Source organism: Dermacentor silvarum, unplaced genomic scaffold (genome assembly GCF_013339745.2).
Source record: "Dermacentor silvarum isolate Dsil-2018 unplaced genomic scaffold, BIME_Dsil_1.4 Seq99, whole genome shotgun sequence".
Lineage (NCBI taxonomy): Eukaryota > Metazoa > Arthropoda > Arachnida > Ixodida > Ixodidae > Dermacentor > Dermacentor silvarum.
The window spans coordinates 28,559-100,647 of record NW_023607064.1 but is presented as its reverse complement, the minus strand read 5'-3'; the positions used below and the strand labels follow the sequence as shown (position 1 = coordinate 100,647).

Below are 72,089 nucleotides of genomic sequence, written 5' to 3'. Positions count from 1 at the left end.
AATGCACGATGCATCAAGACAGTTGTACCTATTGAAATAAGCTGGCACATACTTGGTAATTTTGGATTAAATCTGCAAGACACAAAATAATTAATGAAATACACAGTATGTTGCGTTTGTATAGGTGAATGCATCGTATACAGGTTCGTCCCACAACATATTTCTTTGCTGCGGGCCATGTTGAAAGTTTTTTTGCAAAAAGTATCATGTCGTCATCCCATGATAGTGAGATTTCTAATTATTATGTTTCGCACAAGTGGAAACTATATCTGAAAAGGCGGCACATTTCAATTATAGAGCAGCACCCTCATTCTGGTAATGATGTGAGTAGCAGCTGTGAGAAGGAAAGCTGACACAAAACATTTAGTGGAAATGTCATGATTACTTATTTGCATATACAAAACAAGGTAACTCAAAGCTTTCCCTTCACAAGCAAAATTACATTTTGCCTTGGTCTGTTTTCTTCTTCACGGTCATGAACAATAATGAAAAAACCTCTGAGTACCGCACTCCCTGGCAACACAAATTTCAACAGCATCACGAGGAATGGGGCAAAAAAAGAGAAATGCTGAAGGTTCGTGTACAATATGTTCAAATACAAATACAGTTTTAGACTTCCACGAGGAGGACGATCTCATCCCTGTTGCGAGCACAATCATGTCTCTTTGGTGCTAGTATGTCAGTTGCTAATTCTCCGATCTCCTTGCTGTGTAGTGGAGCCTACAACGACAGAAAAGTAATCTTACAATCTCATAGTCAATTGTTAGCTTCGCCCTGCAAACAACAGCTATTACCATGTAATGAAAGAGACATAAATAAACCACAAACAGATGCAAAACTACCACAGAACAAATAATTAAACACGCCTAAGGTGAATATACTCTTCTGTCTAGGAAATGTCGGTAACAATAAAAATTAAAGATTAGAAAACTGAACGAAAATGAATTCTCAAGTCAGTTCGTACTCCCCTCCAGTACAAGTACAAAAGACAACACTGCAATAATGTGACAGTTTAACAGTCAAAACGCCATATCAAGTGATTACTAACTGAATATCAGCACAAAACACGAGTTCCGTGCATGAGGTCAATGTTGTGCGTCCACACAAAAGTGCAACATAAACTTGAAATGTAAGAATAACCAACACGGTGACTGAGAGTGCTAAAAAATATTAAAAGAACAGTGTTTATTAAGCGAGCAAGTAGTTTACTTAAATAAAACTGAACAGTGCGAGCATGAGCATGAATTGACGGTGAAATTTAAGACAGACACACACCAGCAAATAAATAGTTGAACAGGAAGCATTGCTTACCTAGGTCACAGTTATTGCTGTCTTCGGTATTCATTACAGCAGTCACAACACAAACGATGCTCACCACTCTCAGGTAAGCGAAGAACGTTTACCCTTTGCCATCGGCAATGCGTCTCGTCGCAGCGGCCACGCAGCACGCCAAACATGTCCCTGCTCCACGCCCGGCGTCATGGCTTCTTTTCAGCGGTGCGCGCACCTTTAGGAGTCTTTTTAGTCACTGTACCACCTGTCACGAGTGACTCAGACACACAACACGCTTGCTAAGCGCACGCCACCAAATCCGAGAGCGGAAAAACATGCTTAAAGCCATGAAACAAAGCGCGAAACGACGGTTTCAAAATGACACCACCGGCGATACTCTTCCCGGCATGCATCGCGAGAGCTGCGCAATGCGAAGGAGATATGACAGCGCTCATGTTTGGCTGAAGCTCAAGCGCGTTTGATTACGCTCCGCATCTAGGGCAACTAAAGATAATAATCAAACTATAGTTCCGTCAAAGTATCACAGGACCATATTTATATCAAGACGCTAGTATTCTAATGTTTCAGGATGTTGCTGTTCGTTTGTATTTGTATGTTTTCTCCCTGCTCATTTGGCCGGCCGCCATTGTGGCCTCCCACCGCGAGCGCACGTTCATCTCTCTACGAGACCTTACTGGAGCGGCTGTCGCCCGCTGTCATGTGAATGTAGCGGCGTCTTTCTCGCGTGTTAGTGAGCGGGCAAAATTGGCCTGTGTCTGGCGTTCTCTAATGAACCCAACATTTGCTGTAATTTAGGAACCACTCTCTCTAATACGTCAAAAATGCAAAAAAAGAAAGAAAAGAAGAAAAAGAAAGGGCTGTGGCCTCAGTTGCAGGGTACAAGTAAGTCTGATTACGAAGCATCTTTCTCGCCCTGCAGATTAGTTATTCGACCTGCTCTACGCTTTGATTCTGTCGGTCGTCGAGATTTTACAGTACTCCAGCGTGCGCCCACGTGCGACCTTCAGTGTGCGCCCGCTTTTATAGTGGGTGTCGCGTTTCAGGAGAATATTATAAACAAACGCGAATATGAGGAGCATATTGCTACACAAGGAAATAATAAAAAAAATATTGGGTACAAGTGTACATTCAATCACCATAATGCATCCGCTTTTAGTTTTTGTGCAGGTACACAAGTCTATGTTTTAAAGCAAAGCCTAAAATGCGTGCAGCGGCAGCGGGGAGCTTTCCATCACATTGAACCGTAGTGATAATTCAAGCCACAACATCGTTTGCCACAATATTCTCCGATGTATGTTCACTGTTTCTGTGGCTTTCTTTTAGATTATAATGGCACGTATGCAGTAGAGATCAGTCACGAATGAATTGCTGCTGTCTCTCTTGAGCATACGATCGTGCAAGATTTAAATTTCTTTTTTACATTGCGAAACCAAAGATCCCCACTGGTGTCAATAAAATATTATTTAGTCCAACCTGCCTCATTCCCTCGGCCGCACAACATATCGTATAGGTTTAGTCCCGGCTAAAAACACCACATCAGGATCGCAATACGACACAATAATAAGTAAACTTCCAATCCATTCTGTAGATCCCCTAAGCCACGAATGCCAACTCGTTTAGAGGTTACAACCTAAAGGTTACACGACATTTGGCGTTGCAGTAACCTTTAATATAGACGCTTCGGCACATGTAACCTCTAGCTGCGACGGAAATTCACGAAAACACAAAGATCAAATTTTTTTAGTCACCGAGTAAGCTTTATGTTATAAGTTACTCGCAATTATAGGTTAACATAAACGTTACCGTGCTAAGAGTGTAGTGGCGGAACAAGCTGAAGCGATTGACCTAGCTTGCTCTCCAACCAAATCTGAACTACTAGTTCTACACCCCCCAAATGTCGCACAGACATGAGACCCCCACCTAAAATTGAAATCCTCCTCGACAACCACCTCATCCCAGAAGTAAACCAGGTGCGGATTCTGGGACTCATAATCCAAAACAACGGTAAGAACACATCCACCATAAAGAAGCTCACCAACACGGTACGTCAAACCATGTGCTTGATCAGAAGCATCACCAATCGGCACAGAGGAATGCGAGAACATGACCTCCACAGGCTGGTCCAGGCGTTCGTCATCAGTCCGGTGGTGTACCCCCTTCCCTACCTCTACCTCATGAAGACAGAGGAAGAAAAGATTAACGTTTTAATCAGGCAAGCATATAAGACAGCACTCAACCTACCACGACGTACGTCCTATGCACGCTTACTCTTCATGGGAGTGCACAAAACACTGGACAAACTCATGGAAGCTCACAATATGGCACAGGTTGAACGCCTCCCATCCACCGGCACAGGCCGGTACATTCTCACAACCTTGGGGTTCAACCCCATGATATCAGTACGCCATACGTATCCCAGCCCCAGAGAAGTACGCGATCTTCTCACGATTCATCCGCTACCTAAAAATGTAGACCCGGTCCATCACCAAGCTCGGAGAGAATCCCGAGCAAAAGCCCTACAAAAGCACCATCTGCATAGCACCGGAGCGGTATATGTAGATGGCGCCCAATACACTCAACACAAAGCGTTCGCGCTAAGCATCGTCTCTGACATGCTAACTCCAATTGCAGCAGGAACAACACAAGCTCACGCCTCATTGGAGGCAGAAGAAGCTGCCATCGCCCTCGCTATCTCCTCCACAACTACCACACTAATCTTAATCATAAGAAGCCAACAAACAATGATACCAAGGACAACATAGTGGAAATTACTTGTACTTACTAATTAAATCAAAGAAATGATAAATTAATGAAAATGAAAACGGATGAAAAAACAACTGTCCGCAGGTGGGGAACGAACCCACGTCTTCGCATTACGCGTGCGATGCTCTCACCATTGAGCTACCACGGAACCCTTTTTGCCATCCACTTTCTGGGGTATTTATGTTTTTACAACTAGAACTAATCCTGGGAGTGTTAGCCAGCGCCACCACTCACAAACCTAGGGGCGGATGTGGAACATCCTTTCTGCCGCAGGCGTCACGAGCACGTGAACTTTTTTGGGTGACGGCCACTGGCCAATAAACCCACATATGCTACCTGACGGCATCAATGTTGCTGGATTCGAGCCCTCGTGATGTAATGAACGAGAAGAAATCTTAATCTTTGTTTAGAAGAAATCTTAATCTTTAGTGATTCAAAAACAGCGATTCGGAACTTCTCAAAGGGCAGGCTACATGAGCCAGCCCTTCGAATTCTCAATTCTTCGAGACCCCCTCCTAGAGCAATTCAACTCCTCTGGGTACCGGCGCACGCGGGCAACCTTGGGAACGAAGCGGCCCATCACTCTGCTAGAGCGTACGTCATCCGGGCAGGGTCACCTACAGACCCAGATAGCGCGCAAGACCGCCCGGTTACATACAATGAAATTACCCTACACAATCGGGAGCAGCGCCTCCAATATCCACCTCCTCATAAGTCGCTGACCAAATTCGAACAAGTGACCTGGAGGCAGCTCCAAGCCCGCACATTCATATCCCCAGCTTACTTAGCTCTCATACACCCAGGCCTCTATTCACCGGAATGCACACTATGCGGTGCCTCCAGATCAGACATTCATGGTATTCTATACATTTTCGCTGAGCTGATTGGCAATTAACAGACCTAGAGATATGGGAGATCATGGTGTCCAGCTCCTACCCGGCTGCGCAAAAGTAGCTGGTGGGCTGGGCTTTGAGAGTCGCCAAGGGTCGTAAGCTCACGGCCACCCTACGAGATCTAGAGCCGACCCATTCATAGGTTGTATGTAAGGCTCAAATATTAATAAATGTTTTCCACCACCACCACCACCAGGGCAGTTTTCTGACTGTCGCAGCTGGCATGAGCGTTGCCGGCACATATATGCTGCCGTTCCAGCTGAGGGAGGCGCGCAAATCACCCAGCGGTACTTACCTGAGCGGAGCGAGGAGTAAACGCCAAGCTAATCTATCTGATCTTTTCCGTAGGCCCTGACAAACGCCGGCGGTTTCGTTCGATCTCCTCCTCTCTTAGTCCGTCAAGGTGTGACGCCTGTAACGCCGCACACCGTGTTCTTCAATGCGCTAGCGTTGTCACACGTCCGATGTCTGCCAAGGCGCCATTTCTGCTGGGCAGCAGCAATTTTCTCGCGTACTCCCTGACCCCATGTTGCCTTCGCGTATTGTTAAAACACCGTGTGAGGAGCTCGATAGCTTTCAGTGCTTTGGTTTTGACAATGACTAATTTTTGGCACATAGAAAACTCTATACTTGCCACAAAGGAACAGTGGGAGGAGTTCCTAAGAAGCGATCACAACCACATCCAACTCCAGACAGTCCAGAGGGCCCACGAGATCCCAACGGGTATTCGCCACCCGGTTCCATTGTGGGCACAGGTCACTTGACCTGAGGGAGCCTTCGGCTCGCCCTGGCCAGTTTCTCAGGACCAATAAAAGTTCTTGTCACTGCCACTGTCACTGACAAAAAGTTATGCAGAAAAGCGTCCCTGGTCTTTCCACACAACGTCTGGCACGACAGGTTCAGTGGCCACGTACTAATTAAAGTAGGGCATCGCACACTTCTTGCTGCGGATCACGTTGGCGACAAAAAAAAAACAAAACGGCTGAACCACCATTAGGTTGATATCCTTGCAAGCGATACGTTGCGCACTGCGAACGTGTTCCTCAGCCACTATGGTGTAGCTTGCGGAGCTCGCGCTACTCTTAGTCAGCGTTAACATTTGCTCAACCACAAGTCACTACGTGCTTGACCTTGCGGATACGTGCCACAGCGCGACCGTACAATTAGAGAGGCGCGGCTAATTTTATGTTGTAGCCAAATAAGAGAAATTACCCAGCAGTGGTGCAGCCAGAACTGTTTTGTGGGGTGCGGAGGAAGCCACGCAATTAACCGGGGATGGGTTGAGTGAGGGGGAGGGGGGTATGTACCCGGAGTGCGTCTGCCTGGCCGCGCTACTGGAGATTCGTCATGAAACAGGTGCTTTTCCAAGTGTTCTTAATAAGAGTGTCACCGAATTAAAACTTAGCATATCACAACATAGATTTCAAGTATGAACGCATCCTACCCATTTTTTGTTCACCGCAAAGATTATTTGCGAAGATCTGCGCGGGGGCTCACTTTTTATAAATTGTTGCTAAGCGATGCGCGTAGCGCCTCAACCGCTGGCTTGCTGTAATTTACTCCCGTTCTCCAGTTATACGCCTATGGTCAAATGGTTAGGGCATCCAGCTTTTGTGGTAGATGGCGATGTATTTTTCATTTTGAAGCGGAGCTTTCTTTGCAAACCCCTCTGTGCTTCTCTTGCTGACCGTAGCTGCCGCCTGTGGCTGCTGCTGCTTGTGAGTGCTCGCCGAATAGCTCACCCTCGGCTTCGGGACGGCAGTGCCATCTGGAGCGATGGCTCACACTAGTTCGCCCGCAGCAGTCGAAGGTACAGGGGGAAACTGGCCGGCGCATGCGGGTCGTTGCCGCTAGTGGAGAGAACGAGGAGACAGAGACGTGACAGCCACCATCGGACGGGAGAGAGCGCACCGGAGGAGATCCCCTCACGTTGCGCATGTGTTGCTCCGCCTGGCAACCACGTGGACGGTCACATCTGCGCCTCGAAGGGGAGGACGGGTATCCCAAACTAATGGCGCAGAAAGCCAGCTTGCATTTTCCAACCTCTAAAACGCTGGTTGCGTTCAAAAGTGTGATTCATTCTTCGGCAGCATGCAACCTTCACGAAAAGTCACAGAGCAACAGAAAGTGCAGCAAAAGAAGCGTCGCGCCGAGTAAGCACGACTTCGATATGCTGCGAAACGTGCTGCGAAACATGAGCACCTGCTTCAATCCAACCGTGAACCTGAAGCCAAGCGTATCACATTGGCGCTTGATGAGGATCAACGGGAAGTGCAACTGCCAGGAAAACGTGAGGACATTGCATTTCCTCTATAAAATACCCGAATATAGGTTTCACTTTGCGGTCACATTGAATAAACGCAAACACGTGTTTCAGCACTCATTATGCTTTGACGGAAAGCTCCCCTGTATATAAATTCAATCAAGGCATGTTGGATCTGCTGCATTTATTTATTTACTTATTTGATCTAATTTAGTTCTTGTACAAATTAGTGATATCTTTGGTCCCAAGTTGGCCACAAACGGACAGAAACGAACAAACGGCAAAGTTGAGAGACGTGCCGAAGGAAGTGATCGCTTTAAAAACGTTTTAGGACCGTTCTCTGTTTCTACAAGATACACCGCCATGAACGACCAGCATAGTTAAATCATACTGAGCCTACTACGTTTCAGTACCACGTCTATCGATACTCTAACAAAGCCATAATGTTTCAAATAAATCAGTAGAACAGACATCTCATTGCATAAAAGTGGCCGGTAGTCGTGTATTTCGAAGTGGAAACATTCAAATGCATTGTGTCTATTGATAAGTCGAAACAATCTATGAGCTACCGTGGCATCAAAATAAGGGTTCGCGCTTAACAATGAGCGCTATGTTGGGCAATGAAACTTTGTACCATAGATGTTCGTTGTGTTTAAGCGGGGATTCAGCAAATTTGAATTAAGGAACAATTCGATAATGCTTTTAAGGATGAGACGAGTCCCTTCATATGAGTGTCTCTTTTACCTAGGCCATTATGCACATTCACTGTCCCATTCACTGTCCACTGTCACAGCTAACTTGCTGTACTAACGGTGCTGATTTGTGTTACTTGATTACGAAAACAACTTGCGTTCAAAAAATTCTCAAAGTTATAGTACAGAGAGTCGACAATCCGAACACAGTAATTTTTTACCTAACGAAAATCAGAATATCACCATATCGTGAGCCTTCCTGTGTGCCCGCATGCATTCCCCACTCTTCCTTTAGTGTGACATCAATGCTTCCGGAACATTACCTCGACTAGCCGGTGTCTGTGCCCGACCGCCACAATGTTATTTACTCCTTGTGCTGGCACAGCTTGTGCCTAATACCAAGTTAGAATTACTGCCTGCCAAATACAGGGTGTTTCATTTTACGTGTACCATTTTTTTAATTGCCTGCGGCAGATAGCGCAATTCTAATCATTCATCTAAACTACTGGGTGAGGTGGCCATTACTTCAACGACAAATCAAAATACCTAATTGTATAATTCACGTAATTATGCTAAATAACTTTTTAACGAATTACACAACAGCATACATTTCAGTTTGCGAATTATAACCGTTGAGTTTGCAAGGCGTATCCACTTCAAACGAGTTCTCAGGACTAAACCAGTTTCCAGATATTAATTTTCGAAGAGTGCGAAGAAATGCATCGGCGTTTCAGTTGATTTTTTGAACAAAACTCTCTTTTATGCATTGAAACACAAACGTAAATAGAACACCAATGCATTTCGTCGGACACTTTCAAAATTAATATCTTGAAAGCAGCGTAGCCCAGAAAATTCCTTCGAAGTGGATACACCTTGGAAACTCACTAGCTACAGTTTGCAGATTAATATATGTGCCGTAAAATAATTCGTTAAAAAGGTGTTTAGCATATGTATGTTACGTCTTCAATTTGGCATTTTGATTTCTCGTGGAAGTAATGGCCGCTTCATCGAGTAGTTTAGATCAAGGATTAGAATTGTGCTTTCGACCACAGGCAACGATTAAAAATTTAGTGCAGCTAAAGTGAAACATGCTGTATATGAAAATCTCTTCCTTGGTCAGGCCTCACCGGTTTCCTTTGCTCATCTCGAGCATATCATTAAGGATTGTATCTATTCCTCTAAGGCTCACGACAGCGAGCACTCTAGGCTCACGCCAGCGGACGGGCATCGTTCTCCTACGCTGGGCATCGTAGCAATGGAACATCGCAGCAATAGGACGGGCAGTGAAGTGGCGACTGCCCCAGTCACATCGGCAATATAGTATGGGACACAGATGGCGACGTGCACAATCCACGTAATAAAAGACATGCCCACTGTTCACTTTTCGCTCGAACGACTGGTTGTGACGTTGCGGGCGCTGCTTCGCTGACGTCAAAAAAGGGGACACGGCTTGGTCGTCGGTCACCCTCCGAGTCGTATTATTGTATTTTAATTCGCTTGTTGCTGCTCCCAGAGCACTAAGTTGTGGCATCGGGCTCGTAAATTACTGTATATATATATATATATATATATATATATATATATATATATATATACATATATATATATATACCAACTAAAATTTCAGAAGGCCATAGTGATTAGTCTAGCAAAGGTCACAGTTTGTTGTCGGCATTCTATAAGACCATAACTGTCGAAGCCAACAGCACAACTACGAGCTCGGGACTCAGTTGCGAAGCACCACGCCGAATGTGTTGAATATGAGCTACTCAACATTTTAACCCGAGTACAATAAAGTAAAAATGGGCCAACAATATGGCGTGTTGACTGCCATGGTGCAGTTATCAGCTCTATATACACTTTTGCTTTGAATACTGTAATTTGGTGCTACATAAAACAATAATTTTAAGCCAGAAATTTTCAAACTTTCATGACTGAGTAGTTACTGTCATGTACAACTTATATCAAGGAGAGAAAGCTTAGCAGCTTAGCATAGACTCAAGTTTAGAATTCACGACGTTCGTGTTGTGGTTTTTGCTCACCGAAAGTTCTTGTGTTGCGCGCCCACCTTTTGTTGACAATAATCTACTCCAGGCATTATTATCATACCTTAAAAATGTTACCATGCTTAAATAGAGTCTTTTGTGTACATGTGCAAATAAAATTTACTCAGTTTTCTACTACCACAGTGGGGCTTTGCAACAGGTTTGAAGATTTCTAAAACCACATTTGGGAAACAAGATTGCAAATTACTTGCTAAATATAACTGTCACTATGATGCCGATGCGTTAATGTAGTTTCGACTTGAAGGACGAGAAAGTCTTAAAATGCCGTTATGGGGGCGAGATCGCGATATGTAATTGTAAATTTGACATAACAAGTATAGAAAAATACACGTTGAAAAAATACCCGAGCTGTGTTTGACCCAGGTTGTAGGCTCCTTTTGTAACGCGATATATTTATATTTGCTCATCGAGTGACGTGTCATGTAAGGCCGAGCTCAGCACCTGTAGTTTAGTTGTCTCAGTGTTCTTGGCAGAAGCGTGGGCAACAAGTGAAAAGAGGTACAAAATGAGATGAACCTGGCATTTGACTCACACTTTCTTCTCGTCCTGCCAACTACAGAGATTTAGTGTGCGATCAGGGCAATGAAAAATAGAATGCGAATATATAATGCAGCACATTGTAAGGATCAATATCCTGAATATATTTCCATCTCATGTCATGCTTATATGTATGCTTTGATTTAAATATTATGTCTGTGAAACCCCTCTCCTTCCCCTCCCTCCGCCTGTATGCCGATAGGCCACTGTATCAATTAATGAATAATTGAAAATGTAATTTGTGAAATTTTAGAATCACTAAATATACTGTTTGGTTTCTCATAAAAGCAATTTTATTTTCAACAAATCCACCGAGAACTGCAGAAGAGAGCTATCGGTCGAAGGCAATTCTTTAAAAAAATGGTGAAAAACAAACAAACAAGAGGTGGCATATCTTTGTTCCGGGTTACGGTCATTAGAAGCGGCTTGGCACCACCAGCCCCATATAATTCATACTGCCCATGACGATAAACTGCCTAAACCGCCTATTGCTCAAGTACAAGAGGAATTTCTTCATTTCCATATGTTGCCTCATTTTTATGCCGAAGGGATGCCAGTGAGGCGTGTAGAGCTTTAACGGAAAGAAGATTCTCAGTCCGGCTGAGATACTTCTCTAATTTTGAATTCTCGGAGCATTGCGCGTGATCGCGGTTTCTATTAAATGAAGAGTCATATTTTAGGACACCGAAGCGCACCTCCTCTCGAGGTGTTTCCTAACCTCGACAACGGCTGTTGAAAGAAAAACGAGGCTCGTGAAAAGAACCAAGCCAGCGGGGATCGTCAGGGCTGTCGTATTTTCTAGAAACACTTGGTGGTGACTCAAATAATGGTTTCGCGAAGGTCATTCTTGGCATCATTGCTCTTCAACGAGCCTCGTTCAAGGTTGCACTTGTTTCTGGTTGGAACTTCGTCCGTCTTTGTATTCCGAAGTCCGCTTCTTGAGCTTTGTGCACGATTCATTTAACGACACAGAGGTTACTGAATTTTTATGGTTGCTTTGGTCCTATTAGAAGCGCATTTGTGAGACACCTTGTGGGCCACCAATACACTATGAAAAACTGTAAACGTTGGTGCAAAATAAACAAATGCCAGTGCAAAATAAAACAAAAACAAATGCAGCCTGAGTGTGAGCTAAACGTACAAGGGAGAATATATAGGAAGTGCACCGTTTTTCTTTTTTTAATCATTAGGAGCGTTTTTTTTAATATGTTCTAGGATAGATATATAAATCGTATCCCCATGAAAGCCTCCCAAGAAATAGGTTTTGTAACACAGCACAGGTGTGACCTGCCCCATAAGATGAAGTTGTTGCTATATAACGTTCTCTTTTTTTTTCTAAATCAATGTCCATTAGCGTGGGCAAACACTAGCGTTACAAGCCTCGAACAAATATTTATCCTGCAAGAAAGAATTCCTTTTTTCTTTATAATATCCATTACGCACATATAACCGCACTTTTGTTTAGTCACCACAGAATTATAGGTGTAATCAACTTACAGGGTTACAAGTTGCTGGCCCATCAGGAACCCTTGTAAGGTATGTGACATTAACAGTCTCGAATCAGTTCAAAAGAAAGCAATCCGTTTCATATAGCGCCGTTATGACTCGAACTTCCCACCCTCATCTCACCTTGTTGCACTAGGTCTACAACCTCTGTCCGAGCGGAGCGATCGTGAATGCTTTAAATTGTTGCATATTCTCATTAACACCCCCCCGCTACTCATTAACGAACAACTATCTGTCTCCTGCTAAATCGAAACCTACTAGGAATAGCCGCAAACTTAACCTTGCACCATATTTCAATCGCGTAATAACTTATTTAAGTACAGCTTCTTTCCTCGTACAATTGAAAAATGTAACTTACTGCCAGGTAGAACTAGGTCGTTACCTTTAGAGGAATTTTTATATCACTTAGGTTGATTCATGCTGTGTTTATATTACTTATTTGTATGTTGGATTTTGAAACATGCCTGATTTTCAAGGTGTTGAAGTTGAGTTGTGCAGACGAATGTTTTGCTGTGGTATCCTATATACACACGCACTCCTGCGATAGCCCAATTGGGCTGCAGTATGTATAAATAAATAAATAAATAATTGTGCAGCTGTAGGAAAGACCAACAACAACCTTTAGTCTCTGTACCAATGTTAGAGTGCTTACACCCTTTCATGTAGCCGTATCAACTCCATCAGAAAACAGCCTGGGTGTGCCCTATTATACGGACAAATTACGGTTGCGATATGATTAGTTACCAGTCACCAATGCTTCTCCATTAACTTATTAGCTCAGAAAATTTTCTTAGGAACATTTGAATATACAAACTCGCAGTCATAATATTGGCCACCATGTGACAGAAACAGCGATGTAATGTCGATTTATTGCAATAGAATCTGCATATAACCAGACATGCTACAATTCTCAATTTACTTTAGAGTTTATGCTGAATCTTCAAACTTTCTCACTTCTTACTTTTATTTTACATCGTGCTGAAGCTCTGTGAGCTTTTAATATGCTTTTGTGGGTGTTTATGACATGTACGAAGTCGAATGAAGTGCTTCCCAATGTTCTCCTATGATTGTTTCTATTTAGGAAAAAAGATGTGTTATTGGTGTAAAATGTAGGATGTTCCATGGTGTTGCCTGTTGTAAAAAGTGTGAGGTTCACGTCAACCACTTCGTGCATTTTGATCTCATTCGTTTGATAAACCTGTATCGAAAGGAAATAATAATAATAATAAGTATTATTATTATTATTATTATTATTATTATTATTATTATTATTATTATTATTATTATTATTATTATTATTATTATTATTATTATTATTATTATTATTATTTTAGTTGTCTTACATTTCAACCGTTCTTTTATCTGTTTTTCCGTGAACCAGCATTCAGATCTCAGTGTTGCTTCTGCGCGCATTAAATAAATTATTGATCGAAGCATTACTTCCTTGATTCATTGACTGTTATTTGTTATAAGAGCTTCAACCCCCGTTTAAGATGTGCGCGTTTTTGTCGGCCTTACGACATAGTGGTTCAGATGGGGTCAGTAAATTCAACCGCTTCGCTTTCATACCTGTTGCCAATGTTTACCTTTTCAAGTTTTTCTTTACAGTTGATAGGTCCTCGTGTCTGTATATGCAATGTCGGCAAACTGGTCCACTAGTTCACCGAGATCATTCTGGATCTTATGCATGACTACATTGTCCAGTGCAAGTCAAAGTGATATAATTTCTCCCCGGGTTCTGTGCGGAACGTCGAATACGTTTAAACCGCAAGAGGCGTGCCTACCGCACATCCAAACATTCCGAGCTCAACAGATAGATAGAAGAATAGCACCCCATGCGGGGCCTCTGTAATCACCTCTATAAGCGGTATCCTAAGTCGTACATTGAGTTATTGTGTGGAGATTCTATGCCTCTGCATGACTCCTGTGATGCAGCAGTGCATGCAGTCGCTGATTCTATCGCAGTTATATATATTTATATCATCAGCCTATCTTATGTCAACAGCAGGACGACGGCCTCTCCCTGTGATCTCCAATTACCTGTGTCTTGCGCTAGCTGATTCCAACTTGCGCCTGCCAATTTCTTAACTTCATCACACCACCTACTTTTCTGCAATCCTCGACTGCGCTTCCCTTCTCTTGGTATTCATGCAGTAACTCTAATGGTCCACCAGTTATCCATCCTGCGCATTACATGGCCGGCACAGCTCCATTTCTCCACTTAATGTGAACTAGAATATCGGCTATCCCCGTTTGTTCTCTGATCCACACCGCTCTCTTCCTGTCTATAATGTTAGGCCTAACATGTGGCGTTCCATCGCGCTTTGTGCTGTCCGTAGCTTGTGCTCGAGCTATATATATATATATATATATATATATATATATATAGCGCCACGTGGAGAGAAAGACTTAGTAGGAGGGAAGGAGAAAGAATAGAACGATCACTTAACTTGTACTGTTTATTCGTAGAATGAAGTCACAGGAAAACAGCACCTGCGCACGGGTGCAGCAGCCGGGTTAAAGAAGCCACAGCATTGTGTCAAACAGCTGGACCTCGTTTCCAAAGAGATAAACAGGCGTAACGCTAATGTAGTTCATGCCTATTTTCTTAATTGGAAAGCGTCCAACAATTCTTGTGCCAAAGTGTCTATTTTTGCCCAGTATTTTTGTTTCATGAAGCAGTGCCTCACAATTGCAGGTAATGTAGTGCGCAGGTAACGGAGCATTGCCTTTATGTTATAATGATACTGCACGCTCCTATGCTCGGTCGGTGACACAGTGTCCAGTTTGACTTGCATGTGTCTTCCCACACGATAGCGGTATTGCATATACAACTCCAGGCCCACATTTTAAGTCGGCTCTGCTGTGGTTTTTCTGGCATCTGACCTTGTTGTCAACGCGGGTGATGCGCGGTGACAGCCCAGCTAACTTGCGAGGCGCCGAGAAAACGACTAGCACAGCTTCCGTATTTGCGACCTTTTTTAATGTTGTGGAATAACTTGTGGACCGACCGCACCATACCAAGCGGACGGAGCTGGTCACTTCGGATAGTTGGTTACCGAGACCGCTCCTAGGACCGAACGCGCGTAGCTGGTTGGAACTAGCCTCGCGAATTGGTTATTTAAACTAGCCTGCATGGCGTGAGGGCACGACTTCATAAGCGCCCATTCAAGACATGCGCTGGCTTTTCTTCTTTTAACCAACTCTGAGTGCGCAAAATCATGCGGCAGAAGGCCCTTCTGCGCACATGGGCTGTACTCCCTACAGACATGGTTACTCTGAAAAAATAAAGATTTAGAAAATGGAGAGCATCATGGGAAGGAATTTCAGGTGTAAAAAATACTGGGCAATGGTGGCATGAGCATTGTTAAAGGCCTTCCATATTAAGAAAAAAGGCACGAATTGCATTAGCGATACGTCTGTTTATCTCTTCGGAAAAAAAGTTCCAACTGTTTGACGCCATTCTCTGACTTATTTAATGTGACTGCTGCAAGCATGACCAGGTGTTGTATTCCTGCGAATTAGCTCCCAAAATAAATATTTATAGTTTATCTCTCGCTCGGTTCTTTCTCACTCCCTCCTATTAAAGCACTGCTTCTACGTCACGCTAAGTACCCCTTACACAGTGTAATGTTGTTCAACGAGAAAAATAATTGTTCTTGTTCAAAATTAGCCTCCATTTCTTTCTGGCCGTCCGACGGTCTCAAATTTTGTCAGCTTTCTGATGCGAATTTCCACGTCCGTCACGCAAAGTAGGGAAGTTGTTGCTAAGTACTGCAACCTCTGCACAGCTTTGACGTACATGGTCAATTATTCCCTGCTGCTCTAGAAACTTGTGCACCAAGGCGTTGAAGCGCATATTGAACCTCTACTACGCCGCTCGATAGGTCCTGCTTCCTGAGCGTGAGTGATCGACCTCATTTTGTCTACGTTATCAAGTGGTGTAACCCAAGGTTCGGTGTTAGGTCGACTTCATTTCTCAATAGTCACCAATGGCCTTGTCTCAGCAATCCAGAAGTCTTTCTTTTCTTCTTTACGCTGACGAGTGACGCCGAGGGAAAAGACGTGCCCTTTAGACCTGCCTTATGAGCGCAGCAGGAGCAACGCACCAGAGCGACACTTGAGAAAAACAGTGAACACAAGAGACGCATACTCGAAGGAAAGAAGAGACACCACAACGCTGGACCATCAGCTAACATATATATATATACTTAAATAACAGGCCATCCCTCGAACAGCAAACCGCCAACGCATGCGCAATGCTCTTAGCAAGGTACAAAAATCTTTAAATTGATAAACAAACAATTTGCTCTATCTCTTTCTGCGTCCTTAAGTTAAAGCTCAGCCTTTGAAGACAGCAATCTCTATCGCCCAGAGAGAAAGAAGGAACACTGATGCATTCTCCTTCCTTTTGTATACACTGATATGAAACACTCAAGTATTTCTCTTTCAGTTTTCGCCCAGCCTCTGACAAGAATAATCACAGTTTCAAAATGTGGTGCGCAGTCTCACTGGCGACAGTGAAAAGCCAGGTGACCAGCTCCTTGAGAGTAGGTAAAACACACAATGCTGTTGGCCGATGCGCGCAGTGCTGCTGACAGGGTGCATGAGCAAGACGATGCTAGTGGTTTGATAGTGGTACATGAATAGTGAACTATATGAACACTAGATGTGACATGGTTGGCGCTCTTTGGCCACATCTGGCCCTTGCGCCAATAAACCACAATAATCATCATCATCAGGGTGCATGAGCAAGAAAAGAACCGCTGTGTATCATATGGTGTTTACTGCCTGACTAGAGTGCAAGAGTGCAACCGAGGTTGCGAGAAAGTGGAATTGCAAAAGAGGTCGTCTTTTATTTTGGAGATCACCACCTGACGTTGCTGATGTCTGACAAAGGAGGAGGTTGCGTGGTGCTCCCTAATGAGACCTTTAGTAAAAAAGTGTCGGAAACCATGGACAAACACTAAGTCTTCAGGCATGTTATATAAGAAGGCAAAAACGTCTGATCTGAAAAAGGTTTAATCAGTGAAACCTGGAGAATCTTGCAAAAGCAGTGATGAAAAGTGATTAAATAGAATTGAAAGTGTTTTTCGCCACACAGACACATAAAGTGAAGTGCCCACTCAGAGCGATAGTAACCGAAGATAGATCATGGCAGAAGGTACTCGGGCGATACCTACAGAGCGAACTCAACTTCCTGGAGGCACATGACCTGTTCCAATCTCGTAGCTCGATGGACTTGGTAGTAGCTTTACAAGAACGACTGCCGGGGGCAAAGAGTGCTGTATAAAGTGACAGTGAAGACCTATACTATTCTGAGCCCCACGACGAATCGTTACTTGCCAATCGTGAATTGACTGATGAAACGGGTGTGGTCAAATTTCTGAACGAGTGTGGCATCATTGCTGAAGCTTTCCCTGAGGTGCTGACTATATATTTACCATACACTATAGTTCAATTTGGAGACCGCCACTTTATTCAGAAACAAGGCATCCGTATTGATTTCTCTGTGACCCCTGTGTTATGCAAGATATTTGGAAGTTTGACAAAAGGCTTAAGGAGATTACAGCCAACGACGTTAGAGTGCTTCGCGCGTTCAGATATGTAGACGACTTTTTTATCACTTTATGGTGGTTGCCCTCTGAGTGGAAGCTGCGGCGAAAGACATTTTAACGTATGTTAAAGTGTGTTCTGCAACTATTAATTTTCCCTTTGAACTTCCTGAAGAAAAAAGCATTATTTTAAATATAACACTAAATTTTCAAGACGACAGCCACGTTTGGTGGATTTACTCCCCAAGTACTGAGAAGGCTTTGTTAACGTTAGGATGAAGTCATTATATAAGTCGGTCAAAAAAATCAAAGCCCCTTTCATAAACAAAGATGGTTGAACGCGAAGCTTTGTCCCATGCAAACTGAATGAAAGTCCAAAGCCAACGAGCACGCAACGAACTCAAGAAATGCTGAGTGACCAGATGCGATGCATATGTGATTTGATTGCTTGTTTAGCATTGTACTTTTTGAACGCTGAAGTTGAATGAAGACACATTTCTTAAACTTGCATAGCCTTCATTTTAGATCACGTAGCCGTCGATTACACGCACAAACTCACGCTATAACGGACGACTCTACACTTGCACAGTATTGCCTTGTGATCGCTGTGGTAGACGGTCAGAGGCTCTGCCGTTGCCGATAGACGGGATCAGCCTTACGGGCACGATCGCGCTTGCGCTTACGTTCGTGTACGGCAGCCTCTGCCATGTGATGCACCCGCGCCCTACCCATGGCTGACGGCCGGGAATGCATTGCGTGACGCGCGTGATGCAATGCATATATATGCAGTTCGTCTGGGTAGCGTAGCGTTGCAGTTCCCATTCTTCTTATCGGTACAACTGCGAATGTAAACTCTAGGGTGCTACGATGCGTATGTCGTGCCCCGCGGTTCTATTGTGTGCGCAGATCCGCTGATAGTTCAATTGTGTGAGTTGGCTTTCCTGGAGCGCCTTTTCGGCGCTCACGGACGAATCAGTGAGAGATAGAAAGATTCGCTTTAGAAAAAGTATAGCCACATTATGTTTCTGGAGTGCGCTGCAGAAGAGCTTTTGTCACGTCAACCAAGAAAGCCTTGACCACCAAGTTCAGCGGGTGTTCCTGCACAAGTGCTTAAGGCGGTAGCTGAGTGCCTACGTGTAAAGCTTGCGCAGAAAGGAAACCGAGGGGCCCGATTTTTATTTATCATATCATAGAAAACCAACAAACAAGGGCATCACAAGGGAAATTACTTGTAATAAATAATTCAATTAAAGATCTGATAAATAACTGTAAATGAAAGTGGATGAAAAAATAACTGACCGCAGGTGGCATGCAAACCCCCCCACGACTTCGTATTACGCGTGCGATGCTCGTACCAATTGAGCTACCGTACCGCCGTTTTCCCATCTCCTTGCTGATGTATATGTTTATCTGCTTGAAGTAACCCTGGTAGTGTTAGCCAGCGCCACCACTCACAAGCCTTTGCGGCCGATGTGGAACATCCTTCCTGCCGCGGGCGTCACGTCTACGTGAACTTTTCGGGGCAAGACAACTAGTCAATAAACTCGCACATGCTGCCGAATCCGTTATTGGTTTACCCGCGCACCATCAGAATTGATGGATGCTTAAAGCACAACTCTGGCGTTTTACAGCGTAAGCTGTTATGGGCTCATTCCAATAGCCGTTTCGGTTCGCGATGGTGTCCGCCGCCGCTGCCGCCGTTGGGGACCGTAACCGCTATCGCCGGAAATGCGAGAAAAGTACCCGGTTCCCGCCGGGATGGAGCCCGCGCACGCTCAGTGGGAGCCGGATACTCTACCACTGAGCCACGCAAGTGCTTGCTATTGGGCAGTGGAAAAATGCGCTATAAATGCTCCCCAGGCACGCACACAGGCGCATATGACCCGAGCCTCCGCCAGTATGGTGGCGCCATCTAGGCAAGGCGCCTGCTAACGCAGCGTGCACAGGCGCAGACGACGATATGCAATTCAGACGAGGCGCGCAATCAAAAAAAAAAAAGAAAAAAAAAGCGATCCCCAGCGTTTGCCAGTGTGGTGGCGCCATCTAGTTAAGGTGCCGGCAAACGCATGCGTGAGCAGGCGCAGACGACGACATGCTATTCGGACGAGGCGCGCAATCAACATGATTGCGATGTGAGATGTGCGCCACGTATTCTGGATATCTCTTCGGTAAACATTATGGCGTCTCCTCGTAACGTATGAACCGCTGCTGCAGAACCGAATAGTAGAGCTACGTGCGCGGCTACACCCAGGCATCATCGGGCTCAGCTGACTGCTGTGCAGGAGTATTACAAGCCGCAGCTCGCCGTCGACGCCGGGCGGACAGTTCAGATCGTTCTCGTCAAAACGAGGCGAAGAGACTTTGTCGCCAAGACCCTGGTGTGCCTGGTACCGAAATTGGAGCTACTCTTGCGCCGCTCCACCAGTTTACGCTGTGACTGTGCTGCGTGTGCCGCGCAGGCCTGCGACTTTTTTTAAAGTATATTCGGATAGTATCATTTTCAGATCGCCTTGATAGTCCAGCCACGGCCGCTGGATAAAAAAAAAGTTGTCGCAGTTTCACCTGAAAGGCGAAGCATCAATTGCGATAGCAAATTTGTAGAGAGCTATACGGAGTAATAATAGCAGCTTTATCAGCTGTGTAAACGTGGACCTGGAGCAGCACCGGCAACACGCAGAACTGTTGTCGACGCCGTCGGCGTTTTGCCCGCGTTCGCTTAAAATGCGTGCGGCGTTGGTGACTGTTGCCGGAGCCTCTGATATAAATAAGCAAGTGGTGCCGCAGCTAAACGTCGCCTCCCTTCCCTCCCCCCCTCCCCCACAGCCTGTCGCGCGTCGGAAGAAGGCACGTTTGCTCTACACATATGGTGATTGTAGAGGAGGAAAGAGACGCATACTTCTGCAGCCCTTAAGGGAGCACAGCGCAGAACGCGCGTTTGTTCTCCGCCGTGCGTTCACTCCGCGTGAAAGCGCGCGTCCCTCGCGCCCTTTCACTCGCACATACAGCGTTCGGCGAGCGGCGACGATTTCATCTCCATTGACGTCATACGGAACCTCACGGCGACGGCGACGGCGACGCCGACGGCAGAAATCTGCTTTTGAGTGTCCATATAATTGCTATCGCAATAAAAAGGTGTGGCTTGCCGCGTCGGGCGTGTTACTATGGGAGCGAACGTGACGACCGTAGTTGCATTGTCGGCCGCTTGGCTGAGTCGAACGGCGCTAGCTGACGGGGATGGAACGCGTCGGCTTGCACAAGCGACGGCGTTCCAAGCGCGTTCCTGACGCATTTGCTATGCCGATGCCAGACAACAGCCCCCGGCGTGTGGCGCCACGGCGGATCACACTGTTTTCGATGCACGCGGCAGGCCGCACCTTTTTTTTTTTATCCAGCGGCCGTGGTCCAGCCAGCGGTGAGGTGGTTCAATTTGTTGAGACTCATGAATAACTTCAAATAAACAGAAGAACTGGGTGCCGAAACCGAAACGGGCAGCTGTTTCGTGTGCCGTCTACGATGAGTCCATGACGTCAGAACTTAAACAACCGTAATGTAAACTCGCAGAACCCACAGTAAACACGCAATACTCGTAGAGCTAGCGCAAAAAAAAAAAACGACGCTGGCGATGTCTTCTGACGACACGGGGAGCTTATCTAGCCATTCCGAACTAGACAGCGGTGATTTCAGCGACGATATGAGCGCTGAAGGATCGCCGTTTGCTTTTGACCCTCCGCCGCGCGAAGCAGCTGACGTGCCCTAAACTCAACGCAATGCAACGCGGTAAGACGAAGGGTAAGCACAGGTTATCACGTTTGCTTCGTGTTTTCCACCAAGCTATTTAAGTAATGACTGCTGTCGCCTCAACAGTTTGGCGTTGCGAGCCTAAAAGCTTCCCTCAAATACACGCTGTCTTTATAGCACCCAGGAGTGAAGTAATTGTAGGGTGTACACACGCGTTTTTACTTGGGGAACAGTCGGCGCGCCGAACAGCACAAAGCCACTTCTTCCGAAGGAAATCTGTGATAACAGACGCCCTTATTCTTCGCTGCTGTGTTCTTGCAACCATCAGCACAACACCAGCATCCAGCCATCGTTTTACCGCCAACAATGCCTGCAACCGAAGAAGAATGCTTGCAGCTACGAGCGTCTGTCAAAACGATGATCGTCGGCCGCCGCCCCGATGAAGAAGGAACGCGCTTCGTCGTCAGCTAGGCGAGGCGCCGCTGTAAGTTCGCACGTCACAAGAACAAGATGGCCAGTAAAAAGTTGTAAACTTGTGGGAATGTGTTGGGAACGCGCAACCAATCTTTAAAATTCATTTTCAGGAAAACTAAGTGACTTGAAGTCGTATAGTTTGACACAGATAATCAGTGCCAAAGAGAACATATGTTAAAAATTTTCTTGAAATCAGTGGACATCGAAAAATCACCGTAGTTGCCATTTAAGCTTCGCGGTTAAGAGTGGAACGTGATAGCATTGAAAGATCCCTGGCTGCTTATCAGGCTATTTTCTCGTATGTGGAAATTACAATCCGGCGCTATCACGTCGGTAGGTTGGAGTTAAGTCGTTCTTTAGGATTTTTCTGGCAGATTTTACTTTGAGAAATTCGATATTTTTTACTAACGCTGTGCGGTCGGGTTGGTTCGCGATTAATTTGTCTGCCACGGATGCTACGGACGTGTGTGCTTAGGCCGACGCCGACACCGATGCCGACACTAGATTTTCCGCGACACGGCGCCCTTAACGCTATTGCGTTAAAACAATGAAAAATTACCGCCCAAGCACTCCGTACAGATGCTTAACCAGCGAAGCTTAAACGTGCGGCTTCGGTGTTGATCACTGGGTTAATCCTGACGGTCCAATAAAGTCTTTCTCAACTATTGGTTACGCCTTTGTGTTTCTTAGTGAGCTTACACACACATTCGGCTGTGATGTAGAGAACGACGTCACTGACGGTATTCCCGCGGTTCGCCATCGTCGCATTGCCGCTTATGATTCTTCAAAATTAAATTGCTTCAAAATTAAATCTGTCCGTCTTGTAAGACAATGAATGGCTCATATCCCGTTAAGCAATGGCTCACACCCCCGTAAATGCGGCCTCTACCATTACGACGACGAGGAGGAGGAATAAACCTTTATTAGAGAACCAGCCCTTTATGGTGGCCGGGCCTCAGCCTCCCATGAGGGGATGTCGAGGGCTTGCCATAGCGACGACAGAAGAAAATTAAAATTCTACGCTGGAATGATAAGCGGCAATGGAGCCAGCTGACGACGACGAACGCGGGAGCAGTGGCACGAGCGCGTTCGCGCGGTTACGCGCGCGCCAACAAGCCAGCTGTGGAAGAAGACGCCGACGCTCGAGTCATTGCTGATGATGATAGTTTCTGCGCACATCGGACAGACGGATTTCGGTTTCGTCTAGCCATATACAGCTTCGCTGTAAAAAGAAAAGCTGATGGGATGCCCTATTTCATAAAGTGCAGCCCAATATCAAGAGAGTCGCTGGGCTGCATGGTGTACAAGTACTTTTTTCCGCTCCGTGTAAGCTGTCAGGACCGTGCAGGCACATTGATAATGCTGGATAGAAGAAAGAGTCCTGCAAAACGAAGCATGTGAACAAATACGTTAAGTGCGCGAGGCATGTTATCCATAAAATTCCGTTGGTTGAGGAGTGGTAAGGTCTATATCGGCCAAAACGGAACATGCGTCAATAACCGGTATCGCGAGCATTGTTCGTTGACCAATTGTCAAGCAACTGCATGGTCACCTGACGTTTCACTATCGTCAGTGTGATTCCGCACCACTTTTTGAAAATGTAACGATTCTTGGCTAGAGGCAGCACGAAAACAGAAAGAGAAATACTTGAGGCGTTTCGTATGAGTTTATACAAGATGAAGCAAAGTGTATCTGTGTTCCTTCTATCTCTCTGGGCGATAAACAGATGCCTTTCTTCAAATGCTGAACTTTAAACATACGGAAGCATAAAGAGATGGGGCAAAATTTGTGTTTATCAATTTGAAGAATTTTGTACCTTGCTAAGAGCATTGCGCATGCGTCGACGGTTTTGTGTTCGAGGGAGGATCCGTTTTTCAAATATATATATATGAGTTGCTAGTCCAGCGTTTTGTTGTCTCTTCTTTCCATCGTGTTTGAGTCTGACTTCCTTCGCTGGTTTTCTCAAGTATCAGTATGAACCAACGGACCCAGGAAGCAGCACTTGTGCGCCAGATCGATAGGTTCATTATTTGATTTTTCGCTTATTTGGCAATTTGGGTATGGTAAAACGAGCAGTCTATAAAGCATATTTCTCATGCTTTTCAGTTTCCTGGTCTATTGGACAGATATATGCAGGGAACAAATAATTGTATTTTATTATTATATAGTATTTTTCTACAAGTAGGGTTACTTTTCTACGTCGCCTTCTTAGTACAAGAGGTCAGTGGTAGGAGGAGCCCAGGCGTGCGTGATTCTACGCGTGGGAAGATAGCGCGTTTGAGTCGGTACGCGAGACAATTTGCTTGTAGGATATGTGTACTAGGGGGTCGCGATTTGACCGTATAGAGCAGGAGAGGATAGGCAAGCTAAACGAGTCGGAAAGCTCGAAAAAAAAATCAAGTGCAAGCACAAGCCGAGGAAGGCTGTAAAAGATAAGCTAACCAATGTAGAAGTGAAGCTAAGGGCCGCCATTCCACAAAGCAACAATTAACGCTTCGATGCGAGCACTCGGATGGGGCTGGCTCCGAGGCGAGAACAGGCAAAGAACCAAAACCGCCACGCCGGAAAGCAGTGGCGGCCACGTCAGTGATGGTCCCGAAGGAGCTACCACTAAAGTGCCGGCCACGGAAGTCAACGGCGCGAAGGATGATAAGCAGAGGAGGGGAGGGCATCGCGGCCTCAGGTACAGCTAAGGCGGCCAGGAGGAGGGTTGTCGAGTTGTCTTTGTCCAGTTGCCTTTGTTGGGGATAAAAAGATGCCTAACGTGTACCGGCGATAATAGAGAGGGCAAGTGTAGGCGAGCGAGTTTATATTAGCGTGCTTATAGGGAAACAGGTTTGGGAAGTGATAGCGACATCCAAGCAACCGATGTGGGACACAATGGAGGAGAGGCATCTAGTGGTGGTAATGGGCCGAGTGATTGACGTACTGTATTGACTGAGAGGCGAATACACGCAAAATTGCCGTGCGACTGGCCGCTCGAGGCACTTTGCATTTATTCGCGGGCTTCTTTCCCGTTCGGCGTACGAGGACTCGGAGGATACTGCTTACGATACCGACTACGGCATCGCGCATCATCTCTGATTCAAAGACGGCCCTACGTAATTACACAAGAGGACTTATATTGTCCCAAGCGCACCAAAGCCTCATCGGCACACACCGTTCCCGACGCCGCAGCGTAGCTCTGGGCCCCGAGCCACGCATGTCTTAACGGAAACGAAGCCGCGCACAACGATTCCCGAGCAAGCGTCAACCGGGCACGTCACTCCTCTTTGAGCCTGCAGTTTTCCGGATGGTCTCACGATCCGCAAGCCCCTGATCACGAGGCGGTAGCCTCCTGGCACCGCAACGCGAGTGATCGTATAATCACCCATGGCGAGGCTCTCACGTACTACCGTAAAGCCTGCCTCATATACCCTTTCCCGACAAGTATCTCAACAAGCATCAATCGACTAATTGGCGGCTCTTACAGACGGGCACTTTACTACACCATCTCTTTACCATCACATCTACCACGCTGCCTTCACACCGCACTGAAAAAAGTTGCAGTGGCTTAGCTCGGCTATGCCAGGATATACGTAGCGTTAGCAAAGGTTCAGCTTATTATTCTTAGCTTTCCTGGTTGTCTCCTATGCCCAACCGCTAATTGCCAGGCAACTACTTCGGGATCCGATGAGTCAAGCTTCTCCGTTCTTCTGCGCTGTTGAGCAGCATTTGCGCTCTCCTTCTCCATGGCTATACCACACTGGCAAACGCCAGTCAGAAGCGCAGCGGCTCCAGTGCAGTGTCAGACGGCGACTGCACAGCGAGCGCGCGCCGGCGCCAGGGCGTCTACCACGGCTACGACGTCACTCCTCTGGAATGCGCAGACCGGTGGCGGTGAGTGCGCGAGAGGTGCCGGCTCCGGTGGCTCCGGTGCGCAAGCCGTGTGACATCACTGATCCTTGCGCATGCGCAGCACGGCTCTTGATGTGCCGCGCGAAACGGGCTTGGCTAGGCCAGTGTAGCTAACGCTACAAAAGATGCCACCAGGGAACGTAGGCCTTTCCCCGTCTCTGTCTCTTTCGCCAGACACATGCCCCTGCACAGAATGCAAAGTCTTTACAACTGTCATTTCCTATATCTTGATTTCTTTCAAAAGGTGGTCTCCTATTTTTGTTCGAGATAAATAAAGAACTATTCCAAAGAACTGAAGGTATTTTGTTCGGTTACTGCACTTTTAAAAATATTCAACGGTTTTGAGATACATACTGGTGCCACCATATCCACAGCAACAAGTACACAACACAAGTACACAACAAGCAATTGTACTGCACGAGCAAACTCCAATGCGCACTTTGTCAGGAGCTATGCGCTAAATATAAAGAAATCAACGTCTAAGGCTAGATCAGAAGCCTCATTTTAAGATATTCATAACAATAGTAATAATAATAGTAATAGTAATATTACTATTAGTCAGAACATGAAATAACTAAACTTGTCAAATGTTCCCATGGACAATACTATATGGTATCGGTGCTGGTGCACAGAATAACAAATAGAACTGTATAAATAGCTACATAAGAAACAACAATACTGCAATAACCCAGACTTGAGAGACGGAGAACATGTACGGAAGGACAAAGAAAGTATGAGAGCATAGAAGAGAAGCGCCAGTAGACAAAACGCTTACGAGGAATAGTTAAGCTTCATGATTCCTTTATTACTTCCACACCAAAAAAGGTAACATGTATTCAATGAAGGCATTATATCATGTGCTTGTTTATTTCAAACATTGTGTGTTCACCCAGACGAGGAAATCTGGCCTATGCAATACTGCGCAGACGGCATAAACATTTCTCACCCTTTCGTGTCAAACGCTACCAAGATTTTTATAGGAAAATGAAATAAGGAGATGTAGTGTTGTCGTAGTTGTAGTGAGATAAGTTGTAAATATATTCAATGAACTTAAGCATCAGCAGGTAATAGAGGCTCGTCGATATTTCAGGTTGAATACATTGGATGAGGTAAGCAGTTACTCCACTGGCATAGGTTAGACAGCAAGGAAAAAAGAGTTGTAAAGAATCGATAAACCCATGTTGCTTTCTTTAGGTGCTCAGTACTTAGGATCATCAAATATCCATCTAGGCATGTATTTCTTGCATTCACTTACGCACTCAGTGAAAAAACGTGATTCGCGCCTCGAACATGCGTTACGCAACAGGAGGTGTAACTATTCCATATGCCTGCTAGCAGCAGAGTAGGTGCTGTTGCCGTTTTTATTTTCTTTTTCTTTTTGCCGCTTGCGACGATGTAGACCTCATTAAAAGGCATCATTTATACTTGTAGTGAAAGTGCTAGCCACGTGTCATGCTTTTATTACAGCTTTTTTCCCACGTTATTGCGATTTCTTTACGCAGATTTTAGAGAGGATTTGCGTTTCCTCGCGGGGGTATCTAACGGCATGTTCATGACAAGGATGCGAGGCACGCACTTCTAAACGATGCAGCCCACGCCGCCTCAGCGTCATCAGTGACTAGCCACCGCAAAGAGTCTGCAAATTAAGGCGCTTGCGAGTGGCAGCGCGTGATATATCCTTCCCCGCACCTGACCTTAGAGAGAGGAAAATTTTTCAGCGGTCTTCACACTCTTCATGCTGCGTCCGTCTTCATTCGAGTGCTCCACTAATGCGATGAAGAAATCCGTAACTCTGACTATCAATAGGGACTTGCTCTTCGTCGGACTGGTTTTCTTCGGTGCAATGCATCTACGCACTGTGCCATATCCTTGCCAGATCGAAGCGTTTTGCCACTACTTCTCTTTTTTTGCAATTCTCCTTGCATCTCATTGGACTGCAGCCCGTGTGACATCAAACGGTCAGTGCTTAGAAGAAAAAGCGGACACTCGAACAGTCGCGATACGGAGGCGGATTCGCTTTAGCTCTTTTCAAAGGTGAACTCTAACGACGGTGTACATGTAAGCGCTTCGTATAAAACCAGCTATAGAGCAAGGACACGCGGCAGTTCGACCGATAGGAACACGAAAGTCAACATGGTAAGCGGAGGTTTTATTCGCATTCAAACGTTGCTTTATCCCACATGAAATCAGCTCAATATACACCGCTCAGTATACTAGCGCACAGACTGAAGCGTACAGTTTGTGCGCACAGCAAAGCATAGCGATGTGTACGCCATGCGCTTGGGTAATTTCTTTGTTTTCATCGTATTTTAGTGTTTTACCACACAGAAAAAGAAAGTATCTTACTTTTTAAGTGCTTGCCAAGCATCTTAAGTTAAGATACTTGGCAAGCACAAGGTTGCTGCGTATAGGCTTCGTGTTCGTTTGTTCCCGCGAGCTGCAATATCGAGATTGGTGAATTAAGTTAAGCTTGAAACAGCCACTTAGTTTTCCATTAACATGGTTCTTAATATCTTCCAGATCCGAGCCTGCATTTTTCTTGCCTTCACCAGCCATGCGCTGGCTGGTTACATCGGCCACGGTTATGGTCTCGGCTACGGCATCAGCCATTTCGGCGTCCAACATGGGATTGGCTACTCCGGCCTGACAGGCTTCGCCCACAGCATCGGGTACGCCCCAGTTGTGGCATCTGGCTACGCGCTCATTCCGACGTACACTGCTGCCGTTCCTGTGGCCACCTACGCCGCTCCTCATGTAGTGGCTGCGGCGCCGGCCGTAGCCCACGTCGCTACGGTCCACGCCGCTCCAGCTGCCGTTGCCACCGTGGCCGCTGCCCCAATCGTAGCCGCCGCTCCAGCGGCAGTGACCAAGGTGGCGGCGACATTCCACGCCGTACCACACGTGGCAGCTGTTGCCGCCCCAGCGCCGGTTGTTGCGGCCGCTCCTGCTGTGGCAACCACCACCGTCCACCACGCTGCCCATGCTGTCGCCACCATCGCACAAGGAGCGCCAACTTACGGCTATGGTATCGGAGGCCTCGGCTACGGTGCTGGAAACTTCGGCTACGGTCACGGACTCGGTGTGTACGGTCTCAACTACGGCTATGGCCTTGGCACGAACCTGGACTACAACGCCCTCGTCAGGAGGAAGAAGTGTAAGTACCACGTATTTGCTATTGCTGCGTTTGTTTCTAACCATTGAAACTCATGGTAACGGACACAAACACGAGCGTCAAGGCGAAGGACAGAGTAAAGAAGGCCCGATACAAGCAATAACTAAACAACTTAAGTTTTATATGAAGGTGCCGGGTAAATATGTGCTTGCACGAAAGTAAGAAAGGTTTCCCATAAAGCCACAGGCAATCACTGCAGGAAATTGTACATGACGCATCAACAAATATTTGTCAATGCCATTAAATGCGCACTCTCGCAAAGTTACTGCTTTCTGTTTCACGGAAATATCCCTCTGTTTCCTAATGAGGAACATCTGTTCCCGAGAGGGTTGATCGTTGCCCTTACAAATAATTGATTTTCATCTCCAATCCAATCCGTCTATCCCAACTTGCTGCCTTAATTTGAGGACGAGATCACACAATCATGCAGGCTGAGATTAAACAGCAGGAGCAAATAAATAATCAACTAACTCAATTTATAGTTCCGGCACTCTCAGCAAGAAGAGCTCGGATATGTACCAGAACACTCGCTCCTTGATATTTTAAAAGGTTTCTGTCAGCTCCACCTGACTGTAATAATTTGATTTTACACAATGGTCTGTCAACGTTCCCCCGCTCTGAAAGTAAGTTCAAACTAGAATATTCTGATATTGGAATGATACCATGAAAGGATACCCAAGCGCCATGGACGAAAATGATGACCAATAGGCTAAGGCATGCTGGGCAGAGAGATGCGTTGCGCAGACCTGCAGATTTTTTTCAGGTACTTTCTTTTATTGCTCTGTTGAAATAGCAACAAAAACTACCACTCCTGGTGTGGCCTACCTCATTCCGCTTCTTCTAACGTAGGCAATTAACATAAATAAATGTAGTTTTTATGGGCGTAAGGCCCATGAACGTCTGCTTTATGAGACGTTATTGTCTGATAAAGCAGTCAACATGTAACAGTATTCTGCAAGCTCGTGTTGTTTGATGTACAATCGAACTGAGGCTTTCTTATTTTCATTTCTCTTGCAGAAATGGACCTACCTTTTGTACATACCGTCGCCTTGCTGAAGACCTTCGAGCTGACGTCGAACTTCTTATCGATGTGGTATCCATGGTAATGTGCGATGAAATAAATGGATCTTGTTCCTATTGTTCAAAAAATGAATTACTGTCTTGATTCGCTAGTCTTAATAACGAAGTGATGTTGGAGGTCAACTGCTTAAGGCGGACACGCTTAGTTACACGTGCTAAAAAGCGTTGGTGTTGCAATCCTAAGTGTGATGCCGAACTGTGCCTGTGCAAAAACTCATAACCTCGTGCAACAATGCATGTGCAAGAAATGTACTTCAAGTGCGATATTACGGCTATATGTGGGTGTCTAGGCTCTGTGTACTTCTCAAGACTGAGGAAGAAGAGTCTGTGTCATGTATGACAAAATAAAACGCTCGTAGACGACAGGAATGAATATTTAAAACACAAAGAAGAAGTTAAGAGGAGCATGATGCTAAAAACCAAAAAAACTGAAGTGCACTTCGGGAAAGACGCGGCTGCGTGAGCGGCGCAAGCAGACAGGCTTTGGACCCAAAAGAGTGCGGACGCGTCCAGGCAACGTCGACAAGGCCTTAGCATGCTGGTCTGGGTACCGCCCCAGCGCCTGGTGTCGCCCAAGTCACGGCCGCTGGATAATGCCCAAGTCGTCCTGCCTGAGGTCATGTCTCGGTCAGGCGCCAACAGCGAAAGCCAGGACCATAGCGCTCTGCTTCCCGCCTGGCCACACCAGAGAAGCGCCGAGTGACAAAAGTTCTCGTTCTACGTCAGTGAACGTGCAGTGCTAAACATTACGGATTCACCACCGGGGACTACACTCTGTTCACTCCGTTAAAAAGAGTCGTACCGCACTATTGTTCAGTGTCAACATGCATTTTTTCTACAAATTGAGAAATTTATATAAGAATTCGGAAGATAATGTCAAATGAGCTTTATTGTTATTGCTTAAGCTTTACCAGGTGTTTCAGGGAACCCTTTCAAAAATGTTTAAAGGTTGCCTGTGGCATATGGCACAATTATAGTTCATGAGCTGGTCTACTCAAAGAGGCGCACTTTAACTGCACAAGAAACTGAAATGCATAATCAACCAATTGAAAAAAATTGACTACTTAGTTTTTGAACTAACTACCTTAAGGTCCATATTGCAGTTTACAAATTATAACCCTCGAGAACCGCAAGGCGGATCCACTTGGAACGAATTCTCAGGTTGATCCTAGTTTGAGATATTAATTCCCGAACATTGCGGAAAAATGCATTGCCGTTCCAGTTACTCTCTTAACAAAACGTCGTTTTATGCATTGAAGCACAAAGGTTACCCAGACGCACGTCTGGGTAAGCTCCCTGCATTTCAGCTCTTCTTTCACTCTCTCTCTCATGCATATTTTAAACTTAGGACAAGTAGCATGGCATGCTTTTCTTTCGTTTCTTTCTCAACATGAGATGTATTTCTGTCTGGCCTATGGCACCAGCTTCTACAGACTCTCACGCTGTTACGACGTGGTGAGAACGTGCACTTCTTCAACAATATAGTTACGCGCGTCAGGTCGGCCAATTATCTGAGAGCTAGCAGCATCTGTGGGTCCAGAGGGAGGTCCCTGGCTCCCCTCGCATCCCCCTCCATGATTTGCCGGCGGACAGTAATGAGTGTGCAAGCAGCCTACCCCTTCACCCTTTTTTGTATATTTTGATGAGCCCCCCCCCAATCTCTCTAGAGGCTACCCTGGACCTGCCCCAGCCAGCAATACAAAAAGATTATCTCAACGAAAGAAACATCTTTTGAACACTAATACCATGGAGTACCTACAATTACGCCACTATCGCTTCCGACGAAATCAACAATAGCTACTTCCCAAATGCACCTAGTGTGTGCTGCGTTAACCTTCTTAGTCATATAGTATAATACGACATACAAGACCCAACCAGAATTAAGACCTCATTCTAAAAGTCATCATTGTGTTTGTATTTCTATGGAGCCGTCACGGCTAAGCGATTGTTGTTTGGCTTAGTTTTATTCTTGGCTCATAAATACTTACTAATACCTCAAGAGGTATTTTCTAAATGAAATGGGGGACCATGATGAATCTTTCGTACTGAGGACGTGCATTTTCCTCCTAAATTCAACCTGTCTCCTCTTTAGAACCACGAAACGTATTTTGGACTTAAGCGTGACACGCTGAAAAGTATTCTGGACCCTGTGAGCTCCATAAGTAAGTATGAAGCCAAAAAAACTTACTGTTAATTGAAAGCGATCAACGGCGCATACGTTCTAAAAAATTAATTGGAGGCAACCATACGACGTAATTGAAGTTTAGTTTTTTTAAGATGGAGCCACACCAACTCGCTCTCTCTCAGTCTTCATGAAGTACTTCAAGGAGCTTATGCTAAAGGATTTACTTTTACTGTATTTTTTTTCACAGCATGGCAGAACAGGAGAGCCGCCCGCCAGCCATCGACATCACCTGCACACGCCTAATTCAAGGGTGTCTGCAAATATTCTGTTCATGCAGCTTTAGGGCGCCTTCCTTGCGCGGCGGACGAAAACGCGCAGTGAATAGAAATCGTTCGGCCCCGACGACATAGCGTTGCGTGTTCTTTCCCGAACGTTGCCATAACTTAAACGTTCCTTTTCTTTCGCAAAGTCGTCCTTCACGTCATCGTTACCAGAGCTTCATTACTTCTGTGCACTACCGGCTAGCTGGCACCGTGCCGCACTTGCTAAAGCGAAGCGCGGTGATATATGACATTGACAAAGAAGAAATACTCTTATTTTGCCTTCTTCTGGCAGAGATTAAGCCTTTCTTCGTTTTAATCATACAGAATGAAATTGAACGCCGCGCCGAGCGCTCGTTTGTGCCAGTCCGTAACAACGCACCAACGTAAGGTAGTGCCGGAGAGAGACAGTCGCTGGCGCATAAAGTTCTGCCAGGACGGCCCAATAAGGGACTGTGAAAACCGACGACAGACGCAGAAATATCATGGTGAGAGCTCTTCAGCCTTTTAATAAGTTCGCATATTTAGCGTACTTGACACACGTTCCGGGGGCTATGCATGAATGCATCTATCTATATCTATGTTTGTTTCTATGTATGTTTGCATCTAACCGTTTTCCCGCCTAGCTGAGTCACTGGGTAGTTCGTGGTCGGATGGGTAGCGCATCGAGCTGCTGTGCTGAGGTAACAGGGTTCGAAACCAGCCGTCAGACCAACTTGGCTCACTGAGTGTGTGGCACTGTGTACATATGTCATCATCATCATCAACCTATTTATGGCCACTGCAGGCCGAAGGCCTCTCCCTGTGATCTCCAATTACCCCTGTCTTGCGCTAGCTAATTCCGACTTGGGCCTGCAAATTTCCTAACTTCATCGCCGCACCTAGTTTTCTGCCGTCTTCGACTGCGTTTCCCTTCTCTTGGTATCCATACTGTAACTCTAATGGTCCACCGGTTATCCATCCTACGCATTACGTGGCCTGCCCAGCTCCATTTCTTCCGCTTAATTTCAACTAGAATATCGGCTATCCCTGTTTGTCTCTGATCCAGACAACTCTCTTCCTGTCTCTTAACGTTTGCCCTAACATTTTTTCTTTCATCGCTCTTTGTGCGGTCCTTAACATGTTCACGAGCTTCTTTGTTAACCTCCAAGTTTCTGCCCAATATGTTAGCACCGGTAGAATGCAATGATTGTACACTTTTCTTTTCAACGACAGTGGTAAGCTCCCAGTCAGGATTTGGCAATGCCTGCCGTATGTACTCCAACCCAATTTCATTCTTCTGTAAATTTCTTTCTCATGATAAGGGTCCCCTGTGAGTAATTGACCTAGATAAACGTACTCCTTTACGGACTCTAGAGGCTGACTGGTGATCCTGAATCCTTGTTCCCTTGCCAGGCTATTGAACATTATCTTTGTCTTCTGAATATTAATCTTCAACCCCACTCTTACAATTTCTCGGTTAAGGTCCTCAATCATTTGCTATAATTCGGCCCCGTTATTGCTGTTGCTGAATAGGACAAGGTCATCTGAAAACCGAAGGTTGCTGAGGTATTCGCCGTTGGTCCTCACTCCTAAGCCTTCCCAGTCTAATAGCTTGAATAATTCTTCTAAGCATGCAGTGAATAGCATTGGAAAGATTCCGTCTCCTTGCCTGACCCCTTTCTTGATAGCTATCTTTCTACTTTTCTTGTGGAGAATCAAAGTTGCTGTGCAATCCTTGTAGATATATGCCAAGATATTCGCGTATGCCTCCTGTACTCCTTGATTACGCAATACCTCTATGACTGCTGGTTCTCTCTAGTGAATTAAATGCTTTTTCATATTCTATGAAAGTCCTAGAGACGTTGATTGTACTCTGCAGATTTCTCTATTACCTGATTTATGACATGAATATGATCCATCGTAGAATATTTACCGGGTACATATGTACCGCTCTTCAACGAACCTCTTTCACGCGGACGTGAGTCACTGTAGACGCCGGACTGGGTACATACCGCTGTTCGAAGAAACTCTTTGACGCCGACTTGGAGCACTGCGTATGCGCCACTTCGTCTGTGCTGGTCTCCAATTAACCTCTTTGATTCCAACTTGGGTAACTAGATATGTTCCACTGGGAATGTTCCCCTCTACAATGACGAAATTTAAACTTCTCTAGTGATGAGCGGAATCGAACCCATGCCAAAAGGTTTCCTCAAGGACAGCAACCCCAGGCACTATCAGGCTGCACCACAAATGCACTGGATAGGTGCTGCTTTTCAAATAACGCCTTTCACGCCAACGCTTAAGCGAGCTGTGCCATGAATGCCCTCGGCATGTACCGATCTCAATGAATTACTTGGTAACTTGGGCCACTGAGCATGTGCCACGGAGTGTGTGGCAAGGCAGGGAACATTTCTCAGCGTTTAAAGGCACCGGCGCGCCGCGCTTCTAGGTCTCGGAGGCCACGCACGGACTTCTCGGCAGAGCCACTAGACGGCGCAGAGTGTCCGAAAGAAGCGTGAGGCAGGTGTCCGATTACTGCATGACGTCTTGCTGAGCGTTTGCACACACATCGGCACACCATGCATTTCGGAGGCGGCGCGCAGGCTTCGCGGTGGAGGCGCTAGATGACGCTGAGTGTTCTTAGGGAAGAGAATAATGGCATATTGGAATAACTTCAGAATGGTTTAAGAATCGGTAGGCCCGTCTGAATGATAACTTATTTGTCCTTAGTGAGTGTGTTGAAATATCCAAAGAAAGGAGACCGCTATATGTGACTTTTTTTAGACATTGCCGGAGCGTACGACAACGTAAACCGCAACATATTGTGGGATATTATAAGCGGAGCTGTTTAAGCCGAGCGTTAGTCCGTAACGTGTCAACAGAAAATGTGGGCCGATCCTGGCGGTAGTGCAGAAAGGGTACAAGCGCAATGGCACATATCTGTAAACTAGCGAAGCTGAACTTGGGTAAGTCTAGCTAAGTATAATTGAGACTACTTAAGCTTAGGCAGTCATCGGTAGCCAATCAATAGCTAATCGATAATCGATCAATAATGAATAAATTCTGGAAATTGCTGGGGATGACTTGGTAGTGCTTATTATCCTAGCCCAAATACGTGGCCAATACCTTGCGACAGCCAAGCAATAGCTAATTGATAATCGATCAATAATCAAAAAATTGCCCGCCAATCCACCTTGTGAAGGTGGTTGGAAAGCGAAGCTTTGTACGCCACCCTCACGGTGACTGCGGCGCACTTGATATTTCACACACTACAACGTAACTTTAACCACGGCCTTTATTATTATTTACTTCACAACAATGTTCACTACTGCTTTATTATCGGTGTGATATACACTACTAGACTACGCCCTAGTGGGGTAGTCTAGAAAATGAACCGAAGCAGTTACTAGGCTGGAAGGGTTTCCAATGACGTCAACCCTCTTTCAAGCAGCTGCATAAGCTTTGCAACAGCTGCAATATAATCTTACGGACCGCGCCGAGCCTGTTTCCGTTGTTTGCCCGCAGCCCTTATCATCCATCATGTTGGCTCATCACTTTGAAGCTTGTTTTTGTGGTTTTATTGCGATAGCAATTATATGGACACTTCAACCGGATTTCTGCCGTCGGCGTCGCCGTCGCCGTGAGGTTCCGTATAGATAAAATCTTCACCGCGCGCCGTATGCCCCAGCGCAAGCGTGCTGGGATGCGCGCTATCACGGAGAGCGAACGCACTCAATCCCCCACGCGCAAGCAACGAAGCGGGAAGCCAGCGCCGGAGGGAGCGGGGGGGGGGGGGGGGGGGGGGGCACTTCTACTGTGCCAACAACCGCGCTCGTCGCTCGACCGCACGGTCTCTTATCTCTCCCCCGCGCAAGCAAGGAAGCGGGAAGCCAGCGCCGGAGGAAGCGGGGGGGGGGGGGGGGGGGGGGGCACTTTTCTTCTGCCAACAACCGCGCTCGTCGCTCGCCGCACCGTCTCTTATCTCCACACGGCTCTGACCTCTATGCGCCGCGTGCATTCGCGGCTCAGTTTCTGTTGAAGCGATAGACCGCACGTACCTTCGCCCGCAGCGGCGTATGCTTGCTGCCAGCGTTTTGACAGTCGTTGTCTGCAGTCATTCAGTGTGATCTCTTCATGTTTGTTTGTGCGCGCTCACACCACGCTTGTTCATTCAGTTAGTAATAGTCGGGTCACATTTTCCAACGCACGCTACACATGTAATGCTGCCCGGATCGGCAGTGCAGCGCTACAGGTGTGTCCCTTCGCACGCGCGCTGCCCACGGGAAGCGCTTCTCATCAACACCACCGTTTCACACGCGCCTTCTCGTGGTCATCGAGTCTCTCTTCATGTCGGTCTACTTACGCCGCAGCACACCTGCTTACTTAATCAGCTCATGTTTACTACAATTCATATTGCTACCAAAGCCGCTCACCTTACTTCGTATGACATTGCTGTGTTGCTATCGCATGCATTGCTTCGCCCTTAGGGCGAAACTGTGACATTTTTTCTTGCGAAAACGAGTGCTTAGTTGTACGCTGAATGCCTGAATTCAAGTAAGCTATACTGCTATACCTGCAATTGTTAGCGGTTCGTCGGGATCGTTTTTTGATTACAACGACGGACACGACAGAAACCTTGGCTGGTGGAGGTACAAAGCTTCACTTTAATAAATTACGGAAAATACTGGGGATGATTTGGTAGTGCTTAGCTATAGCCTAAAAGCCAGGACTAGCTAGGTGCCCATCATCTCCGCTGTCTCCTTAAAATTGTGCCTCCAGTGCAAGCTACGCTATTTTTTTCTGGAATGGGCAGGTATAGGCAACAACTGTATACAACTATTGAGGGAGATTTATGGAGAAAATACCATTTGCGTTGAATGCGAAATGCGAATCCGAATGCGTACGAGCTGACGACGAGAGATGCGCTAAAATCTTGCCGCCCCACCTTCGTGGAGCGAGCTAGCGAGGTTAGATGGTGTCACGTGTTTTGCGCACCGGCGAAGCTTTCCGTGCACTTTCAACACCTCCGTGCGGCCATCGGCTACTGCGCGACAGCGCCATGTGCTGAATACCTGCTATGCACGGTCCCTTTCATCGCGACCACCAGCAGCAGAGCAACCGGACGACGCACTAGACATTTTATCAAGCGTGACAAGACACAGCGCGAGGGTGAGGGAGGAGCTTAAGGTCACCCACGGCACTCTCGACCCAAGGGCGCGGAGCGCGACAGCAGCGCCCCGTTGTGGCCAGGCAGCCGCTCCGCCCGCTGGAGCCGTGGTCCGTTTACTTTTTTGGCCGATAGTAGATGGTAAGGATGGACAGGGCTCTAGAAGTAATCAATATCGGGTTGAACCTCTCATACAAATAAGCCGGCACAATAGTTGAGCAGCAGCTTCCAGGTTTATTTTATGCTGACGACATTTTGTTGCTTCCTAACAAGCAAAGTGATATGCAACGTCTGCCTGATATCCGTGGAGAAGAATGTGAGAATTTAGGATTAAAATTTAGTGTTAAAAATCAGGTTTTATGGTATTCAATGAAAACAGTAAACAGACAGTGTTGATACTGGCCCAGGAAATAGCTCGGGTAAAAGAATACAGGTACCTTGATGTATGGATAAACGAACGCGATAGGTATCTGGAGACACAGGAAAAAAAAAAACATGATGGCAAAAAAGAAGAGAAATTCGGCCATACTGAAACACAGAGCGCTATAGGAATAAAAAAAGTACGAGGTGCTCCGGCGTCTGTGGAAAGGTGTAATGCTTGCAGGGCTTACATTTGGAAATGCGGTTGTTTGCTTGAAGTCATGGGTGCAGTCAGGACTCAATGGCAACCAAAGGTCAGTTGAACGCCGCGCATTGGGCGCTCACGGGAAGAAAACTAAGAAGCTGTGCATGATGATATGGGCAGGACGAGTTTTAAAGTAAGGGAGGCTCAGTGTGAAATTGATTTTGAAGAACGAATGAGGAATATAGTAGAAATTATATGGTGTTTCGGAGGGCGTTCTGCAGCACTGCGGTGAGGAAATGCCCCAGGGTGCGGTGGTCCGTTCGGCAGATCGCCCACTTGAGCAAGTCATAGGATCATAGGACAATGCGATTATGGGACAGCCTTGGGATAGTATAGGGTTGGCGCGCGATAGCGTCCCCAAGGGATATGCGGGCCGTTCAGGTAGTAGCAGCAGTGTTAGCAAAGGGTGGGTCCACCAGGAGTAGATAACGACGGAGGAGTTTGCGTGCGGGGTTCAACAGTGTAACAGCCTTCGTCTGACAAATGAAGGAGACCTGTGTGCGTGGCAGGTTAGAAAAAAGTTGAGAAAACTTCTTCATTTCTTTTATTGATCAGGAATGACCGTCAGAAATGAACAAGCAAATCAGCTCCCCTGTGAAAAGTTAATTCACGCTTACGACGCTCCTGTGTGAAGTCCGCATGGTCGCACGCCGAACACTCCGGAACTATGTTGACATTAATTGAAGATTATTTCTAGATATTATCTATTACTGCACGCGTGTGCCACACTGGAAACTACGAAGTTCAATCCTAACAGTGAAGCGACTGGAACTGTGTTGTGCGCTCGCACTCAGAGCAGGCGCTATAGCTTTTGTGTAACATCTACGAGAAACAATTAGGCAGTGAAAGTATTGTTCAAAAACAGGATATGTGCGCAGCAGGGGCGTAGCCAGGGGGGGGGGGGGGGGTCGGGGGGGTTCAAACCCCCCCCCCCCCTGAAACTTTTTCCGCCCCCCCCCCCCCCCCCATTACCCACCCTGTGTTCTCGTCGCGTCGCGCTGACATAATTCATGAAAGCGGTGCTACTATCACAATTTCATTCCTGGGCGCTTCCGTTTGGGTTGGTAATTTACAGCGAATCATGTCTGCATATGGAAAAAACTGTCACGGTGTTTGTCAAGGCTTTGACACTCTGTGAAGTTTTGGGCGAGAATGTGGCGGCCGCATTCTGAAGCAACAAATGCGCAACAAATGAAGCAACAAATGCGGCAGCCGCATTTTAGATGATGGCGAAAATGCTCGAGGGTCCGTTTACTTAGATTTAGGTGCACGTTAAAGACCCCAGGTGGTAGAAATCTCCGGTATACATTTCCGCCGCTTCCCTTCAGGTGCCGGTTAGGCCGCGCTCGCGCAGGATCTTAGGCTACGTTACAGTGTACTAGAAGGGTGCTCGGGAAGGGTGCCCCTTCTAGTACTCTGTAGCTACGGTTACACTTGGTCTCGAGGCTGTCGGAAGCGGCAAAATCTTGCAAAAATCCCCCCGCCTAGGCGGCAAAACAGGCAGAAAAACAGGCGGCGAGCCAAATCGGTCTCGGGCCGATTTTTTCGCCATGGCGAAGCGGAAACGCGGCGGAAAGTCGTTCTGCTTCACTGGAAGCTACACTAGCATGTAAACAACCGGTGGTAAAATTGAACATGGCACCAAAAGTGTAGGCTGTAAGGCTGATCGACGCGATCAAGAACCAGCCCTTGCTCTACGACAAGAGTGGCACTAAAACGTACTGTCAGCCATACTCGCGATAGTATTCAACGTCGCGCGACCGGAGGTGCGGCAACGAAGCCTTGGCGTGACCCAACTTTTCGCGCCTTTGCTAAGCCAGGCGAACCCACCACCGCCGTTTCCGAGGTGTCCGCGTCTTACGTTTATTCACTGTCCATTTCTAGAAAACAAGTTGGTAGAAGTATAAAAGCCATTTCTTCTTCCACTTCCATGGCAGACAATAGTTAGGCAGATTCCTCGTTGGCGCTCCATAATTCTCCTCGCACGCGTACGGTATGTTGCAGAAGTCGCGGGGTGCTTTTCTCGTCGCGACGATAGATTGGGAGCGCAGGTCTCACGTAGGACGCGCAGGCTTTGGCGAGCCCCAACACAAGGGCCAGCCCGGGTTTTAGATGTGGTGTTCCCGTTGCCCCTTTGGTGTCCTGGAGGCGCCGACAATACGAAATGATGAAATGATATTACAACTTGTAAATAAAAGCTATTAAAGAAATATTATCACGCCTAGGCGCCAACCTGTGACTCAGAGCTACCGTGCCCGTGTGAGGAGAATTACGGAACGCCAACGAGGAATTTACCGAAGGTCGCAGATGACGCGCGAAGTTGCGTAAAATGATCACTTTTGAAGACGGTACGTCATCAAAAGTGATCAATGAATGAACATACCGCTCGAAATAATGCGATAATGAGCGCCACCGCGCCGACAAACGTACGCAGACTAGATGGATGTGGACGAAAACGGCAGCGGCGGCCGCGGCGGTAGCAAAACAAATGTGAACAACTTGGACAGGCGCGGAAAAAATTTTCCGGCCGCTTTGGCCTTTCCGCCCGCTTGCCGCTTCCCAAGTGTGAATGTAGGCTTAGTCAGCGCGAGAAACGTCTCTTGTTTGCGATTGCGCCCCTACGGAAGGCTGGTAATTACTGTTGTGTTGTTGAATCTCAAGCCAGCAATTACGGAAGGCTGGCAGTTGCTGTTTTGTTGTGGAATCCCAAACCAGAAATGTACACACGAAGGGGTTGATGACAGCTGTGATGAGCAGGTTCTTTTGTGTTAATGTTTTCTGGCGGTTCTCTGAGGCGAAGCCTCCCAGAACCCAATCGAGGACAAAGCCGTTTTTGGGAAACACACACACAAACTTTTAATGAAACTAGAAGCGAAAAGTAACCCATAAAAACAAACACACAACGATAACATGAAAACATGTAGCTAGAACGGTAATGATATGAGGCAAGTTCGGGAAGGCTGCGGGTGTGCGTATGCACAACAGTCTCGACGCGGCGAAGCGGAGACGAGACGACGAGAGAAGCGTTGTTGATCTCACCAAAAGACGTTGTGTCGGAACGTCGTACAGGCTGTCAGAGCGTGGCAGCTCTGGCTCGGAGGGGGAAGACAGGCGGCTCGGCAGCACGAGCCGACGGTGGTGGCGGTCTGGTCGGGCAGCTGATCGTGGCTCTCGGGCACGTAGCCCGACAGCTCAGGTTCTGCCCACGGACGCAGACGCTCACCGGCCTCGGGCAGCAGCAGTTGATTATCGGGCAGGGTGGCGATGCCCGGGAAGGCAGGCGGCTTGGCAGCAGGGGTTGACGGCGGCGGCGTCCTGGCCGGGCAGCTGGTCGTGGAGCTCGGGCCCGTAGCCCGACTGCTCTCGTTCTGCCCACGGGCGCAGACGCTCGCCGGCCTCGGGCAGCAGTTCTCGAACGGATGGAGTGGCGGCGCCCAGGAATGGGTTGGCAGGAGGCCCCGGCCGGGTGAAGTCCTGGTGGCTCGGGTCCGGAACCCGACGGCCGTCTTCAACTCCCGATCCGGTGGCCGACCTTGTCCTGGTGCCGCTTCTGGAACTCCTCCCCCTACTGCCAGCGCGGCTCCTTTTTCTGCTGCTCTGGTCGATTCGTCGATTTGTCATTGGCTGCTCGAGGCTCCGTGTTCCTTCGTGATTGGATTCGCTTTCTTTTGGTATTTTTCTTGTGCCGCGTGTTCACGCGCCGGACGGTCTTCGGCGTCGTCGTTTTCGGCGCGGCGCGGTAGAGCGGCGCGTGCTCTCCTTGTCTGCTTCTTGTTTGAATGTACCGCACCTTGTCGCACACCACAAATATCACCGTCGCGCACCACACATCACAACAGCAATGAAATTCCACCGACTCGCAACAGAATGCACGAAACAGACAGCCGACAAGCATGGATTACTGCTGTGCGCAGTACAGCGTAAGTAAACTCTTGTTGCAGGCGCTGACAGTTCTCGTCGGAGTTCACGCGTCCTGTGAAATTGGTTATGTGCACTATGCACTGAACAAGACCGGAGTTCATTTTTGCATCACTAGTACACCAATCAGTCGAGATTCTGTGAGGTACAAGGCCGCTTCCTGTTTGCACTGGCGTAAGTGAAGCAGAAATGAGTTGCACGCACTACTTAAAATGCGTACACATGCCATATCTATGCTGTGCGGTGGAATATTCTGTACGATTCTGAATCTGTTGAAGTAAAGGCAAATGACGGCTGCACGCTCGCACACAGCAGAAGACACAGCGGCCCATGCACTTGCCGCAGGAAATGCAACCCTCTCGTATGAGGGAGCAGGGCGACGAAAGGTTCGAAAAAAAGGCATTACGCGTTTTTGCGCGTATTTAACTTTTCTAGCGCAAAGACGCAGCGAACAAGCTATTGCTATGGGAGTCGGTATAGCCTGGTCACACGTGCATTTTCACGCGTATAGCCGTCCTTGACTTGTGAAACGAATTTGGCCCCGACGAGGACGAGGCCATCTACGCTTAACGGAAATTAACAATTAATGATGTCTTCTCCGATCGCACGTACGGGTCGTCTCAATGATGCGTTTTCGAAGACTGGTCCATTCAGTGGCGCGATGAGAGACCGTTGCTCCAAGCGGCCACTGTACCTGTCGTACTTACTGTATCTTATTGCGATAGCAATTATATGGTCACTTTAACCGGATTTCTGCCGTCGGCGTCGCCGTGAGGTTCCCTTTAGATAAAATCTTCGCCGCGCGCCGTTTGTCCGAGCGGAAGCGTGCAGGGACGCGCGCTATCACGGAGAGCGAACGCACTCATCTCCCACGCGCAAGCAAGAAAGCAGGAAGCCAGCGCCGGAGGGAGCTGGGGCGCACTTCTACTCTGCCAACAACCGCGCTCGTCGCTCGTCCGCACCGTCTCTTATCTCCACACGGCTCTGACCTGTATGCGCCGTGCATTCGCCGCTCAGTGTCCGTTGAAGCGATAGACCGCACGTACAGTCAACCACAAAAGTTTGCGGACCACGCGAGCGCGTGGCCAAGAGCCTCTTCGCGACACTTCCGCTACGTCACCAGCGATCGACAGCAGCGCTACGTTGAAGACGCATCCCTCCTTAAATCTATGGCCTGTCTATTTTCGCACTGTGCGCAAATATTTTCTACCTATCTCTTTCAACGTGACGCGCTCTTTGTTAGCCAGGGCTACTTGCTTATATTTTGAGAGCAGAATATCAGTACAAGTAATCAGACAGCGTATTCTTCGGCTGTTATCAGTTCTATTTTCGCTTAGCCACGCTGTTTTTTTTTCGTGAGTGCGTGAGTGAGCGGTGAGGCAGCCATGGGACACAGATGCTTAGTCAGTAGGCAGAATTTTTCCGTTCCTCCCCCATCGCTAAGTGACAGTAGCGGCCGGGATTTGATCGCCTGCGCCCAGGTTTTGCTGCGCAAAGCCCGAACCACCGCGCTGCTATAGTGGTTACATTTAGAAAAATAAGAAATAATCGGGTGCGATGACTCTTTTTATAACCCTTTGCGACACGGCGTCCTCGTTTGGGGACTCGAACTTCGGAGGCGCGTCCCACGCCACGTGTTTCTTCAAATGACCTAAAACTCAGTGTGCACATTCGTGTCCGCTTCCTGATGGGACAACTAGCGGTCAGTTAACTTCATTGTCCTGCTTATTGCTGCAGATGATCACTTTGCTGGAGACACTACCATGTTAGACAATCGTTCGACGTGCCGCGTTCCAAGACCAACGTCAAGAGTATTTTTTTTCTCCGGTCGACACGAATACAACCGAAAAAGCAAGTGTCCATGCGTTTCGGGCCTAATAGTTGATTCTTTTTATGCAAGCATTGAAGCTGACGGATTTCAGAATAATTAGATAATGAGTTATACGCTAATTAATTTTTTTTACTGATACTCGCACAAAACAGCACATTGCTTCGTCTTCTTTCTTGGAATGTAATAGTGAGCGTCTTGAAATGATGCCATGCGCATTTGACGCATTTGCAGACAGTGCATCATAATTCGTGTCTGAAGGGGATGAATTTATTCACAAGACATTTACAGAAGTGTCATGAAACATAGGTCTCTCAATGATCTAGTAGGAAGTGAAATGTCCGCCGTTTTCTAGCACCCAATTGATGCGTGTGGGCATCGACTCGTACAAAGATTCAGTAATCTCCGGTCGACCGCGCAGGCTTTCCCATTCTTGTGCGATCGCTTGCCACAGCGTATCGGCCGTGCGGCCGCGGTTGGCTCGTGTGGACAGCCGTTTCTTCAACATGCCCCAGACATTTTCTATGGGATTCAAGTCGGCACCACATGGAGGCCACTCAAGCTGGCAAACAGCATGTTCTTCTAGCAATGACTGGACGATACGTGCTTTATGGATCGGGCTGCGGTCGTGTTGAAAAAAATAGCAGCCGTCGCTGAAGGGACCGTCCAGCGCATACGGAACGAGGTGTCTAGTGATGACGTCGCAGTACCGTGACGCAGTGAAGGGCCCTTCCAGACGCACAAGGGGACCAAGGCCATCTTTGCTGATTGCTCCCCACACACTCACGGAACACCGTCCACTGGATAGAACACTCTGTGTGTAATTAGGCAGATATCTGCAAGAAATAGCATACAATTGGGTTCCAGCGGCGCGTCTAAAAATGTTGTGATTCCTCTTGCGTATGAACTTTATAATGCTGTTATAGAGTTGCAATAGAAAACGTGCAAACATCATTAGATAGTACTGAAAGACCCACTGGCAGCTTTTAATTAGCTTCAGAGTAAGTAGTACTATGAAACAATCGTTAATGTTTTCAACATAATACCACTACAGAAAAATCTCGTAATGTCCAAAAGCTCATTTTACGTGAAACATGTTGTGATGCAGAATTAGCTTCGTGAATTAACTGCCAATACACTGTAAACACACCTGCAGTTTAGTGGACGCTAAACCCGCTTCTGTTGGTCCCAGCGCGTGGAAAAAGTTGACTCGTCGCTAAAGATGACATCGCCCCATTTCTCTGTTGTCCAATCTTTCATTGCTGTAGCGAACATGAGTCGTTCTTGTAGCTGGCTGTCTGAGAGGCAGGGCTTCTGTGCTGCTACGAAAGACTGCAGGCCAAGCTCACTCAGCCTTCTTCTTACAGTCTCAGACGATACCGTGAGCGAGAGCGCTTCTCGGATATCCTCTGCACTTTGAAAAGGATCAGCCACGATGGCGGCCGTAATCAGGCGGTTCTCTTCCTCAGTCGTGGCCCTTGGACGCCCACTGCGCTCCATATCTGTGAATCTGTCATCGTCGCGGAAAGCTTGAATAATCCTATTCACGGCAGTCCGGCTCCTGTTGGTTCGGCGGCAGATTTCGCGCTGAGGTATTCCCTCTATAAATAAACGCACAATGTGCCTTCTTTCGTCAAGTGGAACACGCAGCGGCATCTTTCCAAATAGGCAATCACCACGTGGCCTGAAGCAAGTCTACTACGTTTTCAGCGACTGATGCGAAGATGTGCCTATGTGTGAAAGAAAATTTTCTATGCATCCGCTTTTTCTTTATTTTTGATGACAGTGAAACACCTCCCTACCCTTTCTCTCAAGACGCAGAAGCAGCAACACTCATTGGACCAAGATGCTGCCAACCAAGGTGCGCCACAAAACGTCGCGTAAAAAAATCGTCGCAGCGCTTCGTGAAACTTATCTACCCACTGGCACACCAGTCGACAAAGGTTGCAGTGATTGCTCCGATACTGCTATCAAGCCAGATATGTGGCGGCCTTATCGCAGACAGCGCTCTGCGTCAACACAACGAACTAACAATGTCATGCACGGGAATAAAAAATTAACAGGCAGGCGAGTACCAGGAGGGCTCATATCCGGGAGAGCGCCCCTGTCGCCGCTAGGTGGCGTACCACTAGGTGGCGCGGATAGGCAGTCTGGCACGTGCTCGCGTGGTCCGCAAACTTTTGTGGTTGACTGTACCTTCGCCCGCTGTGGCGTATCCGCTTGCTGCCAGACGTTTGACGGTCGTTGTCTGCAGTCATTCAGTGTGATCTATTCATGTTTGTTTGTGCGCGCTCACACAACGCTTGTTCATTCAGTTAGTAATAGTAGGGCCACATTTTCCAACGCACGCTACACATGCAATGCTGCCCGGATCGGCAGTGCAGCGCCACAGGTGTGTCCCTTCGCACGCGCTGCCCACGGGAAGCGCTTTTTATCAACAGCACTGTTTCACACGCGCCTTCTCGTGGTCATCGAGTCTCTCTTCATGTCGGTCTACTTACGCCGCAGCACACCTGCTTACTTAATCAGCTCATGTTTACTACAATTCATATTGCTACCAAAGCCGCTCACCTTACTTCGTATGACATTGCTGTGTTGCTATCGCATTCATTGCTTCGCCCTTAGGGCGAAACTGTGACATTTTTTTTCTGATCTTACTTTACTTTTTACTTAATTTCTTCGCAAGCACACGCACACGCGAGGGGTGGGGGGGCTATGTCTTTGATATACATGTACAGAGTCTGCTTAAACTACCGATATTTATTATCGATCACGTCACGGAGAGAAAAGCAGAATCTTGCCCCCCACCCCCCCCCCCCCTGGTCGGGCCGGTGAACCCCCCCCGAAAAACATTTCTGGCTACGCCCCTGGTGCGCAGCGCACATCTCGCGGGCCTAATGTCCCGTTTCAGCGTGTGGCCAGGCGCATCGGATTATCGGGGAACCACAAAGAAGATGAACTTATCTTTGTGAAAGGGGTTCGAAGGCACAGAGAAAATATCGATGCTTAATTGATTGGACCATGAAATAAAACTAAAGTTTCTGTTAACTAGCTCGTAATAATAGACGTTTAATCTATGTTGCATCGACTTTGGATAAAAGTGGGAATCCTCAATTACTCCGTGTATAATCTAGGGCAAGTCCAATCATCATTTGCTTGTGTTGAGCGACGTGGGAGCACTAGATATGCACCATTAGTTTTACGCCCTGCAGAGACGAGAACTGTGGGTCAGTTTTCATATTATTGTTAACATTATTATCAATGTTATTATTCGAGATGAAACAAAGGGAATGATCGCGCAACATACCCTCATTGTACTTAAAATCAGTGTGCATGTGAACTTTAATTATGTTTTCATTCTCTGACGTCAGTTATGTTATGTGATTCAATATTAGTTTACTTTTTGTTTCCCATGTCCAACTCAATTTCTTGTGTAAATTAATTTCTGTAACTTCTTTTTTTTTCATTGCTGATAGTGACATAGGCTATGTAGAAGCGAAATGGTGTATCAGGGGCACTTATGCTAACAAGCTTTCCAGATCATGTACTTATTTGTGAACTCAGAAAACTATTCTGCTTATGTCCCTGAAGAAGTTTAGAAAAAATCTGAATTCGTGTGCCCTTAATATTCGATAGAGCAGTGTTTTCTGATATTTTCAACTTGGCGGAGTGTAAATGTGGGCTGCTTTTTCCCCTAGATTTCAACGGCGCTTGTAGTCTTGTCAATGACTACCGGCACGTTCGCCAGCTACATCGGCGCTGGCTTCGGTCTCGGCTACGGTGTTAGCCACTTCGGCGTGTCTAGAGGCATTGGATACTCTACCGTGACTGGATTTGCCCACAGTGTTGGCTACGCTCCGGCGCAGGGCTATTCTCTCGTTCCCGCAGGCGCAGCACATGTTCCTTCCCTACCATTGGTGACAGCACACGCAGTTCCAGCTGTGTCGCCTGTAGTAGCTCCCGGAGGCGTGACAACAGTGGCTGCGACTTACCATGCCCCAGCAACGATTACCACACTTGCTACAGTACCAGTGACGCTGACGAAGGTGACAACCACGTATCACACTCCAGTCGAGAGTACAAATGTGCAGCTATCTCCCGTCTATGGGCACAACGTTGGCGGCCTCGGATACGGCACCGGAAACTACGGCTTCGGATACGGCCTAGGATCATACGGCCTCAACTACGGCTATGGTCTCGGTACACCTGTGCAATATCTGATCCTCCTTCGCCGTCGGAAGTGTGAGTAAATGAATAATTTACGAAGGAAGACGATAAGCAGAATGCTTAAAAGTTTAAAAGTGAAGATTTTATTGCGACTAAATGCTGCGGAGAATTTTCGTATTGTAACGTCCGTTCCAGAGGTCGATGAAATGTTATTGAGACTACCATTGGAGCTCGTGGAGTTAAACTTAAATTGCATATTGAACATGTCATATTCGCATGTGGGAAACGTTATTAGCAGTATGGGCAATGAGGCACACTTGTGGTAAAATAGGACAAATGTGTTATTTGGTATTTAATTTAGGAAATATCCAAATCTTCATCGTTTCAGATGTCCCACATGTTTCAAGATGGAACTTGGGGGGAGAAATAGTGTACGCGAAAGAAAGGACGTATGTCCGTAATTGTAACGATGCCAATGCTCCGGAAGCACGCAGGAAATTTCCTAATTGCTGTAGGTTACGTGTGATAACTCCTTCATACTTTGAAAAAAAATTATTGCAATTGCTTCTGTAAACAAATTCTTTAACAATTCTGGATGAAAGATCGCACAAAAATACCGGACACAACCTGCTGTTATAACCTTTTGTTGGGAACCTGTCTGGCTCAGTTTAGGAGCTCATTGGCAATTTTTCCATTGTTTGGCCCCAAATAAATACTTGCCAGAAGCTTACCTTAAACTTCTGAAACAAACCTACTGAAACAAAATTGGCAGGACTCCCTACACTTGCGAATGCTATGCCATATTAGACTAACGGCCACTTCCATTTTTGTTAATATTGAACTGTCGGTGTTATGCTTATTCATTTTCCTACGTTCTCTTACAGAAATAACGGACGATATGAAAAGCGACAGAGGCTTGTCTGCGCCGAAAATATTACTTTACAAACCATACAACCGTATTATCCGTGGAGAAGTGACCTTTGCAAGCGCAATAAAGAGTTATCTAGTCTTTTAAAACAGGTGCTCTGCGGATATACTCGATTTGTCCTGGAAAATGTTCTTTTGTTGAGAGTGTTTTCTATAAGCCAGACTGTTACCACCCATGAAGTTTTCGACGTTTAAAAAACATAGATGTTGTCTTCATAACTTTTTGCTTGTCAGGTTCCTGTAAGCTGGTAGTGAAGAAACCGTTTGGAACACATCAATGTCGACGCATGCGATGATGTAACAGAATATGAAACTCAGTCTTGTCGTGTACGTGCTGGAACACCACAACTAAGCATCGCCACTTGCCGCAAACCCTGTCAATATTATCGGCAGAAGCTACTTAGTACTAGAGGCGAAACATTAATACTGGCCACAGCCAACGGCGGGCTAGAGCGCACAACGACTCTGGGACAGGTATAAGGTAAGTTTTTTTTACTTCTGTTTAGATGTAGGTCAGGATGAATTTTGTGCATTAAAAAGTTCAACAGTATTGTAATAACAAAGTCCTGGCAATACAAAGACATTCAAAAAGAAATTACCGCGAGTAGTTGACAAGTCGTGACACAAAAACTTCTCAGTTCACAACACAAGTTCAATGCAATGCGTGTAAAAAAACAGACACCACAGAAATATGCAATACACAATAATATAAGAACATACAAATAACGGTGAACATACAAAGTCACATCGCTGGCATCGATGTTCTCACAAGTGTCGCAAATGTCAATGCACACGTCTTTTCGCTAGATTATATTCTTTTTATATCATCCACCGCTCGCGACCAGCCGATACTGGTGATAAATGTGGAGCGTTGACAAAGAAGCGTGAAATTGAAAGCTATAGAAAAATAATAGCTTGATTGTACCGGCCTACGATTAAAATGTACAGCTGTCATGAAAAAAGATGCGTTTATACTACGACGTGCAATACAATATTAATTGGCGATGACGCACGCAAAAAGTGCTATAATGACTTAGTGCACAGGGTGAAATAAGTGTGTGCATGTCCAACTGACAAAGTGGTGTGTCAAGAGTACGCAAATTCGAGCGACCCTCTATTGTATCTCGATGAAAAATAACGTGTTCGGACGCCACGTAGTCCTGGAAACGAGTGAAAAGACGCGCTCATGACAACGCACTTACTAACGGCTGTAATCTGCATTCGTAATTGTTCGGATGCATATTAGCTTCCCGTTTCCCGTTTCTGAACACTGTGATGAAGCATTGCCACTGTGAATTTATCCATAACTATGAGTTTCCTGAAATGTCGAGAAAAAGATGCTTTAGATATAATCGGATATACTTGCCGAAGCTTTTACTGTTTTATGTCATACTACACTAACTTTTGTGTTTCTTTTATTTTTTTGCTGTCATATGACTGCAGTTCGTTGTCGAGCACTGAAAGACGGCGATACGCCCGGCTGCACATTGAACTTTCTCGCATATGTGTGGCGAGCTTTTATTGTGTGTAGTGGTGTTAGCGAACACGCGACGCCTAACGTGGCCTTTCTGTCAACGACTTCAGCTGATCCCCACAGCAGTGCAATATCACATAGCGTCTAAGCCTGTCATCTCTCAAAGAAAAAACGGGAGAAATAGGCACGCTTTGAATTTTAAAAGCAAATTGTGGCTATACTTGACGCGGCATGGTGCACGCGCCAACTGTCTAAAAGCGCTGTTGCTTGCACGAGACAAGGAGTGGTGAGGTTGTTTTTGTTTTTTTGTCATGCCATGGATGCATCTGTAACTATTGTATTACTGCCATCTTCGTGTTTCCTGCAAAGTTGGTTATTGCCTGAACAACACATGCCGAGGGTGAGTAGGAACTTTTATGGGGGTCATTGTATGCCTTTGGTCGGGGTGTAAGTGGGATTAGTTCTAAACAACTTATTTGTTTGTGCTATCAGAAATAGTCATTAGTGCACTGCAATAAATAACATAAGCGAAACAGAGCCTCTTGCCTTATGAGTGGCTGTGCTGTGGGATTGTTGTTCAGATCCCACCATCGAACGCGCATATTTTTCATTCAGCACAGCTTTATCTCACCTGTCGTAAAATGCTTTCCGTGGTAAAATTTGTTTTTAGTCTTTTGACGTCTAAACTGACGTGCCAATACGCAGACGGCATACCTTCTCGTCACACTGAGACTACCCGGCGAGCTACAAAAGAAAGATTTGATTCAAAAGTTACAAGTTTGACCAATCGTTGCCGCACCAATTAGCAATCTTCTCCATTTACATCCAGAACGCCAGCACAAAGCAACTGTGCATTGATGGCTCTTGCACTTAAGGCAGATCCGTGTGTGATTTTCGTGCAGCGACATTAAGCGTGCAACGCATATTTAATCTGTCGCGTTAATATAAACCAATGACCGCAATACTACAAGCGAATATAAAAGCAAGAACATTTATTGCGACGATTCAAGTTCCCGAAAAGTGCTCGAGCAGGTTCGCACTTTGCACTTGAGCTACTTTGCAAAGTCTAAACAACTAAAACTTGGTTAAGATTGCGGGGATTATAGATACTAGTGACGGAACTGGCATTCATGAAATTGCTTTTCCATGTCGGTGGTTTCCCAGTCATACTGTCATATTTGAGAAACAACAAACCGAATTATTGGAAGAACGTGCAACCGAGCATGGAACAACAAGCATCAATTTGTTGTCGGCTCTTAAAAATCGAAAAAGAAATGCGAGAACTCTCAGCGAGAAGGTCATCTCGGCAATGAAGAGGTCAAAAGACTTATTGTGCCGAGCGCAGAACATATACAATAAAACTATGTGTGCATGAAACACTGTGTTTCATCGCAAAAGCCCCTCGCCGAATGCCTGTCGAATGGCGGACGAGAACAGAGTCAACGCGTTTATGGACTTCCCCTCTTAGACCCACCAAAGGCGGCTACTAACGCTACCGACTTCGGTATTTTGCTGCAATCAAATGGCATTTGGTGAACTACTTTAACTCTAGGCTGTTGGTGCCCTCTAATTTGCAGCGTTCCTTCCAGACAAGACTTCTTTGTTAGTATTAGCCGTTGTGTGGCTATTGGTCCACGGCCCTCAACATAAGTTTTCTTTGGATTGCGATGTTGCAATAAAGTGATCTGATTTCACCTGAATATATGTTCGTGCTCAAAACATTAGGGAGGATTTTATAAAGGGTGTTGTTGTTATTGTTGCCTCAAACCACAGCTCGTATTCCCAGGGGAGATTGGCCACACTGGGTTGCTCGAAAAGTGCACTAAACAAAATACCAAAAGGGGGTAAAGGCAAACATTCAAAACGAAGCATTCGACAACTCAATGCTAACAGAAATTTGAGAAGGCCTATTCACAAATTTATGAATAAAATAAAGTAAACTGTCCCATGGTTGGTGCCCTAGCAGTGTAACTTTCCTTATGCTTCAATGAACTTGTGCATAGCAGTAATCATCGGCCCATGGCTTTTGTCCCGGGTTGATTCCTGCTTGAATTTTTGCCTTTCTCGCTCTGTTTTGTTCTGTTCTGTGTTGCTCTGTTCGCTCAGCACAGGCTGAACTCTAGTTTTTTATAATCGTCCATATCATTTAACAATGCTTTAATTATTTGCGTAATACAGATTTACATTTTCTAAATGAAGGAAAATGAGTAGCCGGAGGCGTCCTGTTTCGAACATGTCCAGGGGAGTTCAACATTATCACGCCTAACTAACGTAGCTTTCATGTTACTGAAAGGGTGCCATGCCAAACACGGACGCAATAAAGAAGGAAACTGACCGCACAAACGCCGTCCTTTTCATCCTTTGTTCGTTTCGTTCCTTCTTGCGTCCGTCTTTGCACGCCCACTTTTAAGTAACTGGAATGATGTTTTGATGCACGTAGAAATCTTCGTGACTAAGCCCATACGTGGTGAGCTTGGTGCCTCTTCGTATAGGGCAACGAATAAGGCAGATGTAGTGACTGGTCGAGCTGGAACGAAAAAAGATGTAAAAAAGGCACGCTTTTCCCAAGCCTGAAAGAAAGCCCGCGAAACGCAAAAAAAAAAAAAACGTGCCGCGCGGCTAGTCACGCTGATGACCTGCAATTTTCTAATTGATAATTTGGATATTTGAGAAAAACTATTAACTAACCAAATTAGGCGAAATACTAAAAAAATGTTTGACTTGCTCCAATAACGCCAAAGAAGATTGCCTTTATTCGGTCCATCTACGTGACACTCGTATATTTTGAAATATTGAAAGAAGCTACGCAGGCCACCCTGTACAAACAACCAATACAAGCCTAATTCGCGCAGCTAGCGTACCGTTTATTCAATTTACAACTACTTTAACTTTGAAAGTCGTGCATTTTTTTTCCTTTCTCAAGGAAACATGCTGTACATCACATTGTAAAGCAGTGACGCCTAACAAACCACCAAAACGTATCCTACCGGCTGTTGCTTACAACCTGTTTCCAAAACTCTGAACGTGCGATGTCGCCGGCCTTCGTTCCGTAAACGCGCCGTTGCGTCCTTTGAGCATTGTTTTACACTGAGCAACGCCTGCCGCAAGGCAACATTTTCGCCCAAGGCCACGCCACTGCATAAAAGCGCAGTTAAGTTGAGAAAAGCATACGGCGCCACCTCTTTTCACACACACGAACTGTTTGTGGCGTGTCTGGTCGATAGATTCATGGCATGGCGTGGCGGTGGCGCCAGCAAACTCACGGCCATGGCATCTGTTCAAGTGCCACCTAATCTTCTGCGTTTCATCCTGGCAGCTTCTTCCATTTTCACTGTGCTGGGCCCAAAAATGTGTCGGTCTGCAACAGTTCTCGGCGTATCAGACAGAAACAGGAATATAATCGAGAAAGAGCACGTACACATTTATTAACTGCAAGAAAAAAATAAATTACATGCGACGAACACCAGTAAGTAAACATAATGCGCCGGTTAAGCTAATCTAGCTGTGCATTGCAGGTATTGGAATAATGGGCTAGTAGATTCGGGAATCACCCAGTAAGGTTCACTGTCACAACCATATGTAATAATTATTTTAGCACTCAGTGTCGCTCGCTTATTTTTGCATCGGCGGTGCCATCGTAGCCTAGGGCAAGGCAGGTTCAGCGTTGATGAGGCATGGGAGAGGTCCCGGTCGCGTAGAATGGAGCCGTTGTCGCCGGAACGAGCCTTGGCCAAAGATCCCTGAGCGCAGCCGCGGGGCGTAAAGAAGGAAGCCAGACAGGTGCGGCACCGCTGGTGTCCCCCTCCTGTTCAACTCCTTCTTGCCGATGCCACCGGTTCGCCTCCCCCCACCAAGGGCTCAAGCGCACCTGTTGCCTCTTCCAAGGCCACGTCAACTCTCCTTCGTCTTATTAAAGAGAAATTTTCTTTGCCCGATCCATCCACTTTTCGACTGCTGCTGCTGCCGCTGCTGCTGTCTTTCACGCCGTGTCGGGGGGTTGTTGAGAACGTGTATAATGTATATGGCAGGTGCGGGAGACATTTCCAACGAACTTCGGTGGCATCGCAACACAGCCTTCTGTAACTCCCTATCCATTGTCACAATGCCCTATAGGATTCCCTGGCCGTCGATCGACACAATGCCCTCTGGAAGGCCGTAATTACGCGTGAGCCCCCCGCAAAAGCATTGAGAAAGTGCACTGTTCACCTTTGTACTCACGCACAACAGACCAGAGGGAGATTTATTATTATTATTATTATTATTATTATTAATATTATTATTATTATTATTATTATTATTATTATTGCCATCTTACAGTATTCGTACATCAGAAGGCAGGCCCGTCAAAGCCAAGGAAATGGCTTGCGTGACTTGGCCCGGCACGTCGGCAAGCCGAAACCAGATGGCCACACGTATAGCAATTAAAAGTTGGTGAATCTCATATCAAGAAAATGAAGTTTAAATAACACAGAAACTCTCTGAAGTCAGTGACACAGATAGACAAGAAACAATATAACGAGGAAAGACAACAATATTTAGTGTTATACATAGATTATAATGCCTTCAACATCTTTTTTCTTGTTTCGTTTTGTGGTTGCAGTAAATACATGATCAGGTAGGTCATTGAATATTCTTGGGACATAAGCACAGCTGCTAGCTTTCCCAAATATTGTATTGCAGTAGGGTACCATAAAACGCACTGTTTTCCGCAGGGCACGGGGAGCAATATATTCCTGTTTAAAGTCGGGCTTCTAGAAATATCTTACCACAACCTTTTCAGTGAACAATGTTTTAAATGACGGAAGACCGAGACGTATAATTAAGTTGACATTGTCAGCCGAGAAAGAGTTATATGCAATAGATTTTAATATATATTTTAGAATTCTATCAATTCGACACTGCCATCGAGAAGAGCAAAAACCGAATAATGTAATGCCATAACGTAATACACTGTATGCTAAGGCGTGCGCAATAGTGATTTTTACAGGCATCGGAACAAGAATTTAATGTTAAAAAGTAGCGATGAAACACTTCTGAGCCTGCCGCAAATATATGTCATATGTTCATTCCATGAGAGATCACTGTCAAAGAAAACACCAAGGTATTTAATAGAGTTGACATATTCTACGGGGACACACTGACACGATTGGCAATTTGGACAGTGCAGAAACAGTGGCAAATTTGGATTTCTAAAGCGGATTTCTAAAACACACCATTTTTTTTCTTGTTTAGTGACAAACAGTTGTTAGCAAACCAGGCTATTGCATCATACACACTCTCTTGAAGTAACTCAATGGCGTTTGAGTAACAAACATGTTTTATTAAAAGGACAGTATCATCGGCATACTGAAATATCAAACACTTCGATACCACTGACGAAAAGTGATTTATAAATATATTGAGGCACTCCAGCTTTTAGAGGTAATTTGATATTGATGAATAACTGGTTGTCCAAAGCTATCACCTGCGAGCGGCCGTACAAATAACTTTTTAGGAAGTAGTAAAAAGGCCCCCTGAAGCCGAGCAGGTATAGTTTTTCAAGCAGGAGTTCATGGTTCACAGTATCGAACGCTTTAGAAGTGTCAAGAAACAATGCACATGCAAACATGTTTTCTTCTAAAGCTGTGTTTAGTTCATCTGAACATTCCTCGAGCAAAGCAATGGTGCCCGTCCCGCAACAAAACCAAACTGGCGGCTTGATATGACTGAAAATTATCTAGAAATGAAGTCATTGTTTCTAAGAAAAATTTTTCTAATATTTGTGACATGATAGAAAAAATCGAAATAGGTCGGTAACTGTCCACAGTACCTTTCTTTCCTCCTTTAAATAATGGCGTTACAATGGCCTTTTTTAATTCCGTCGGCAGTGTGGCGGTCTCTAGGAATCCATTGAGTATGGCAAGAAGGATACTGGATAGTGCGTCGAAGTTTCGTTGGAGCAAAGATACCGCTATACTGCCTATACCAGCTGGCTTGTGTCGTCTAAACCCAGCAACAATTCTTGCGAGTGCGTCAAACGTCATCGTTGGTAAGAACGCAGAAGCTGATATGATTTTATCTTTTCCAGATTGGACAGCGGGCACTGTTGAGGTTGCTCCTGAAATGCGTGCTAAATGTTGATTGAATAGTGTGGCTGTCTGCGCAAGATCACTTGGAAAAGCGTCGGCTAGCTTTGAATTCGCACTGTCTTTACCGCGTAGATGGTTTATCAGTGACTACGTCTTCGCCGGGTTTCCAACAGATAAGTGAAACTGACGTTGAAAGTACCGTCACTTTGCGCATCGGATAAGGGCGACGACTTTATTCTATGCGAATCTGTAGCTGGCGTGAAGATCAGCATTGCATGGAGCTCGTTTAAACCGTTTACATTGCAAATCTCGGTAGGCGATTGCATTCATGATTTCCACGGTCAGCCAGTTGCGACTTCTTCTCTGTTTAGTTATAACAATTCGAGTACCGGCTTCTTGAAAACTGGGTATTTGCGAACAAAATTGTTCATAAATCAACACTGGCACCCCGGCAACAATCAGTGAAGACCAATCGAACTTGACAATCATCTTGTCCAATTTGCGTTCATCAACAAAGGCAACGCGCATTCGTTTATCTGAGTTATTTACTTTCCCACCGCGAGGTGTGCTGAAAAGGCGCCTCAAGCTAAAACGACAGGCAGTGCAGTAGTGGTGTGCTAAGCGCTGCGTGAGCACGCATGAATGCCGATCGTGATTAGGCACCCGTATCCCGATATTATCTAAGCAAGAATGTGTTGTTCGGCCATTCACAACTTCTTCACGTGTGAATGTGTTGACCGCGCTTTCTACGCCAAAAGCATCTTCTTCTTTCTGGGGTTTTACGTGCCAAAACCAGTTCTGATTATGAGGCACGCCGTAGTGGAGGGCGGCTCCGGATTAATTTTGACTACCTAACGTGCACTACAACGCAAGCGCAAGGGCGTTTTTGCATTTCACCTCCATCGAAATGCGGCCGCCGCGGCCGGGATTCGATCCCGCGACCTCGTGCTCAGCAGCGTAGCTATCTGAGCCACCGCGGCGGGTACGCCAAAAGCAGAGAGGGCAGATAAATAATCGGACACTTGAGTTTTGCCTGGGATAATATATCAATATTTAAGTCACCGGTGCGGCAAAACACCTCCTCATAACTGAAACGCTTCAAAACAGTTTCTAATTCTAGTATGAAGCGAATTACGCTGTTTGCAGGAGGCCGGTAGAGCGCTAACAAAGTAAGAGTAGTCTGAAAAACGCTTACATTTAACACAGCCATTCGGCATCAGTGAAATATACATCAATGTATGATACTGTGTATTTTTCGTTCACAAAAACTGCTATTCCACCCCCTCGACGGTGCGAACGAGTCACAAATTTTGCACAGTAACCTTTTATTACAAAGAACTGTGCGCTTGATTCGGGAATATTTATTTCGGTTAGCACAAATACATCTACGAAATTTGTTGAATCTTCTGCTGTACTTCTAAACTCATCCTAGTATTTACGTAGACTGAGAATATTTCTATTAACCAAAATAAAGTCTAATTCAGAATTCGGACCAAAGCTGTCCTTAAAAGTTCGAAAGTTTGGAAAATCAGGTAAAATGGACGGAGTCATATTCATTGGATTTTTTCAACATCCGTTTCATTGCTAATGCGAATGAGGAAAGAGTCTTCGTCCTTCTTAGCGAAGATTTTGCCTCTTCTAAGCCAAACAAGCTTGTACTTTATTGCTTGCCTGCGGCCCTTGCAAGGCAGAACAGATACCGATTTGCTTTGGTTAGATTGTCATTGAAGTAGAGCTTCGGGAGCATTTCCAATTCATAGATCTGTCGAAGTTTTGTACGAGCTTTGATTCAATTTCCTTTCATGTTTACCGTTGAGAAACGAACCAAGACCGTCGGGATAGTATCTCTCCTGCCAGAAAGACGGTGGACAGCACCGACGTCATCATCAGCAGAAAATTCAGGTAAATCAATCTTCGCAGCAAGATAATTCAGTAATTTTTTCAAATCTTCCTTATCGGCAACCGGCAAACCACGGATTTCCAAGTTTGCCTTTCTGCTGTGCTGTTCAGATTCATTTTGCTCCTGTTGCAATCGTTGCAATATCTCACCCTGAGCACGGACAGTCTCATTTAGTTTTTGAATTTCTTTGTTTCTGGTGTTTGCGGCATCTTCAGACATCTTGAGCTGTTCGCGTTTGGCCTTACACTGATTTGATAAGAAAGTGACAGCGTCTTCAAGATCGGAGACGGTCTTCGTCAGCTTCAAGAATTATGCTTTCGGAAGCAACAGCGAGTCAACTTGCTTGAGTCAACTTGCTTGAGCTTGATCCTTGAAGGGCCAGTAGTACTTCTAAGCTTTTTTTTTTACATCCTTGATTTCCGTAACAAGAGCTAAAATAGCGTCATTATTGCCTGCCGGCTGAGCGAAATCCGACTGGGAAGAAGAAAGAGATTGTTTTAGATGCGAGAGCATCTTATGCTCGGGGCAGTGTCCGTTTTGCGGCATCCGCACCCATACTGCGCATGCGCAACTCTCCCTCATTCTCCTCTCCTACGCAGGTGTGCGCTCCCCTCCTCCCCTCTCCCCCTCTCCGCCACAGGCGCGGCACAGCAAATCATTGCATATAACTCTCTCTCTCTCCCTCTCTCTAAGGGTACGCCGGTAGGCGGCGCAAGTGTCGCGGCGCAGTATAAAGCGTTCTCTCACTCTAACTTTCATTGGGTTGTGTTGCCAAGTGAAACGAAACGGAACTCGATGCGCACAACCCGCGATGCTTTCGCATCCCACCATGGTTGCCCGTAGAGTGAAATGATGCGATTTTTTGTTAGCTCTGCAGGTCCTGTAGTCCCAAACTTCACGTTTCGCCTGTCCCATGGTATTAAATGCATCGGGGGCAATACCTGAGCAAGTCTGTCCGAGATGATATGAATATTTGCAGTCGCAACACGTATGTCACAATCCGTCCATCACTAGGCAGACATCGCGACAGGTTATGCAATCAACTCTTGGCAGTCGGCAGCACTTCTCGTACAATGAGAAGTAAAATATTGCAAAAGAAACTATACCTGTGAAAGTACAGGCGAACAGTTTAACAGGCCAATGTGTCGCTGCCGCCTGCTAATTATTATTATAATAAAAATAATAATAATTAGTCATGCTTATTTAACGTGCCCTGGAACAAGCCTACAGTCTGAGTGCAAGCGCAAGGATACATTACAAACAACAAGAAAAGACTGCAGGGGAATATATTAAAGAACAGTGAATAAAAAGAACACTTCTGAAAAAAAAGGGAGCACCTACTACAAAGCACAAAGTAAATACAATTAAGGACGATGAGAAGGGCAGAAGGCACGAAGATAGATAGTTGTGTACAATTGGCGCAACGGTGTAGAAGACGAATTCCCTCGACAATCTGCAAACAGAGCAAGGAGAGCGCATACTCCGCATTCCAACGCGTTTAGGGTGAGCAGAAAAGTGTAAGGTCGCATCAAAAAGTACACCGAGATCATTGACCACACAAAACCTACACAACGGTACAGAATCTACCGAATAAGCAATACAAATGTTTGCAGGTTTTGCGTGTGAAAGTCATGACTTCAGTTTTAGCAGTATTCAAGGTGAGGTTATCTTTGCACCATTTAGAAAAAAAAACAGGTGCGACTGCAGGGTGCGACAGTCATCAACAGTGAGAATTTTATTGAAGATCTTGATGTCGTCAGCATATAGAAGGAAAGAATAATTCCGAGTAGCGGAAAGAACATCATTAAGAAAAATTAAGAAAAGGAGTGGTCCTATATAACACTGATCAAATGCCGCTACAGTTGCCATGTAAAAACAAGACGTTTGGCCATTGACGTTACTATTACGTGATCTATAAAGAAGATACCTGCGCAAGGGATTGACAGCTCATAACCCAATATCAAAGCGCGTAAGCTTGATCACAGGCCGTCAGTGGCTGACTACATCAAAAGCTTTGCTGAGGTCACTATAAATGGTGTCAACTTGTCCCGTTTGAAGTACCGGCGCAGAGACCTGTGTCATGAAACTTGCGAAATAATAGTAATAATAACAACAATAATAGTTTAAGGTATGGTACTGCACATTTCTGCTATTTCTGAAAGATAAGCACCGTGCAAGTTTGTTCATGCCGATAACTGACGCAGGGCGTGCCGTCTCAAAGCCACATTAAAGCACCCCGGCGTCGAAAACACCATACGCGAGTGGTGGTCCGGCACCATCAACACTTCAGCCACATATGCAAAGACACTACCCTGCAACACTGGGAGACCCTGCTCTTCGTCGGGAATCCAGGTGACCAGCGGGCACTGGTCATTCGGGCACGGTACGTGGCAGCAGCTATTTATCTAAAGGCTTCAATATAAAAAAGCTTTACTATGATAATAAAACGCGCCCTCCATCGGCACCCACTATGCGATGCGTCGTGTGAGGGAATGACAGTGCTAACGTGCTCGCAGGCTATAGACAATGGCGCACAACAATGCCCCGAGCAAACACGTCTCGCAGTGCGCAATGTTTGCGAAGTGGTGCACGCAAGGTTACATTTAACACTACATAATCACTGCCGGATTTGAAGCCAGGTGTTCTACCTCTGCTCCACGCCACCACAACAGAATGTTACAGAATAGATACAGAATGGATACCAAGAGAAGGAAAGCGCAGTCGAGGACGGCAGAAAACCAGGTGGGATGATGAAGTTAGGAAATTCGCAGACGCATGTTGGAATACGCTAGCGCAAGACAGGGATAATTGGAGATCGCAGGGAGAGGCCCCCGTCCTGCAGTGGACATAAATATAGGCTGATGATGATGATGATGAATCACTGCCAGATGCCGTCGAAATTACCACCAAATACAGTCAATGAACACACACAGCACAGAAAGCTTCGCTTACATCGATTGCCACCGTGCAAGAGATCTGTATCCTCCTGGGGGCACTTGCTGTCTTCTTCGTTTTCTATGAAGCCGGGGCAGTGCAGCTTGCGCCGTTTCTTTCCTTGTTGTTGACTTCCGCGGCATCACTTTTGGCCGGGTACCTCCTCTTCTTCTTCTAACACATGACACGGACATACGTCGCTGTATTTATTAAGGTACGCATGTTGTACTGCACACTGTTTTCAAGCGGGAAACACGAAGGCAACTCAATTTCAAGTCACCATTCTACGTCATCACAGGAGGTTGGACCATGAGCAGCGCTTTGCAGTCCCGCGTGAGAAATGAGGTGAATTGTACAATTTGACCGCAATTGTTTCTGTTACATAGCCAGCCTAATATACATTAACACTGAACTCCGCCTGTATTAACAATAATGTCACATTTCCAATATAAACAACGGACGTTTAGGTTTTATTTTATGATCATAGATGCAATTTACAATATAATTTGACGGCTTTAGAACAATAATTAATCCCGTGCGAAGAACACCATCACAGAGCCAAAAAAACATGAAGACAAGAGCGCAGTTGTTTTAATGTGTTAGCATTCTTCAGGTACTTTCATGCACTTTCCGGGGGCTAACAGTCTATCTATCTATGTGTCTATAGGTTGTCCCACATATCTGGGTGACCAGGTGGTTCATGGCCGAATGGGAAGTGCATCGAGTGGCTGTGCTGAGGTAACAAGGTTCAAAACCAACCATCGGACCACACTGCGTATGCGGCAGTGTTTACATATGTGCCGTTCTTCAACGAACCTCTTTCACGCCGACATGGGTCATTGTAGATGCGGCTCTGGGTAGATACTGCGACTCAGTGAAACACTTCGACGCCGACTTGAAGCACTGGGTATGTGCCACTCGGTCTGTGCTGGTGTTCAGTGAACCTCTTTGACGCCAACTTGGGTGACTGGGAATGTGCCAGTAGGTGTGCGCCGCTCTTCAGTGAAGGTATCTGACGCTCACTTCGGTAGGTAGGTGGGTATGTGCCACTGGGAATGGGCCGATGTACAATGACAGAAAATATCTTTTAAATTTATCTGATGCTGGGCGGAATCGAACCCATGTCACCAGGCTTTGTCAAGGACAGGAACCCGACGCTTTAGCAGGATGAACTACAAATGCTATTTTAAATTTATCCGATGCTGGGCGGAATCGAACCCATGTCACCAGGCTTTGTCAAGGACAGGAACCCGACGCTTTAGCAGGATGAACTACAAATGCTATTTTAAATTTATCCGATGCTGGGCGGAATCGAACCCATGTCACCAGGCTTTGTCAAGGACAGGAACCCGACGCTTTAGCAGGATGAACTACAAATGCTATTTTAAATTTATCCGATGCTGGGCGGAATCGAACCCATGTCACCAGGCTTTGTCAAGGACAGGAACCCGACGCTTTAGCAGGATGAACTACAAATGCTATTTTAAATTTATCCGATGCTGGGCGGAATCGAACCCATGTCACCAGGCTTTGTCAAGGACAGGAACCCGACGCTTTAGCAGGATGAACTACAAATGCTATTTTAAATTTATCCGATGCTGGGCGGAATCGAACCCATGTCACCAGGCTTTGTCAAGGACAGGAACCCGACGCTTTAGCAGGATGAACTACAAATGCTATTTTAAATTTATCCGATGCTGGGCGGAATCGAACCCATGTCACCAGGCTTTGTCAAGGACAGGAACCCGACGCTTTAGCAGGATGAACTACAAATGCTATTTTAAATTTATCCGATGCTGGGCGGAATCGAACCCATGTCGCCAGGCTTTGTCAAGGACAGGAACCCGACGCTTTAGCAGGATGAACTACAAATGCTATTTTAAATTTATCCGATGCTGGGCGGAATCGAACCCATGTCACCAGGCTTTGTCAAGGACAGGAACCCGACGCTTTAGCAGGATGAACTACAAATGCTATTTTAAATTTATCCGATGCTGGGCGGAATCGAACCCATGTCACCAGGCTTTGTCAAGGACAGGAACCCGACGCTTTAGCAGGATGAACTACAAATGCTATTTTAAATTTATCTGATGCTGGGCGGAATCGAACCCATGTCACCAGGCTTTGTCAAGGACAGGAACCCGACGCTTTAGCAGGATGAACTACAAATGCTATTTTAAATTTATCCGATGCTGGGCGGAATCGAACCCATGTCACCAGGCTTTGTCAAGGACAGGAACCCGACGCTTTAGCAGGATGAACTACAAATGCTATTTTAAATTTATCCGATGCTGCGGAATCGAACCCATGTCACCAGGCTTTGTCAAGGACAGGAACCCGACGCTTTAGCAGGATGAACTACAAATGCTATTTTAAATTTATCCGATGCTGGGCGGAATCGAACCCATGTCACCAGGCTTTGTCAAGGACAGGAACCCGACGCTTTAGCAGGATGAACTACAAATGCTATTTTAAATTTATCCGATGCTGGGCGGAATCGAACCCATGTCACCAGGCTTTGTCAAGGACAGGAACCCGACGCTTTAGCAGGATGAACTACAAATGCTATTTTAAATTTATCCGATGCTGGGCGGAATCGAACCCATGTCACCAGGCTTTGTCAAGGACAGGAACCCGACGCTTTAGCAGGATGAACTACAAATGCTATTTTAAATTTATCCGATGCTGGGCGGAATCGAACCCATGTCACCAGGCTTTGTCAAGGACAGGAACCCGACGCTTTAGCAGGATGAACTACAAATGCTATTTTAAATTTATCCGATGCTGGGCGGAATCGAACCCATGTCACCAGGCTTTGTCAAGGACAGGAACCCGACGCTTTAGCAGGATGAACTACAAATGCTATTTTAAATTTATCCGATGCTGGGCGGAATCGAACCCATGTCACCAGGCTTTGTCAAGGACAGGAACCCGACGCTTTAGCAGGATGAACTACAAATGCTATTTTAAATTTATCCGATGCTGGCGGAATCGAACCCATGTCACCAGGCTTTGTCAAGGACAGGAACCCGACGCTTTAGCAGGATGAACTACAAATGCTATTTTAAATTTATCCGATGCTGGCGGAATCGAACCCATGTCACCAGGCTTTGTCAAGGACAGGAACCCGACGCTTTAGCAGGATGAACTACAAATGCTATTTTAAATTTATCCGATGCTGGGCGGAATCGAACCCATGTCACCAGGCTTTGTCAAGGACAGGAACCCGACGCTTTAGCAGGATGAACTACAAATGCTATTTTAAATTTATCCGATGCTGGGCGGAATCGAACCCATGTCACCAGGCTTTGTCAAGGACAGGAACCCGACGCTTTAGCAGGATGAACTACAAATGCTATTTTAAATTTATCCGATGCTGGGCGGAATCGAACCCATGTCACCAGGCTTTGTCAAGGACAGGAACCCGACGCTTTAGCAGGATGAACTACAAATGCTATTTTAAATTTATCCGATGCTGGGCGGAATCGAACCCATGTCACCAGGCTTTGTCAAGGACAGGAACTCGACGCTTTAGCAGGATGAACTACAAATGCTATTTTAAATTTATCCGATGCTGGGCGGAATCGAACCCATGTCACCAGGCTTTGTCAAGGACAGGAACCCGACGCTTTAGCAGGATGAACTACAAATGCTATTTTAAATTTATCCGATGCTGGGCGGAATCGAACCCATGTCACCAGGCTTTGTCAAGGACAGGAACCCGACGCTTTAGCAGGATGAACTACAATGCTATTTTAAATTTATCCGAATGCTGGGCGGAATCGAACCCAGGTCACCAGGCTTTGTCAAGGACAGGACCCGACCTTGACAGGATGACGACAAATGCTATTTTAAATTTATCCGATGCTGGCGAATCGGAACCCATGTCACCAGGCTTTGTCAGGACAGAACCCGACGCTTTAGCAGGATGAACTACAAATGCTATTTAAATTTATCCGATGCTGGGCGGAATCGAACCCATGTCACCAGGCTTTGTCAAGGACAGGAACCCGACGCTTTAGCAGGATGAACTACAAATGCTATTTTAAATTTATCCGATGCTGCGGAATCGAACCCATGTCACCAGGCTTTGTCAAGGACAGGAACCCGACGCTTTAGCAGGATGAACTACAAATGCTATTTATTTAATATGGCACTTATTGCATCATGTAAAATACTATATGCGAGAGTTGTGCAATCACTAGCCAACACATCATATATTGACGGTCTAGAAATTAAGGGCCAATAAATCGCGGTGTGCACACCATGCACCGCAGAAGAAATTGACAGTCGCTTTAGCACACGCCAAAGAGGGTGAAGGCGAAAGCCTGCGCACTCAAGAGACATTAATTCAATTACTAGACATCGTCATTCGAATGTGTTGTTATTTCTTATTACTTGTTCTTTTTCAACCAAAGGTTGCGGGTTCGCGTGCCTTAATTGACGCTACAATAATTAACTTTTAGTACAAAAGGAGCTTAGTATGTACGAGAGTTTACAAAATTAGATAAGGCTATACCTTAACTTTGCATTCCTTAGCGTGACTGCCAGCGTTTTGAACACATCTATGCATTCGCACAGATGTGTTCAAAACTTGTCCCCGACTGTCATTCTTCTCACTTGAGAGAGAGACTAGATCTTTTATTCATAAGCTGCTTTTGCGTATTTCGCGTGTAGTTAGGTTCCTTGGAGTAATCTTGGGATCTTCGGGATATTGTTTATTGTGATATCCTAGGGGAATATATGATGCGTATAATCTCATACGGCAGTTTAACCTCAGAGAATGGCCCTTGAATATAGGTATTTCCGGGCGATGAAGAAAGCGTGCTTTAGAGAACACAAAAACGAACAGAGAGATAAAGTGAGAAAAATGCACAGCAGTGCCTCTGCATGTCCCGGATGTCACGGATAGATCAGTTGGTATGCATACGATGCACATGAGAACTGCATCGGAGGAGGCGATTTTTCATCCATTAGGGGATGTCCTACACTTAAGAAGTAAAGTGGCAAAAAATGAAGTCAATCGTGACAGTTTTGTCGATAAAGGAGTGAGAGTGACAAAACGAGAAGAACAAATGCAGGGAGGTCCAACGACGAGCATCCGGTTTGCTGCCGTACAGTGGCCGTAAGAAATAGGGCGAACGGAGAAAGGAAAGACGAATGCTGATGCCCAATGTGCGGCACTTGTCGATCTGAAGAAACTATCAAACGCCTTCTGTGCACTTCCCCTCAATACGAGGTCCAGCGCATTCCTTTAGGGACTGCACTAAGCCGACTAGACCATAGAGCATTCTCTGCAATTAAAATTCCTTAACGCTGGCCGCATCCGTCGCTGGCACAGTAATATTTCCGTACGCTACACTTCACTACTTGCTTGATGCGGGGCTGATAATGCTCCGCGTACGTCTGCTATATCTCGCGTTAGCTATCTCCTTATAGGCATATCTCGGCGGCTACTGTCTCTACTTTCTCGGCTTTCCATTTACATAGCATGTCTTTTTGGGCAGTACCGTTAATTTAGGGTGGCATGTGACTGTCATGCACCGTGACAAGCCAGGCTGGACGCTGACAAGAGGCGCTTCTAAAGCACACCTTGCTGTGCACAAGCCCATGATAGTGTCGCATAAGTTGACATAGATTTTCATGTATTTTTAGTACACATGCCTCACTACGTGTATCTTTTAATGCGAAAGCATTACGAAGTGGCATTATGAAGTGGCTCATGAAGTAGAAAATCCGGCAGCGAGGCCGGAGAAAGTACAAGTCACGTGGTCAGAGAGACAGACCTGCGCCGGTGGCGCCGGTGGCCGCTCTATATTGTCACGTGGTGGCGGTGCAGAACACAGTAACCAAACTGTGAATGGCGAAACTCTTTATTGGGCTAACCTGAGCCAAGAAGAATGGCTGGGACTATGTAAAAAGCATTATGGCTGAACAGCGCAGACGGCGGGACGTGTGAAAAACGGACAGTACAATGCGCTGTCTGGATGTGTACGATGTGCTTAGAATATTTCTGGGCATTACTGTTTAGACAGAACGGCTGGCTGTTACTTGCATTCTGAAGTGTATCTTTAGACCAATGTGATGCAGAAGGCTGTTTTGACCACCATATTTCAACCATCTAATTATCGACGTTCGGACTGACGACTGATGTAAACTGTTGCGTGGATCACTTTGTGATACTGGTATTAAATATATCTCATTTTCAGTGCGCCGTGCGTGCTCAACTGTCAGCCACTGTGTTGCCCTGAATGCCACAACGACTAGGAATTCACTGAAATAAAATTTTGTTGTAGATTTTTGTACGAGATCTGTTTTTGCGAGTAACCTCTTTTTGCAAGCCCTCTGCTTATTCCAACATGAGTGCAGTTGAATTCTGACTCAAGAATACTGCTGCGCATGGGCACCTTACTGAACGCACTTCATAGTTTAAAGGATGTTCGACGCACCGAGTTCCATCCATCAGCAATTGTGAAGGAATAGTTTCCCTTTATCGGTAATGGTTACAACCGCTATTTATATTATATAAGCATGTTCTTTGACAAAGTAATTCAAATGTTTTTATAAGAAAAACGCCACATGACTAAGTGTACAACAAATACATATTTAATACCTCTGTTTTACGATAAATCATTAGAAAATATCCTAAGGATCATCTAACCATTTTTTCTGTTCTTTCATTGGAGTCTGCAACACCTCTGTATAAGTATATGTAAATTTGACACACTAACAGACAGCAGACAATACTTCATGGCTAATATTTCGAAACTGACCCTTAGGTTTTTGTTCTACTACTGTAATATATTTACAGTTGTGAGATGCACAGTTGAATGGTTGGGCAAACTCACCTGTCAATTATTTCATTTTTCTTATCAGGCTGAGATGCCGCTATTACCAGATGGCATTTCTGTATACTCATGCTAAATGTTCACAAAGTTCCCGTCACTGAGAACATACAATAGGAGGATAAAGGCAATATCTGTAATCAGAAAGAACAGGCCCTGGCCAGCCTTCTGCTTCTATCTGTACTTAGCCCTCAACCGCTATACTTACCGTTGTTTCAATCGTCGAAACTAATTTTTATTCTATCCATGAAGATTAACTTGGAACCTCTTTCATCTACGCCGACAGCAACGCCTTAGCTAAGTATGCTAAATAAAAAGCAGAAAACACTCGGAGCGAACCGATCACAACGTCGAACCTCATTATTGTTCGACACGCGTAGCTTTTTTCTGATACTCTACGTGCGACCACATTGTGTGGTCCTCAATGTACCGGCCATGCAAGATCATGTTTTTTTTCTTATTAGTTTCATACGGTGCGTGAATAAGCACTGAACGCATTGATATAAAAGGGACCGCACACGTAGCACAGTTGATACAACGGCGGCTGTAAGGTCAAGATGGTAAGACACTTATGCTGTCAACTGCCATGTAATCTTTTGTGCATAAATATCCTTCAAGCCATCGTACATCAAAAATTGTTAAAGTTTTGAAATATCATAAATCTTTCCGCTGAGCTCATCTTACTATAATCCACGCTATTTGTTCGCATCCTATACGAAATCCTTGGAAAGTGCATACTCAGAGAAAATAAAGGAAATGCTTGATCCTTGCGAATGCAACGCCTGATATTGAAAAAATTACCCGCCTCCACAACTGCTCCAGAAGTCTATAGAATTACGCTAAAACAGACGCACAAAAAGACGTCCACCAGGTGTTGAAATAACGAAAAATCGTATTTCTCGCGTTTTAGTATATGTCAGCTAAGCAAAAAAAGTAATGGTGCCTATATTACTGGTCAAGGCAACCAAAATTATTAACTACGTAAAATATTACGCTATGTAACGCATAATCCATAAACAGCATCTGTAACAATGCCCTTTTGCTGCATAATGAAAGCTGGAATTTCATTGTTTACCTTCAAAACAAAAACAAGTGCCGAATTTACAGCTTTAGCTCGTATTTTACTTGCCGTTCGCCTGCTGCCTTAGCGAAAGATATCTCAAACATCAAGACGGGGCATCTGCTCCTAATGAATTCTAACGTAAGAACTTTTGGTATATACGAGCCCAGGTTCAGAGACGTATACGGATACTCGGCTATGTTCCTTGCCAACGCTTTGAGACATTCTTCCTATCCAGATCCGTGCCTGCATTGTTCTGGCTCTGGCCACCAGTGCTTTCGCTGGTTTCGTCGGCACCGCCGGCTATGGCGTTGGCCTGGCCGCTGCTCCAGCCGTGGCCACCGTTGCCCACGCTGCCCCAGTTTCCACCTACGCCGCTGCTCCAGCCGTGACTAAGGTTTCCACCACTTACGCTGCTGCTCCAGCTTTCGCCACTGTGGCCCACGCGCCAGTCGCCACCGCAGTTGCTGCCCCAGCCGTCGCCTCCTACGCTGTTGCTCCAGCTGTGACCCGTGTCGCCACTGTTGCCCACGCTGTCCCAGTCGCCACCGCTGTTGCCGCTCCAGTGGCCACGTACGCCGCTGCCCCAGCTGTCGCTGCCGTCCACGCTGTTCCAGCTGTTGCCACTACCACCGTCCACCACGCCCCAGCTGTGGCCACCATTGCCCACGCGGCCCCAGCCGTCGCTGCCTATCATGCCGCCCCAGTCTACTACGGTTACGGCGTCGGTACCCTCGGCTATGGTGTGGGGCACTACGGCTACGGTCACGGTCTCCTCGGCTACGGCCTGAACTACGGCTACGGTCTTGGCACTCCCTTCCACTACGGCGCTCTTCTCCGCAAGAAGTGTAAGTATACGATGTTTATTGTAGGTTTAGTTACTCTGGCGTTATAGAGACATGAGAGTGTCTTCCCGATGGTTTAAAATTTGTCGCGCTGGTAATAGGGATGTAACGAGAGGTCGTGATGCTAGGGAAGATTCAAGTAATAATGTTGCAGCTATCATGCGGCGCAGAGTGCGTAGGGCTTTCCTTCTATATAATAATCACTCCTGAGACACGTAATCATAATATAGTTCAATGACAATTTGAAAACTTATTGTGGTTACTTGCAGCTTTTTTCGGTGCCACACAATGGCAACTTCTGTCCCCTTTTTTGCTTCCACTGAAAGTACATCGCACGGGACAGGGGTATTTTCTTGTATCTCATGACTTAATTGCTCAGCTTTGAGAAGCTCTTGAATTCGTGTTTTTTACAATATTTTTGCCAGAAAATGTAGCGCAAGCATAAAGCTAACTGCATTTGCTTATTCTTTTCTTTTTTGTTTTCCAGAAACTATTTTTCGAATCACAAGGAGAAGAAAATAAATCACCGGCCAAGTTATTACGGCTTTCCTTCGTTAGTCATCCAACTACCATGGCTTGCCACATTAAATGAAATAAACAAGTGAGATTTACTTCGTTTGTTCTGATTTCATTCTTGTTATTAGACTTTGTTTTAGAGAGCAATATTTGCGTCAGAAGGCTGTAGAATATTCTGGCTAGCAACGCTGCACACCAAATGCTTGGATCTCACTATGTATTTGAGCTTCAGAAAACTCGCCTGGGCTAATCCTAGTCTTTCCCTCTCTTCTTTCTCTCGTGTCCCTCTACAAAATGTGCATAGTGTAATATGCTACCGCTTTGCTGGTAAACGGTGCCGTATACAACCGCTTTATTCACATTTGCATCCACCTTTTCTTACGAAGTTGCGTTTCTTTGATGTATGTACAGAAGGAAGTAACAAACAAGGTGCCCCTTTCCATGGTGACCTTATCTTAAGCGCTGAATGTGAGCGGAAGGTAAGACGAGTATATAGCTTTTCAGTGCATAATAAAGTCACACAGGAAGGACATTGGCACCAACTAACACATTCAAGCAATGCTCAGGTGATTAGAACTATGACGATACGGAAATGTCGTCACAGACTTGGCTGTTCGTCTTCAGAGAAGGAGTACCTCTACCGGTTATGGCCTGTTCTAACTGCCTCCCAATGAGTTCTTTCAGTGGGAACACTTTCATGACCGCGGATCGTCGTACTCACTCGTAGCGCTAAAAATACTGAGCTCAATTGCCATTCTACGCACTGCGATTAAAAAAAGAACGAAAGGAACTTGAGATACCCCTCCTGGAGACGACGGCCTAATAATGATGGCCTGATGACGGCGACGACAAATACATAGCTTGATAACATGACATTAGACGACGACATAGCAACTACCGCATGACATCAGTGACACCTAGACGGCTACAATAAGGACGATAGCACAAGCAGCCATGGTGATCATCGCGACAAAGATCACAAGTTCGGACGGCCTAAGGCCGAAACCAACGACAGTCGACGGCAGCCTATCGCAAAAGTGGAACCACCGGGAACGGAGGCATCGCTAGCGGCTACCCACAAGTGAATCACTGAGGCGCATAATGCTTCACTGCGTAGAAGCGTCATGTTCATAACTGCCAGTAAAGGGCGGCTTCATACGAAAAGTAGCTCCCAAATGTGTACACCGACAAACAAGTCTGGCCATGAAATTGGTGGGCTGCCATATAAAGTGATACAATGTTGCGTACTTTCTACATGCTAGACAAGGCTGAAATCGCTCCACACTAAGATAGCTTTCGGTCGTGGCCATCTCCGTGTGTCCTATTTCGAATACCTCTGAAGGCAGAAATGCTCACGGAAAACAACCACTGGACCGGGTTCAATGAAATTTGCTGCATTTGCAAGCGAAAAATGATTGTACCAACTGTAGGATGCATAATTTTATTTAGGACAGCACAA

The 72,089-nt window shown here is 46.1% G+C and overlaps 2 protein-coding genes and 1 long non-coding RNA gene across 3 annotated transcripts; 2 read left to right on the top strand and 1 right to left on the bottom strand.

Moving 5' to 3' along the window:
• The first annotated feature begins 27,683 nt into the window (after positions 1-27,683).
• Positions 27,684-29,992, top strand: LOC119435891 (cuticle protein 12.5-like). Its single transcript, XM_037702590.2, has 3 exons — positions 27,684-27,813; positions 28,198-28,831; positions 29,867-29,992. Coding segments are annotated over exons 1-3 (639 nt in total). The 5' UTR covers positions 27,684-27,810; the 3' UTR covers positions 29,869-29,992.
• A 2,588-nt stretch (positions 29,993-32,580) lies between these two features.
• On the top strand, positions 32,581-49,052 carry LOC119435890 (uncharacterized). The gene is made up of 3 exons (XR_007464762.1): positions 32,581-32,862; positions 47,593-48,136; positions 48,946-49,052. It is a non-coding gene; the product is annotated as an uncharacterized LOC119435890 (long non-coding RNA).
• Positions 49,053-69,465: 20,413 nt separating this feature from the next.
• LOC125942064 (uncharacterized transmembrane protein DDB_G0289901-like) lies at positions 69,466-69,966 on the bottom strand. Its single transcript, XM_049659972.1, has one exon. The coding sequence runs from the start codon at positions 69,964-69,966 to the stop codon at positions 69,466-69,468; it is 501 nt and encodes a 166-aa protein (XP_049515929.1).
• Between the last annotated feature and the right edge of the window lie 2,123 nt (positions 69,967-72,089).

Bases quoted from the DNA above. Each gene is read 5' to 3' on its own strand.
- LOC125942064 (XM_049659972.1), bottom strand. From the start codon at position 69,966: ATGATAGGCAGCGACGGCTGGGGCCGCGTGGGCAATGGTGGCCACAGC.